General features: G+C 42.6%; 2 protein-coding genes across 4 annotated transcripts; both read right to left on the bottom strand.

The window, feature by feature from the left end:
* Positions 1-9,464: 9,464 nt before the first annotated feature.
* On the bottom strand, positions 9,465-14,200 carry LOC118396336 (60S ribosomal protein L28-like). 2 transcript variants are annotated; one of them, XM_035790463.2, is made up of 6 exons: positions 13,958-14,129; positions 13,781-13,814; positions 13,284-13,374; positions 12,530-12,653; positions 12,171-12,289; positions 9,465-9,602 (listed from the first exon to the last, which is right to left on the bottom strand). In XM_035790463.2, exons 2-6 carry the CDS (start codon positions 13,789-13,791, stop codon positions 9,513-9,515), a joined length of 435 nt encoding a protein of 144 aa, XP_035646356.1. In that variant the 5' UTR covers positions 13,792-13,814; positions 13,958-14,129; the 3' UTR covers positions 9,465-9,512. The 2 variants fall into 2 exon arrangements, with proteins under 2 accessions (XP_035646356.1, XP_035646357.1); XM_035790464.2 differs by lacking the exons at positions 13,781-13,814; positions 13,958-14,129 and adding an exon at positions 14,178-14,200.
* Positions 14,201-22,044: 7,844 nt separating this feature from the next.
* Positions 22,045-51,681, bottom strand: LOC118396335 (lissencephaly-1 homolog B-like). Of its 2 annotated transcripts, none has more exons than XM_035790462.2 (11): positions 51,473-51,681; positions 35,825-35,960; positions 35,285-35,369; positions 35,081-35,155; positions 33,185-33,391; positions 31,644-31,812; positions 31,280-31,382; positions 30,110-30,338; positions 29,895-29,996; positions 29,475-29,631; positions 22,045-23,327 (listed from the first exon to the last, which is right to left on the bottom strand). In XM_035790462.2, the coding sequence occupies exons 2-11, from the start codon at positions 35,854-35,856 to the stop codon at positions 23,254-23,256; spliced, it is 1,233 nt and encodes a 410-aa protein (XP_035646355.1). In that variant the 5' UTR covers positions 35,857-35,960; positions 51,473-51,681; the 3' UTR covers positions 22,045-23,253. The 2 variants fall into 2 exon arrangements, with proteins under 2 accessions (XP_035646355.1, XP_052321305.1); XM_052465345.1 differs by lacking the exon at positions 51,473-51,681 and adding an exon at positions 50,558-50,577.
* Positions 51,682-72,089: the final 20,408 nt, after the last annotated feature.

The raw sequence follows: 72,089 nt of genomic DNA, 5'->3' as shown, positions 1-72,089 counted from the left end.
TCCTATTTCTACGCATTTTTCATTCTGCTTATCTACACTGTTACGATTTTTAGAGTACCTAATACTCCTGTTTTTTACTTTAACGTCCTCCCACCATAAACACACATTCTCTTTTAACCTCTTACAGCTCCCCCCCTACTTTGTGCAATTTCCGCTTGAAGACATACCCAAATCTAACAGCCTGTAGCTCAGGCACAGAACCAAGGATATGCATATTATTGGTACCATTTTGAAAGAAAACACTCTGAAGTTTGTGTACATGTAAATTGAAACAAATGTAAATGTGAATTGAAACAAACATTCAGATAGGATGATGGGGACAATTTCAGTGAAAAACACAAGAGGGCAACAGTACTTGTGCAAAGTTTCAGAATGATAACTTCCAAAATGAGTTTGCTACATGGCATTTATCATGAAGTCACCCAGGTGTCCCACACATGTACCCAAGTGGCCAAATTGGTGAATGTATACATTTTGAAACAAATAACTATATACAAAATACCAAAAAGGTATTCTAACACACCCCCCCCCCAAAACAAATTGAGAAAAAAAAAAAAAAAAAAAGATTATTGATTAAAAAATATGAAAAAAAATATATATATATACATTTACAAAATAACATGGGTAACTATTTACACACTTTCAATATTTGGAAGACCCTCAGTCCTCTATAAAATCAAATATATTTATAGCCCCAGCCTAAAACCCCAAACAGCAAGCAATGCAGGTGTAGAAGCACGGCGGCTAGGAAAAACTCCCTAGAACGGCAAAAACCTAGGAAGAAACCTAGAGAGGAACCAGGCTATGAGGGATGGCCAGTCCTCTTCTGGCTGTGCCGGGTGGAGATCAGTGGTTGTAACAGGACAGCACCTCAAGAGTAAAAATGAACAGTTTAGGGTTCCATAGCCGCAGGCAGAACAGTTGAAACTGGAACAGCGGCAAGGCCAGGTGGACTGGGGACAGCAAGGAGTCATCATGCCAGTTAGTCCTGACGCATGGTCCTAGGGCTCAGGTCCTTAGAGAGAGAGAAAGAAATAATTAGAGTGAGCATACTTAAATTCACACAGGACACCGGATAAGACTCCCATTCGGAATCAGTGTCACCGTGAAAGAAAATGTTCAGTTAGAATAGTTTCACATATGAGCCCTGTATCAACAGGTATAATAAACAGATATATATAGAGTTGAAGGTTGAATATATTAGGTCGAATATATTATTATTTCCTGCTAGACCTACTGTCTCTATTATATTATGACATTTCAGCTAGATCTACTGTCTTTATTATATTACAACAGACCAGCTGTATCTACTGTCTCCATTTCACTTTGGCCATTGATGTGGTCCTGCCCTCTCCTCAACAGCCTCAAATAGGCTATTTCATGTGGGTTGGGGTGGGGCAGCAGACACACGCATCTCACATTTCATGACATTACCGTAATTTCCGGACTATAAGCCGCTACTTTATTCCCACACTTTGAACCTCGCGGTTTATACAATGACGCGGCTAATTTATGGATTTTTCCTGCTTTCACAATATTCATGCCGCCAAAAAACTGAGCACCGTCACATAATGTGACGTAAATCGAGCGCGCTCAAACTTGCCATCATTCTGATTACGGTAGTAATTTTGTCACCCTCATCATGGCAAAGACACGGAGAAATGCATATGATGCAGCTTTCAAGTTGAAGGCGATTGATCTGGATGTTGGAAAAGGAAATAGAGCTGCTGCATGGGAGCTTGGCCTTAATGAGTCGATTATAGGACTTTGTAAACAGCAGCGTGAGGAACTGACTCAGTGCAAAAAGACAACAAACCTTTCAGAGGGAAGAAAAGCAGATGGCCCAAAGTATTTGCAGCCACTCGACATCAGTGTAAATCGTGCATTTAAGGTGGCGCTCCCTGTTCAGTGGGAGGCTTGGATGACAAGTGGGGAGAAATCCTTCACTAAAACGGGCCGCATGCGAAGAGCAACTTATGGTTAAGTCTGCCAGTGGGTCCTGACAGCGTGGAGTATTGTCAAAAAATCCACTATCATCAACAGGTTTCGAAAGGCTGGACTGCTGCGTGTTGAAGGGGCAGCATGAGCTCAGCGGGGTATTTGCCTCCGGCTGAAAGTGACGAGAGCGACAATGAACCAACATCGGATGAAGCAATTCTGAGGCTATTCAACTCCGACACCAAAGGAGATGACTTCAGTGGTTTCAGTGCACAGGAGGAGGAAGATAGTGACCAATGACTTTACTGGTAGGCTACTGTTTAATTTTTGTTACAAGCCGTGTTTCGTTAAAGCCTATTTATTTTTGATACAAGCCGTGTTTCGTTTAAAGGCTGTGTAAAGTTCATTTGTTTCAATGTACCGGTAGGCACCTGCGGCTTATAGACATGTGCGGCTTATTTATGTACAAAATACATATTTTTTAATAATTCAGTGGGTGGGGTTTATATTCGGGTGCGCTTAATAGTCCAACAATTACGGTACATGTTTTTATATTGCTTCTAAAATGAAAAGAAATCACAAATAATATTATATATTATTAATTTCAAACAAGGGCATTGGTATGATAAGAACTTACCAGTCCAAAACGATGTCTTCTCCCGTTCAAAAAATATTCCTACAACAATCTCTGTCTCACCTTCCCAATAAATGTATTCTAAAATTGTGTGTACATCTGTATATCTAGACTTAGATTTAGCTTTCCCTGACTTAGTCACCATAATGATTGATATATAAACAGCTGAATCTGAGCGTTCGCCAAACAATGCAGTGCGTAATATGTGCTTCTCCTTCCGGTATGAAAATTCAATAGAGAATGACTCTCTTTACACTGGAGCTTACTATATGGGTTGGTCTTGCAATACATAAACATGGCATATTGCCGTTTAGCTCAGCTCATTGGCTATCTACCCAGCTAGATTTCAAGATGATCAGTGGTCATTGGGTTAAAAGACAGTCAATCAACGAAACAGTGGTCATATCATTGGTGGACAGTGATGTCATTACTTGTTGTCTTCAAATCGGTTTCCTTCAGTCAATATGTCCCGCGAAATGGCCCATCACGTTTGAGGTGAAACCTTTGTGGGTTATTTACCTGGAATGTGTCGTCGAAAATGGAATGAGACGGAATTCACAACACAAGCGGTTCACAAAATGTTTCGTGTTAGGCTATAAAAACGGATGTTATCAAACAAAAGATCATTCATTGTGTAACAATGAGCATTGGAAAATACGAACAGACGAAGATCGTCAAAGGTAAACAATTTATTTTAATGCAGTTTGGATTATGTTACGCCTGTGCTAGTTAAAACCTTTTTTTTATGGGGCCCTAAGCTCAGATAATCGCATCGTATTCTTTCGCAGTAAATCCTTTTTTAAATCTGACAACGCAGTTGGATTAGCAAGATTTTAGGCTTTCGATACATGTGAGACACTTGTATTTTCATGAATGTTTAATATGACTATTTATGTAGCGATCACCTTATGTTGTGGAATTTCAGCCCACTAGCGGGTTCCGTGTGCAGAGAGGTTAATTACAGAAAGAACATCTCTCCCCAAAATCTCCCAGAAGGTGACATAAAACTCCCGTGGAAGTCCATCGTAACCTGGCACCTTATTGGTTTGTAAACCCCGCAAAGCAGCCTCAACTTCCGCAAGCTCGAAAGGGCGATCGAGACCAGAGGCTGCCTCCGGAGGAACCTTTTTCCTCAAAAACCCCAAAAAGACACGTTCTTTCGAACCATCTATGTCCTTCTCCCTAAAGGATTCTTGGTAGAAAGAGGACGCTGCTTCCACCATCCCCTTTGGGTCAGAAACCATTCCCCCCCCCTTCTGCTAGCAACTGAGCAATAACTGCTTTGGCACGGGCAGCTTTAATCTGTAAAAAGAAATATGAGGTGCTAGCATCACCAAACTCAAACTTGTCTCTTTGACACCTGAAGAGAAAGTCCCTGGCCTTCCCCTGAAAATACAGCCCCAACGTCCTTTTTAAACCCTCCATCCTTTCCACATCCCTCCCCTCACCCTTATTCTCAGCTGACACCAAGACATTCAGCTCCCCCTGAAGCCGCTGAAAAACCTTCCTATCTGCATGGGCCTTAGCGCCACAGTGCGAAATGGCCAGGGTGTGCACATTGCGCTTTACGCACTCCCACCATTCAACTAGGGAACCAAAAAAAAGGCTTGAAATCCCCCCATATCTCACAATGGGATTTAAAAGCCTCCCTAAAAGAAAGATCCACCAAAATTTTGGAGTTTAATTTCCAAAAACCTCTGCCAAATATCGGCACATCTACCGAGAACACTACCTGAACTTGGCAATGGTCAGAAAACCAAACCGGAGAGACAGTGACTTGCGAGATTGGCACAGATAGAGGTATAAAAAAAAATCTATATACGACTACGGGAACCCATTGAGTTTGCCCATGTCATACCCTCCCCATTGGGGTCGCAGACTATGAAAGAGTTCTATAAAGAAAATTCTTTAACCACAGAAACAAAATTGGGTAGGCTAAAGTCCCAAGTGCCTTCAAGAGACATTGAAATCCCCGCCCAAAACCACAGTTCGATTAGTAACACAGATCTGGCAGAGCCAAAAAATGATATTTTCTACCTCGAGGTTCAGCAGGAGCAAAAATGTTAATAAAACTAAACTTCACCCCCCTCCAGTCTGCATCAACCACTAAAACCCTCCCCTGTATGACAGAAAAAGAACCCACCACAGAAAAGTCCCTATCCCCACCCCAGAGGAGTGCACCCCCCCTATCCCCCATCTGGACTCTGCTTTCGCCCACCTCCTTGTAAACACAGGTCCCATGTCCCTTAAATGAACCTCTTATAAAAAACAAACCTGGAAGGAGACACAGGAAAGGTACTGAAACACCCTTCCTCTCTTCCCCCTATCTCTTAATCCCCTTACATTCACTGTTGCAACTGTAAAAAAAAACATACCAATGAAGAAGAAACTAAACAAGACCACCCAGCGTCTCTATACAGTCTGTCAGATAGGAACCTCCCCCATCCCGAAGCCACTCACCCCTTCCAAGTATAGGTCACTGTTCCGCGTGCCTGGTGCCACGAAAGAGCGTTAAGGGCTGGAAAAGTCCACACAGGTTAACCCAGGACTGGAAGAGTCGTCTTCCCTGGACAGTACCTGTGCACAGTCCATTGAAGCCTCCCCAGGATTGGTGTCCATCTCCAAGGTGCCTGTCCCAGGAAGCTCAGGAACCAAACAAGCCCCGTGGACCTGCTCCCCAGACCCCCCGACCAAGGTTTCAGGAACCTTCAACACAACTGGATCCTGGCTCTCAGCCCCCACATCTGACCCTTCATCCCCGGTATCAGGGTTCAGCACTGTGAACCGGTTGGAGATGACCACCGCTGGCCTCTTATGCTCTTCCACCGCCACCCGGTCCGTGACCTTCCTCCTCTTCTTTCTTTTCCCCTTGTACACCTTCCTGGACTCTACATTATCTGAAGATGCCGATCCAGTCGACCCGCCCGCCGAAGACTTCCGGGTAGGGCTTCGGGTAGCCGGGTCGTCCGACATCTCACTCATCAGACTATCCTCCCAGGCTCCCGTCAGCAGCTCCATCTCCTCCTCAGTCCCCTTGGGTTGATTCACTGATGTGGTCATCCTGTCTGGGTTGGCGCCCCCCCTTGGGTTGTGCCATGGCGGAGATCTTTGTGGGCTATACTCGGCCTTGTCTCAGGATGGTAAGTTGGTGGTTGAAGATATCCCTCTGGTGGTGTGGGGGCTGTGCTTTGGCAAAGTGGGTGGGGTTATGTCCGAAGGGCTATATAAATAAATTTGATTTTGATTTGATTTAAATGTGTACGGTGATGACCTTTAAATCCAACTGGCACAAGGGGTAAACCTGAAAGTTTGAGAACGGCTCACTGGCTGCCTTCTCTTTGCAGGTGTTACTGTTTAGGGACAGGTCATAGCCCTACGCCGCCATGTTCCGCTGGAAGCAGTAAACGTTCCCTGGGTCCACCCTTAACCCTTCAATGATCACTGTCCTGATGAACCATTCTCTGTTCCCAATTTGCTGGCCCTTGTTCTTCCAAACAAATTGCAACGTATTGCGCAGCCCAGCCCCTCTGGCTGACTGTTGACCCTGCCCTCCGGCCATCGGCTTTTAACTTAAGAGTGGCACCTCTGTACCCAAAATGATCTTAGCCAAAAGGCCGAGAAGCGATAACCCACAAACGGAACCCTGCACCCGCCGGGCACCCGGGGGTCTCGGCAGACCTCAGCGGGTTGGCAAAAGCCGGCTCCTCCCCACCCAACGTTTCCCCGGCGACACACAGGTGTTTTTTTTTTTAAGTCGCAAATGCGTCTTTAAAGAACATAGCGGAACAAGTCTCGTTATGCTCTAAAAAGCCACTATGCGCACACTCCAGGAAAGCTTGAGCCTTCCGCTCCTGCAGCTCCCTGAGTTGCTCCTTCAGGGAAGTGGATCTCTCCCCGTCGACCGACCCGCCGAGGTTGCCTGCCTCGTACTCGAGCTAGAGCAACCTTTGGATATGATCCACCTCCCTCCTTTCCTCCCCTTTTCTCCTCTTACAATATCCTATAATAAAGACCATAATCCTTACCTGGAGTGGAGGCCTTCAAGCCCCCGAAACACACCAATAAAGGCATTAACGAAAGCTTGCTCATCCAGCACATCCCGATCTAATTTCCAGTACCCCCTACCGAAGAGGCAGACTGGAGAACTCACCTGCAGGAGCACCCCGTCGTGATCTGAAAAGAAGACAGGCAACAGCCGACCAGACAACTGACCCAAAGACCTAGATAGAGAAATATAGTCAAGCCTCTGCTTAACTCCCAGTGGGGCCAGCCATTGTCGGAGTAGTGTGCAGGCCTCCATCAACCAGACCATGGCAAGCCATTAGCCCGGTGATGGCGCCTGCACTGCTATCCCCCCCCCTACCCCTAAATCTACATTAAAATCCCCTCCTATCACCAACTGCCTATTTGTGGCACACAGGGGCGTCAGACAGTCCACCATCTCCCTTCTGTCTGTCGCCACCTGTGGCCCATACACCACCACTAACCTATAACTACTATCCCTAAAAGTGATATCCACCCCCAAAACCCTCCCTTGCATAACAACAAAAGTATCCTCAACCTCCCTATGCCCACACAAAAACTCTACCCCCGAAGAGTGAACCCCCCTCTATACCCCAAACTGATTCCCCCTTATCCCACTCCCTCTCAAACCTCACATTCCCTCAGGCGAGCCTCCTTTAAAAAACAAAAATCAAACCCCACACCCTCTAAATAACTAAAAACCGCCATTCATTTTTACCCTATCCCTCAACCCCCTTACATTTACACTAACAAAAGTGATTGTATCCATAAGGAAACAAAAATATTATTCTCCTACCTCCCAAAAAACAAAACAGGAGGCTCACCCGATGCTCCCCTGCTCCGTCTCCGACAGGGATGCAAAGATGCTCCCCTCGTTCGAGGAATACAGGTCTTCTTCAGAAAAGGCCACCTGCTCGCCACCCACTAGGCTCTCCATGTTTTCCCCTTGCCCCAGGTGCTCTGCCCATGACGGCGGGATTGGGATGCAGGCTTGCAGTTTCACAGAGAACCCCTGCAGCCCCTCTTCCCCCAGGGCCATAGACAGTGGAGATCGTACTGTCAATATCCTCTAGGGGCACAGGGACAGAGGAGTCGTGCACAGGGGGGGGCACCTCACTGTCTTTTTCCCCCCCATCGCTCACTTGCCCGCCCCCTCCCCTAAGACCCCACCTCCCCCAAGCCCCCACCTCCCCCTCACCTAAGCCCCCCACCTCCCTTGTTCCTGTTCCCAAGAGCTAAGGTAACTGAGCTAAATGACTACCGCCCTGAAGCACTCACTTTCTTCATCATGAAGTGCTTTGAGAAACAAGTCAAGGACCATATCACCTCCACCCACACCAATTTGCTTACCGCCCCAATAGGTCCACAGACGATGCAATTGCCATCACACTGCCCAAGGGGATGTTGTTCTTTAGAGGGTTAATAGTTGGCACGGCAATTTTCCCTTTTCCCATTTATTATTACCGTATCAAGAATTGAATGGAGGTAACCAGTTCAAATCCACCAACCAAATCCTTTAATCCTAAGTCTTTTTTCCATTTTCTCCTTCCAACATAAATGTTATTAGCCCCATTTAGTCAGCTTTCCCTCATTGTTGTGAATGTCTTGGTCATTTCAATAAGTGCCTATGTGATAATATAAAAAAAAAAACATTTAGCAAGCTAACTAGCGAAACTGATCGCGATGCCATCTGGTGACCATTTAGGCAATGGCGTTCTCAGCTGAGTTGGCAAATTTCACTCAGGAATACTGAGAGGGGTAGGAAATAAAAAATTACTTAACATGCATTGTCCAATCAAAACCTAATAGAGGCGACAATTATCAGTGTGCCAGTGGACTTGTGGCATGCTGGCCTCAGATAACTACATATGAGCAATTCCCTCAAACCACTTCTCAGCTGAATGCATTTGTTTTTAAGTGGATGGGCAAAGGCTGAAAATGGGGTTGAGAATTACCCTTTAAATTAGGCCAAGCGGTTCATAGCTACGGAGGAGCAGCTTCTAGGAGGAACTTTTAATGTCCTTGAACTTCCCAGAGCTAGCTAGCAAGCTTGTGTGCGGAGAGTGACACCAGAATTAAAAACACATCTTTTCTTTTTGTAGTTAAAAATCCTATGTAATATATAATATATGCCATTTAGCAGACGCTTTTATCCAAAGCGACTTACAGTCATGTGTGCATACATTCTACGTATGGGTGGTCCCGGGGATCGAACCCACTACCCTGGCGTTACAAGCGCCATGCTCTACCAACTGAGCTACAGAAGGACTATGTGAAACTATAGTATCCTTAACTAGCATTGAAAATGTAATCCATTCTCTAATGAAAACTGTCAGGCTCCAGTAGTCCAAGCTTCAGAGGGGGAAGGGCACATTACCTACCAGCACACACAGGCAAATATTTTTAGCTGGTAGAGTAGTTTGTGAGAGTGAGGGCTTTGGCATATTTGGACAAAAAAAATAATTGCCCAGAATAAAGTTATCAACCGATTCCCATGCTTTAAAAAAATACTGCTGTCCAGTTTCTCTAGAAATGTATTCCAACCCCTGATAGACACACTAAGCGACCGTTCTCTATGCATGGCATTTGGGGAAACGCATTGACATTCGGCCATTGTAGGAAAGATGCATCATTAAAACACTTGTAAGTTCCATCGCTATCGGGAAAGCAGGAAATGGGCTGTAGGTTTAAATTACCAGATTGAATGAATCAGAAACAGGGGATGTTGCATAGCACCATTTAAATTAGGCCTGCCAAAAACAAAATTACACCATCAAATACATGATACAGTGGTGTTAATGCCACTTACGCCTACTTGAGGCATTGCTCTTTATTCTTACGACCCAAAGATTGAAGACTGACAGGGTAGTGTTTCTCAAACCCATTTTTTATTTGTATTTGTCATAACTCTGCAACTTTATGCAGTCTTGGCAGCCTTGGAACGCCTCTTCACCACCACCACACGCTTCTGGCTCATCAGGATGGCGCTGGCACGACGCAGAGCAGCCTGGGAAAACATAAGACATCGTTCAACTTTAAGATGTTATACTTGGATCCATATTTTACTTGCTACAAATCTGACCATAAACCCATTACACAACTTTAAGCCCTATGGGTTTATTCATGTCCACTGCAAGGGCCGGATTCCTGTACACTAATGCCCTGACTATACGGCTCACATCGCAAAATACATTTAGAAATCTATATTATTAAATTATTGCACCCATACTGCTCGCCCGCGCGCGCCAAAGGGGGTCTGCGTTGCCAAGGGCTAAAATAGAAGTCAGATCTATTTGTGACGCAGATTGCGCTGCAAGTCCTGCCTCTCCCATCTCATTGATTTATAGAAGCAGGTACCTACTTGCCATCTCATTGGTTATACCCAGGTGGGTGACTGAAAGACGAACGAGGTCGGTGGCGGTAATGCACCTAATTTATGAAAGTTGCCAATCGCAATATAAAGTCCGGAGAAGGAAAAGCCTTGGAGGAGAGGTGACGAGAAACGATTCGGGTTAACCGTTTTATGTGTGGATTAATTGTCGGAGTAGAGGACCTTGTGCATTTCAGGTAAATGAATAACTCAATGTTTATATCCCAGGACAAATTTGCTAGCAACAGCAACCTAATGGGACAAATTAGCTAGCAAGTGCAAGCTAGCTAGATAAATTGCCATACATGTTTGATGCTTTTCGACCTGTCCCCAAATTAATGGACGATGGCACACGCGCGCAGCCAGTTTGGGTTCCGTGTAAACTGGACTAAAAAAAACACTTTCAATTGAGAACTTCCATTAGACATACTTTAGTCCAGGACAAGACTCAGGCCTCAATTCAATCAGATTGAGCTTAACCCGCGTTGGCAGACATCTGCATTAGAGGTCGACCGATTTCAAAATTTCACAACAATCGGAAAATCTGTATTTTTGGGCGCAGAGTTTCCAAATTTTAATCTATCAATTATTTGTATTTTTATATCTATACACCTTTATTTAACTAGGCAAGTCAGTTAAGAACACATTCCTATTTTCAATTACGGCATAGGGACGGTGGGTTAACTGCCTTGTTCCAGGGGCAGAACGACAGATTTTCACCTTGTCAGCTCGGGGGATCCAATCTTGCAACCTTACAGTTAACTAGTCCAACGCAATAACGACCTGCCTCTCTCTCGTTGCACTCCACAAGGAGACTGCCTGTTACGCGAATGCAGTAAGCCAAGGTAAGTTGCTAGCTAGCATTAAACTTATCTTATAAAAAAAACAATCAATCATGATCACTACTTAACTACACATGGTTGATATTACTAGATATTATCTAGCGTGTCCTGCGTTGCATACAATTATCTGACTGAGCGGTGGTAGGCAGAAGCAGGCGCGTAAACAGTCATTCAAACAGCACTTTCATGTTTTGCCAGCAGCTCTTCGTTGTGCGTCAAGCACTGCACTGTTTGACTTCAAGCCTTTCAACTCCCGAGATGAGGCTGGTGTAACCGAAGTGAAATGGCTAGGTAGTTAGCGCGCGCTAGAGGGATGGAAACTCTACTGTTACACTGGCAATACTAAAGTGTCTATAAGAATATCCAATAGGCAAAGGTTAATGAAATATAAATGGTATAGAGGGAAATAGTCCTATAATTCCTATAATAACTACAACCTAAAACTTCTTACCTGGGAATATTGAAGACTCATGTTAAAGGAACCACCAGCTTTCATATGTTCTCATGTTCGGAGCAAGGAACTGAAATGTTAGCTTTCTTACATAGCACATATTGCACTGTTACTTTCTTCTCCAACACTTTGTTTTTGCATTATTTAAACCAAATTGAACATGTTTCATTAATTACTTGAGGCTAAATTGATTTTATTGATATGTGTTCATTCAGTATTGTTGTAATTGTCATTATTACAAATAAATTGTAAAGAATTGGCCGATTAATCGGTGTCGGCTTTTCTGGTCCTTCAATAACCGGTATCGGCGTTGAAAAATCATAATTGGTCGACCTCTAATCCGCATAGGGGATATTTTGGCGGTGTCTGTGGTGTGAGCAGCTGCTCATGTCACAAACCTGCTCATATCCCTAACGTGTTAGAAGTTCAAAACAAAGAAAGAAAGTGTATTCTAATGCATGTTTATTTGAATGGGGTATAATCAGTGTAATTAAGGTGTATACGATTGAACATCACGCATTTGAGTGTTTGAACTTGTAAGACATCTGCATGGGTTTTCAGATAAAGTTGGGTGTGGTTTCATGGAAAATACAGTGGCAGTGTCCGCAATAAGGAAACGCAAGGAGCCGCTTGTGGATTTGACCACTAATACAGTTCCACTTCCTACACTGCAAAAAACAACCTCTATGCGGATGTCGGCTAGCACACATTTGATAGAATCTCGCCCTTTATCCATGTCAGGGAAAACCGGCCCATCAACGTCTAAGATGCAAACTTGTGTGGGACTACAGAAGTCTTCAATCCTAGTCCTGAATCGAACAGGGTTTACAGACTTTTGTCAAAAGCCTGGTTGGTCGCTAGCACAAATATTGAAGACCAGTAGAAAAACAAGTGGTTTAGTAGTGTGCTCACCATGCGCAGGTCCTTTCTGTAGTTGCTCTTGCGGATGATGTGCCTCAGGCTGCTGAGAGTGGCACGTGAGTTCTTGTTGATGGTGATCTTCTCATATGAAGTGGCAGGCTTGCGCTGGCCTGAGTAATAAAACAAGCCGAAACTCCCTCAATTCACATTCTTACGAGTATACTATGACCTAAATCAATGACATGTCAGTCAGGTTCACAGGTACAACAGCTACCAATATCTTTACAGCAAGACAATTAAGGTGATTCACAAGAGGTGGATTATGACAAGTATTGAAGAATCACCATAAACAGGTATGTGGTGGAACTGTACTTCATTTCCTGGTTGGTATTATGGAGAACCATGTTTACCTGCACGCTTCTTCAGCACGACAACGACACCCTTTCCATCAGCTGCAGGCTGAACACCAACAGTCTTCCTGTGCACCAGCCCGTTGAAACGGAAGGAGTTCTTGGACTTCAGGTTGTTGGGCTCCTGTTAAACAAATGCAAATTACATTTGACTAACAAATCCCATTGAACTTGTTTCTTAAATCCTCAATCTGCAGCATTGACAAATCCTGCAGCACGACCTTACATGGTCAATCCATGTGTATACTGAACAAAAATATTAACGCAACATGACCTGAAATAAAAAATCCCAGACATGGGTTCACACATTTGTTTACATTCCTGTTAGTGAGCATTTCTCATTTACCAAGATAATCCATCCACCTGATAGATGTGGCATATCAAGAAGTTGATTAAACAGCATGATTATTACACGAGTGCACCTTGTGCTGGGAACAATAAGGCCACTAAAATGTGCTATTTTGTCAACACCACAGATGTCTCTAGTTGAGGGAGCATGCAATTGGCATGCTGACTACAGGAATGTCCACCAGAGCTGTTGCCAGAATTGTATGTTAATTTCTCCTTTTGTTCAGTGTACATTCATCTCTTTGTTATGTGAATAAAGAATTGACAGACCACAGACAAATTATCAACATTTCAACAAACTCAAAGAACATCTGACTGCAAGCATGACCTAGTTCATGTTCCACCAGGTATGTGGCGTACATTTAGTAGGACCACTGATTCTTGGCCGTCTGTTAGTTGTACTCACGGTGCTGTAAGTCTGTCCATTCCTCTTGATGAGGAAGCTGGAGCAGTTCCTAATGACCATCCACTGCAGATGAGAAGACATGTTGACGAACCTGGGACAGACAATAAGCGTTAAAGGGGATAGCAGATACCCAGACTTCCAGTCATTGCGCCAAGGCTAGTTAAATTGGCTCGCGAAACTTCCTCCATACTGGACAGAGAAATGGTACCGAGTTTATCGGACTCTGAAGTCGATAAAGGGATTTTGGCAATGAGGCCGTTTAATACAAGTTAGTCAAGTAACACGGGAATCAAAGGCATATTTTGCAGAAAACGAACGTTAATAGAACAAGTTCATTGTTTGTTTGGCTAACGTTAGCTAAAAGCCAGGCTATAAAACAGAGCAACTTGGCAGGATTGTTGTCACCTTCCTATAGTTGGCAAACATTTACCCAACTAGTAATTGGCTACCTCAAACGAATTAAATTAGCTAAATAGCTAGGATAGGGAGTTAGGTACCTAAATTGCATGAATATGGTCCAGTTGAGTGGGACTGTGAAGATCGCGTGTTCCGATTAAAGGGATATGCAAAATATATATAGTTGACAAGCATTAGCTACACCAGATTACAAATGAGGGCGCACGTCGAAGCCCCGTGCTCTGTATAGGACAAACAACCACGCCAGCTAACTTTACCTCGTAGTATGGCAGACTGATTTAGGGCCTAGCAGCAGGCTGACCGATTTGAAATAGTTCGATTAGAAATGTCTATAAAAAGTATCGCTACAATCAATATCACACCTATGTAATAAAAACGTACGCTGTTATTAAACAATTAGCAATCTAAACATAGCAGACAGGTCAAATTGTTCGACATTTTTAATACGACTACAAGAACACCAAACAACCACGTTACCTTCCAGCGGAAAAAGAGGACAGAAAAGGGCGGAAACCGCATTACATTGAGTATTTGATAGATCCATGCACGTTGAAATATGTTTTTTTTCTCCTGGGAAACTCCGAAGATGAATCAGAAGTCATACAAACGGCAATATTTTCAAAATATGTGCTTATAAAATAATTTTTGTTTGAATAATTTTACAATGTACTTTTTATTTAAATGTATGTCGGAGGGACACCAACAGAACGTTGTAGTTTGTCTCTGACGTCATCACGGTGCGCCTCTGTTGATCGGTCATGTCTACATGGGTCGAGCTTTCATTAAAAGTAGTTGTTTTTGCATTTTAGTTAAGCCTTTTCTTAGCCCAATTATCCCAAGCTGCTACGAAAAGTACATTCTGATAAAAGCAGGATTCCTTCTAGCCATGACCTTGTTTTCTAACCAGACTCGTAGCTATCAGGTCTCTCTTTATGTAGTGCTGTCTCACTTGTGATGTGTGTTTTGTCCTATATTTATATATATTTTTTTTTATCCCAGCCTCCGTCCCCACAGGAGGCCTTTGTCTTTTGGTAGGCCGTCATTGTACATAAGAATTTGTTCTTAACTGACTCGCCTAGTTAAATAAACCAACAACAAAAAATCAGGGATCCGTTGGACCCTAAACCAATTTTATATTCACACATTCAACATACATATGCCAAAGGCCATTTAAAATGGTAAAATCAATAACTAATTCATTGATTGTCACAGAAACATAATATATATAGTTATTCTATAAATGTCTAGCATACTTTTACAACCCTTGTTTTGAATAAAAATTCCAGTTTTGATTTGATGGAAATGCATACAATCTTTAACATGCCATTTAAAGCTGTATAAATCAATAACTAATGTACAATTTGTCACAGAAAAATCAAAACTAGGTATGGTTTATTATGTACATTTCTAGCATAGAAATAATACAACCTTTGTTTTGAGTAAACATTACAGTTGACTTTATAGAAATACATAACCAAATGCCATTTTAAACTGTGTAAATCAATAACTAATTCACTGTCACAGAAACATCAAACTAGGTATGATTTATTCTATAAATGTCTAACATACTTTTACAACTTTTGTTTTGAGTAACAATTCCAGTTTTGATTTGATAGAGGGCATGTAGTCCGTCTAGAGAGCGTGTGGTCAAAGTTCTAACGAGTCTGTTATACCCTATTGGAAGGGGCCTGGCATAAAATGCTGCATCTTCAGTCATATTAAATCAGATTACAGGAAGAAAAGAAAAAACTACGGGATGAAGGGATCAGGCCTCACACACAAAGAAGACAGGTGGATGGATCAAGAGGACCAACACAACCAAGAGGATCGACATGGACATTCCACAGTGAAAATAAGGAAAACTAACCATAACATATACTACCGTTTAAAAGTTTGGGGTCACTTAGAAATGTCCTTGTTTTTTGTCCATTAAAAGAACAAAAAATTGATCAGAAATACATTATAGACATTGTTAATGTTGTAAATGACTATTGTAGCTGGAAACGGCAGATATTTTATGGAACATCAACATTGGCGTACAGAGGCACCATATTCAGCAACCATCACTCCTGTGTTCCAATGGCACATTGTGTTAGCTAAAGTTAATAATTTTAAAAGGCTAATTTATCATTAGAAAACCCTTTTGTAATTATGTTAGCACAGCTGAAAACTGTTCTGATTAAAGCAGCAATGAAATTGGCCTTAAGATTAGTTGAGTATCTGGAGCATCATCATTTGTGGGTTCGATTACAGGCTCAAAATGGCCAGAAACAAAGAACTTTCTTCTGAAACTCGTCAGTCTATTCTTGTTCTGAGAAATGGAGGCTATTCCATGCGTGAAATTGCCAAGAAACTGAAGATCTTGTACAAGGCTTTGTACAGTCGTGGCCAAAAGTTGAGAATGACACAAATATTAATTTCCACAAAGTTTTCTGCTTCAGTGTCTTTAGATATTTTTGTCAGATGTTCCTATGGAATACTGAAGTATAATTACAAGCATTTCATAAGTGTCAAAGGCTTTTATTGACAATTACATTAAGTTGATGTAAAGAGGCAATATTTGCAGTGTTGACCCTTCTTTTTCAAGACCTCTACAATCTGCCCTGGCATGCTGTCAATTAACTTCTGGGCCACATCCTGACTGATGGCAGCCCATTCCTGCATAATCAATGTTTGGAGTTTGTCAGAATTTGTGAGGTTTTGTTTGTCCACCCGCCTCTTGAGGATTGACCACAACTTCTCAATGGGATTAAGGTCTGGCGGGTTTCCTGTCCATGGACCCAAAATATAGATGTTTTGTTTCCCGAGCCACTTAGTTATCACTTTTGCCTTATGGCAAGGTGCTCCATCATGCTGGAAAAGGCATTGTTCGTCACCAAACTCTTCCTGGATGGTTGGGAGAAGTTGCTCTCGGAGGATGTGTTGGTACCATTATTTATTCATGGCTGCGTTCTTAGGCAAAATTGTGAGTGAGCCCACTCCCTTGGCTGAGAAGCAACCCCACACATGAATGGTCTCAGGATGCTTTACTGTTGGCATGACACAGGACTGATGATAGCGCTCACCTTGTCGTCTCCGGACAAGCTTTTTTTCCGGATGCCCCGAACAATCGGAAAGAGGATTCATCAGAGAAAATGACTTTACCCCAGTCCTCAGCAGTCCAATCCCTGTACCTTTTGCAGAATATCAGTCTGTCCCTGATGTTTTTCCTGGAGAGAGGTGGCTTCTTTGCTGCCCACCAGGCCATCCTCCAAAAGTCTACGCCTCCTGCCCTCTGCCTGCTGTCATTCCTGAGCAAGCTCTGTACTGGTGGTGCCCTGATCCCGCAGCTGAATCAACTTTAGGAGGCGGTCCTGGCGCTTGCTGGACTTTCTTGGGCTCCCTGAAGCCTTTTTCACAACAATTGAACCGCTCTCCTTGAAGTTATTCATGATTCGATAAATGGTTTATTTAGGTGCAATCTTACTGGCAGCAATATTCCTTGCCTGTGAAGCCCTTTTTGTGCAAAGCAATGATGACGGCACATGTTTCCTTGCAGGTAACCATGGTTGACAGAGGAAGAACAATGATTCCAAGCACCACCCTCCTTTTGAAGCTTCCAGCCTGTTATTCGAACTCAATCAGCATGACAGAGTGATCTCCAGCAATGTCCTTGTCAACACTCACACCTGTGTTAACGAGAGAATCACTGACATGATGTCAGCTGGTCCTTTTGTGGGAGGGCTGAAATGCAGTGGACATGTTTTTGGGGGGATTCATTGCTTTTGCATGGCAAAGAGGGACTTGGCAAATAATTGCAATTCATCTGATCACTCTTCATAAGATTCTGGAGTATATGCAAATTGTCATCATACAAAACTAGCAGACTTCGTGAAAATTAATATTTGTGTCATTCTGAAAACTTTTGGCCACGACTGTACTTCTCCCTTCACAGAAGAGCGCAAACTGGCTCTAACCAGAATAGAAAGAGGAGTGGGAGGCCCCGGCGCACAACTGAGCAAAAGGACAAGTACAGTAGAGTGTCTAGTTTGAGAAACAGACGCCTCACAATTCCTCAACTTGCAGCTTCATTAAATAGTACCCGCAAAACAATAGTATCCATGTCAACAGTGAAGAGGCGACTCCGGGATGCTGGCCTTCTAGGCAGAGTTGCAAAGAAAAGCCATCTCTCAGACTGGCCAATAAAAATAAAATATTAAGATGGGCAAAAGAACACAGAAACTGGTCAGAGATATGGCTTTTTCTTTGCAACTCTGCCTAGAAGGCCAGCATCCCGGAGTCGCGTCTTCACTGTTGACATTGAGACTGGTGTTTTTAAGAAGCTTCCCCTTGAGCGGACAGCTTGATGAAAACCAGTAAATATTGGTACAGAACGCCGGCTGGGTCTTTTGCGTACGGAACGCCGTTTGGGTCTTTTGCGTACGGAACGCCGTTTGGGTCTTTTGCGTACGGAACGCCGTTTGGGTCTTTTGCGTACGGAACGCCGTTTGGGTCTTTTGCGTACGGAACGCCGTTTGGGTCTTTTGCGTACGGAACGCCGTTTGGGTCTTTGCGTACGGAACGCCGTTTGGGTCTTTGCGTACGGAACGCCGTTTGGGTCTTTGCGTACGGAACGCCGTTTGGGTCTTTGCGTACGGAACGCCGTTTGGGTGTTTACGTACCGAACGCCGTTTGGGTCTGTGCGTACGGAACGCCGTTTGGGTCTGTGCGTACGGAACGCCGTTTTGGTCTTTGCGTACTGAACGCTGTTTGGGTCTTTGCGCGTCAAAAAAGATACACAACAAATAACACTATTTGATGCGTCAAATAACACAATTCTATTATATAATGTTGTGTGTGCTGAATTTGCAAGAGCAAGCCAAGTGCTATGATCAGCAGTACTGTCAAAGTTGCATAAAAAAAGAGTCTGCAAACAAGTACACACCAGCATTGATGTCTTTACAATTTAGCGATGGTAATAAGGCATTATTTGTTTGACAGAATGGGAAAAAATCTGTGTGGGAAACATCTGAATGGGAAAAGATCTTCCAAGGAAACAGCTACTATTGCTGGAGTCCAGCAAAATGTAGGCAGTTTATACAATTTTAAAAAGATTACAATACATTCACAGATTTTACAACACAGTGTGCCCTCAGGCCCCCACTCCACCACATATGTACAGTTCTAAATCCATGTTTATGTGTGTATGTGTCTGTTTTGCTTCACAGTCCATAAGGTGTTTTTTTAATCTGTTCTTTAAATATAATTTTACTGCTTGCATCAGTTACTTGATGTGGAATAGAGTTCCATGTAGTCATGGCTCTATGTAGTACTGTCCGCCTCCCATAGTCTGTTCTGGACTTGGAGACTGTGAAGAGACCTCTGGTGGCATGTCTTGTGGGGTATGCATGGGTGTCCGAGCTGTGTTCTAGTTGTTTAAACAGACAGCACGGTGCATTCAACATGTCAATACCTCTCATAGTGATGAAGTCAATCTCTCCTCCACTTTGAGCCAGGGAGAGATTCATATTAGCTCTCTGTGTACATTCAAGGGCCAGCCGTGCTGTTCTGAGCCAATTGCAATTTTCCTAAGTCCCTTGTTGCGGCACCTGACCCCACGACTGACCAGGTGCGACAAAACTAGAGCCTGTAGTTCCTGCCTTGTTGATAATGCTGTTAAGGTAGAGTAGCGCTTTATTATGGACAGACTTCTCCCCATCTTAGCTACTAAATGACTGATGATTGGCTGAGGGAAATTGGTGATAAAAATATTATTTTTAGACTTCAGTGCGTCTTTTGACATTATCGATCATAGTCTGCTGCTGAAAAAAACGTATGTGTTAAAGCTTTACACCGGTTTGTTTTTTCCCCCTTGATTTAACTAGGCAAGTCAGTTAAGAACAAATTCTTATTTACAAACGACAGCCTACCCCAGACGATGCTGGGCCAATTGTGCACCGCCCTATGGGACTCCCAATCACGGCCGGTTGTGATACAGCCCGGGATCGAACCAGGGTCTGTAGTGACACCTGCCTTAGACCGCTGCTTGACCCAGGTTGTATTAATATGTTTTGACCATTACAGTTTACAATCCAGGGTTACTCCAAGCAGTTTAGTCGCCTCAACTTGCTCAAATTCCACATTACTTAATACAAGACTTAGTTGAGGTTTAGTGAATGATTTGTCCCAAATACAATGCTCTTATTTTTAGAAATATTTAGGACTAATTTATTCCTGGCCACCTATCTGAAACCAATTGCAGCTCTTTGTTAAGCGTTGCAGTCATTTCAGTTGCTGTAGTAGCTGACGTGTATAGTGTTGAGTCATCCGCATACATAGACACTCTGGCTTTATTCGAAGCCAGTGGCATGTCCTGATTCTACCTGGATTATGATGGAGAGGCTTCCATTAAAGAACGCACTCTGTGTTCTGTTAGACAGGTAACTCTTTATCCACAATATAGCAGGGGATGTAAAGCCATAGCATATATACGTTTTATGTATTGAAGACATCTGCAAAGAGGCTCAAAGCAAAATCAGGCTCAGGTTTCAGTGACTTGTTGGGAAGAAAGAACCAGCAACAGGCAGATGGGGGCCAGGTGGGATTAGACCAGGCACATCCAGGTAAGGCCAGGGTGTCCTCAGTTGTCATCATAGAGCCTCAGGCCATCCAGAAGGGGAGACAGAAACAAGTTGGGAGTTAGTGAGAGCATGACTAAGAGCATAGTACACCACATGCACTGGATGTGGAGAATAATCAATAGCGCTGCTGTGGGCACTGGATAAATCTGACTAAAACACAACTGTTTGACCTCGCTGTGATACTGTAGGTCTACTTATGTTACATTTCTGAGTCAGTTCAGGTAGAATTCATTGTCCTGCATTGTGTTAACCATGGCAGCCAGCATTGGAAATAGAGATAAGCAAAAAAGATAAGCCTATTTCTTAAGCCTTTCCCTTTATTGTATTTTTTATGCCAGGCCCATTTTATCAAGTAAACACAATTTATTTAAATCTCTACACTCTTAGGGGGAAAAAGTGTTATCGAGAACCTAAAATGGTTCTTCTGCTGTCCCCACAGGAGAACTCTTTGAAGAATCATCTTCACAGAGGATTCTACATGGAACCCAAAATAGTTCTACCTGAAATCAAAAAGGGTTCTTCTATGGGGACAGCCGAATAACTGAGTAAACTGTCTCGTTTTGTTCTGGTCACAATATAATCCCGAAAAATAGTGGTTAACAGCGCCACACTCAGGCAGAAAACTGAATATTCTATTCTCAGCCAGGCCCATCTTTTCAAAGAAAACACAATTTAATTCTCTCTACTAGAGTAAAATGTGTAGTTTTGTTGTGATCACAAATTCTAACAAAACAGGTTGAGCACCACAGTCAGGCAGAAAATCGGGTTTACATATTTGTTTTGCTTGAGCAAGACTGGCTATAATCGGTCCGCTAATACGGGACTAGTAAGGGCCCAGTGCACTGCTTTTGTAAAGAAAAAATCATTCCGACTTTTCAGGGGGTGTTGCAGCACCCCTACTTCCCGTGGCTATGGTGGTAGAGACAAGCTACCTTCTGGCCATTGAAGTCGATTGTGATGCTAGACAGCGTCAGTAACATTTTGAATAGCTCCCCGTGTTTATGCTTACTTACCGTTTCGTGTAGTGGCTGCAGCTCAATTCACTCTTTCCGACAATACAAAGCTCGCACCTATTTCATAACATGGGGCTTGTGAAAGGTCTTTTTCCACACAAGAGGAACCAGACAAGAACATACTCACCAAACGTCGGTAAAAAAATAATTAAAAAAAAATCACAATATTTTGAGCTACAAACGAATAAAGCGCCGCCATTGAAAGATGACTCACCAACACGACAGTGTCGGGGGTTTTGCTCTGACATCACTAAATCTTTACGCCAGTCTGTTTTGCCATGTAAAAATGTGCTCTTCAACGTGTTTCTTTGGGCTGTAGCAGTAAAGGCCGAATTCTGTGTTTTACCTTAAGAAGTCCCAAAATAAAACATCTATTGGCTTTATGATACATTATGACCATCTTGAAATAATTCCATATGTTATCTTAGTAGATATTGCGATATAAAGGGCTTAGAGACCTACATTATAACATTTCCACAGCAATTTGCATGAGGCAAATGGAAGTTTATGGCGCTGTCTGAGAAATCATTATTTATCTGACACTTTTTCCTTATCTTTTGTTTTAGTTAGTGGAGACAGTCTCAGCCTCTGAGCTCTACAGTACTCGATTACAACAGCAAACTCCACTTGCGTAGTTTGGCGTCCCCAGGCTGTGCAAAATGTGCATACCTCCTTATAATAAAAATAAAAGCACACATGACAAGGCCAATGTTATATTTACAGATATTTTTATGTTGCAAACAATCACATACAGATATATTGGAACACAAGTTTACTGTGCTTATGTGCATCTGTGTGAGTATGTGACAAATAGAGCAGTAAGAGTTCAGAAAGCAGAAGGAAATCCCTTGGTGAGGGAGACCTCAAGAGGGTTAACAAGGCAGACACAGCAGAGAATGAGTGGGCATGGGGTACTCTTGGGACACACAACAGCAGAAGTTTGTGTATGTATTTGGTGTGTGTGTAACACAAATATAAGAGTCTGCTCACCTATGCATCTTCCTTGAAGTGTGTGTATGACGGAGCGAGATAGTCTTCATTCGTGTGTTCTTTACAGCATAGGGATCTTTAAGAGCCTTGCGAGTATCTACTTGAAGCCAGTCAGTTACCAGTAAGTGAGAGGGAGTATACACAGTGGGACAGAATGCCTTGCCTCCACACACACAACCTCTATTCTCTACCGCCATACACACAACCTCTATTCTCTACCGCCATACACACAGACTACACAAAGTACGCACAGACACTACCATTCATCTCTTATTCTACTCCTCCGTCACAATTTTCTTCCTTTCACACTCTTCTCTCTCTCCTAGGTAGCGTCAGAATAACAGTGGCAGGAAGAAACAAAATAAAACCCAAACCAAACCCTTAAAGAACAGACGTGAATGGTTTATGTGCACAGTCACAATTACCCAGCATCCACTGGGGGAAGGACACAGGAACCATTTACCCTTTGACCCCCACGTCATGGCAAATTTACAGTATGCACGTTTTTTGGAGAAATCACCAGCCAAGGAATACTGATTTTTTTTCTTTTAGTGTGTGTGTGTGTGCGAGAGAATGTGTGTGTAATATTTATTAAGCATACTCTACATCCAGAATAATTTACATAAAAGGACAATCAATATTTATTTTAAAACAGGGCCGGGAGATGAGGGGCAAAGCCTGGATAACAATGGTATAGAGTGCGAGAGGTTGGGCTTAGGTGAGTGTCAGAGAGAAAGTGTCGGATTGTGGGTAGGAGGGGGTATAGGGCTGTGGTTGGAGGATAGAGGTGGTGAGTAGGGGAGGAGTGGCTGCTATTTAGGGGAGCACTAATGCTGCTTCTGGAAGAGAAGAGCAGGAGGTTGGGGGGGTGTATAGGGCTGTGGTTGGAGGGTAGAGAGGAAGATGAGGAGAGGGAGGTAGCAGGCAGACTCAGCGACACTCCCACACTTTGACTGTCTGATCAACGCTGCCCGTCACCACGTAGGGAGCAGTCCGGTGCATATCTAGAGAAAGAAATACAAATACAGACTGGAATAAAAGGTTGCACCTATTTGCTCTCCGGGAAGATGGTTTGACCACCCTTGATGTAAACAGTGCCTTCAGAAAATATTCATAACCCTAGACTTGTAACACAGCAAAATGTGGAATAACCTGAAATAAATATGAATAAAGCATACCGAACAAAAATATAAAACATGTAAAGTCCTGGTCCCATGTTTCCTGAGCTAAAATAAAATATGCCAGAAATGTTCACACACAAAAAGCTTATTTCTCAAATTTTGTAAACAAATTAGTGCACATCCTTGTTAGTGAGCATTTCTCCTTGGCCAAAATAATCCATCCACCTGACAGGTGTGGCATATCAAGAAGCTGATTAAATAGCATGATCATTACACAGGTACACCTTATGCTGGGGACAAAAGGCCACTTAAATGTGCAGTTGTGTCACAATACCACAGATGTCTCAATTTTGAGGGAGTGTGCAATTGGAATGCTGACTGCAGGAATATCGACCAGAACTGTTGCCAGAGCATTTAATGTTAATTTCTCTACCATCAGGCGCCTCAAACATTGTTTTAGAGAATTTGGTAGTACGTCCAACCGGCCACAGAACTGCAGACCACGTGCAACCACACCAGTCCAGGACCTCCACATCCTGCTTCTTCACCTGGTGGATCATCTGAGACCAGTCAACCAGACAGCTGATGAAACTGAGGAGTAATGAAGCCCTTTTGTGGGGAAAAACACATTCTGATTGGCTGGGCCTGGCTCCCAAGTGGGTGGGCCTACCCACTCCCAGGCCTAACCATGGCTGCGCCCTGGCCCAGTCATGTGAAATCCATAGATTAGGGCCTAATGAATGTACACTGCTCAAAAAAATAAAAGGGAACACTTAAACAACACAATGTAACTCCAAGTCAATCACACTTCTGTGAAATCAAACTGTCGACTTAGGAAACAACACTGATTGACAATAAATTTCACATGCTGTTGTGCAAATGGAATAGACAACAGGTGGAAATTATAGGCAATTAGCAAGACACCCCCAATAAAGGAGTGGTTCTGCAGCTGGTGACTACAGACCAGTTCTCAGTTCCTATGCTTCCTGGCTGATGTTTCGGTCACTTTTGAATGCTGGCGGTGCTTTCATTCTAGTGGTAGCATGAGACGGAGACTACAACCCACACAAGTGGCTCAGGTAATGCAGACGGTAGGAGGGCAACAACCCAGCAGCAGGACCGCTACCTCCGCCTTTGTGCAAGGAGGAGCACTGCCAGAGCCCTGTAAAAAGACCTCCAGCAGGCCACAAATGTGCATGTGTCTGCTCAAACGGTCAGAAACAGACTCCATGAGGGTGGTATGAGGGCCCGACGTCCACAGGTGGGGGTTGTGCTTACAGCCCAACACCGTGCAGGACGTTTGGCATTTGCCAGAGAACACCAAGATTGTCAAACGTGCCACTGGCGCCCTGTGCTCTTCTCAGATGAAAGCAGGTTCACACTGAACACATGTGACAGACGTGACAGTCTGAAGATGCCGTGGAGAACGTTATGCTGCCTGCAACATCCTCCAGCATGACCGGTTTGGCGGTGGGTCAGTCATGGTGTGGGGTGGCATTTCTTTGGGGGAGCCGCACAGCCCTCCATGTGCTCGCCAGAGGAGGCCTGACTGCCATTAGGTACCGAGATGAGATCCTCAGACCCCTTGTGAGACCATACGCTGATGCGGTTGGCCCTGGGTTCCTCCTAATGCAAGACAATGCTAGACCTCATGTGGCTGGAGTGTGTCAGCAATTCCTGCAAGAGGAAGGCCCGTTCCCCAGACCTGAATCCAATTGAACACATCTGGGACATCATGTCTCGCTCCATCCACCAACGCCACGTTGCACCACAGACTGTCCAGGAGTTGGCGGATGCTTTAGTCCAGGTCTGGGAGGAGATCCCTCAGGAGACCATCCGCTACCTCATCAGGAGCATGCCCAGGCGTTGTAGGGAGGTCATACAGCCACGTGGAGGCCACACACTACTGAGCCTAATTTTGACTTGTTTTAAGGACATTACATCAAAGTTGGACAGCCTGTAGTGTGGTTTTCCACTTTAATTTTAAGTGTGACTCCAAATCCAGACCTCCATGGGTTGATAAATTTGATTTCCATTGATGTGTGATTTTTGATGTCAGCACATTCAACTATGTAAAGAAAAAAAGTATTTAATAAGAATATTTAATTCATTCAGATCTAGGACGTGTTATTTTAGTGTTCCCTTTATTTTTTTGAGCAGTGTAGGATGCTTTCTTGGCCAGGGCTCACTTGTACAATAGATGTAATTCTCAGTGTGACCCCTGGTTAAATAATCAATAAAAACGTGTGTGGAGTATGAGTGAAATAACTCTGTTGGAGAACCATAAACAACCAACTGAACTATCACGTCTACTACTCTCTCGTTGTCATCTTTTCCACACCTTTATCTTCACTCCCCCTTGATAAATTTGATTTCCATTGATAATTTTTCTGTGATTTTGTTGTCAGCACATCCGACTATGTAAAGAAAAAAGTAGTTAATAAAAATATTTCATTCATTCAGATCTAGGATGTGTTATTTTAGTGTTCCCTTAATTGTTTTGAGCAGTGTATTTCAATTGAGTGATTTCTTTATATGAACTGTAATTTGGAAATTGTTCCATGTTGCGTACATATTTTAGTTATATATATATATGTTTTTTTTCTCTCACCCATCTACACACAATACCCCGTAATGACAAAGTGAAAACAAGTTTAGATATTCTAGCAAAAAAAAACTATTAAATAAAACATAACATTTACATAAGTATTCAGACCTTTTAACTCAGTACTTTGTTGAAGCACCTTTGGCAGCGATTACAGCCTCAAGTCTTCTTGGGTATGACGCTACAAGCTTGGCACACCTGTATTTGGGGAATTTCTTCCATTCTTCTCTACAAGCTCTGTCAGGTTGGTGGGGAGCGTCGCTGCACAGCTATTTTCAGGTCTCTCCAGAGATGTTCAATCGGGTTCAAGTCCGGGCTCTGGCTGGGCCACCCAAGGACATTCAGAGACTTGTCCCGAAGCCACTGCTGCAGTGTGCTCAGGATCGTTGTCCTGTTGGAAGGTGAACCTTCGCCCTAGTCTGAAGTCCTGAACGCTCTGGAGCAGGTTTTCATCAAGGATCTCTGTACTTTACTCATCTTTCCCTCGATCCTGACGAGTCTCCCAGTCCCTGCAGCTGAAAAACATCCCCACAGCATGATGCTTCCACCACCATGCTTCACCGTAGGGATGTTGCCAGGACAGTTATAACCCGCGTTGACCTCAAACTAAAAGGCACATTGCCTGCTAATTATCTTTAGGCTGTTCAACTTGTCAATTTAAAATGATTTTCTAACAGTTTGAATTGAGGTGTGTTCCACCCCATTAAATCACATGAGAAGCATTTCACTGTTGCAGACAATTTATGTTTGAGGCTTTACTGAGCCGGACAAAACTTCTTTCTTCAATGAGAGCCACAGCACTTCCCTAGTGTTTCCCCAGATCATGTATGAAGACATTGCGCATCTCTAGTCAGAACAGGCAGTGCAAACTTTTCCCCTCAGTATATTTTATGGCTGGCACCCGCATGGTCTTCATTGTTGTTTTCCTTACAAATTGGTGGACATGTGTGCGTTCCTATCAAAAAGGAAGTGTCTTATTTTCTGTATATCAATTTGTTGTTTCTACTGTAGCATACCATATGTATGGAGCATAATGTATTTACGGTTTTATTCACATTTTCAAATACTGGTGACAAGTCAGGCATTCCAATTCTTGCATAGATTGTAATGGACACATATGTAAAATACTTTTGAAGTTTCTACTGATTATGATGAGCAAATGCTAAGCTATTTGCCAGCTATGTGGGGCGTCATGTTTGTTGACATCATACAATACATTCTGGTTGTCACGTAAGTGTCTGTCAGACCAAGATTTGTTACAACAAGGGTTTTTCATGCGACCGACTTATGGTGCTTTCAAGACAACTTGGAATTCGGCAATAAACAAAGTCAAATCATGATGTCAGTGAACTTCAAGTCGGAGCTGTAGAAAGAGGCCTGAGTTCAAGGTGGAATTCCGAGTTGGATGACCATTCATAACGATTTCCCCAGTCTCTCCCCCCGAGTTCCCAATCGTCTTGGACGCACTGAAGTCGGAAATTTCCCGGTTCCTTTGAATGTGGCATGAGATTTTAACTATGTCAGATCAGACCCCCCTTACCAGGGGTTTTACTTTAATTTAGCATATAAACTTCCTGTTTGTCCCCCATTTAATGATATATTGCCTTAATATACCTTTCCCATTTCCACCCCCATGGAATTGAAATCCCCCCCCCAAAAAAGGTTTTATCCCGGTTTAGCTTTCGCGCTACGGTTAGGCTAGGCAGTAGGCTTGTATTTAGCATGATGATCTGAGAGGTCATAACATTTTATTTGTTTTGTGATTTGTCAAAAATGTGTTCCAGTTCTTGTATATCGAAGATTTGGAATATGCTGAAAAGTGGCCAAACTAAGTTCATATTTTTAAGGCAATGTGCACAGCCATTTTTGACTTATTTGCATTTTTATAGTGAATGGCATTCTGAGGTTAGGGAGTTTTTGCTAGTCAAACTTAAATTCTTTATGATGGCAGCCATGTTATCTGCTGTTAGCTTAGCTGACACGCATCTCTTTTCTAAAAACAATATTACATTTCTCCCTTGTGCTCACCAGAGATGTTACATTGTAAACAAGTCGAGCTATAAGCTTGCTCATTTGTGTTTTGCTGTAAAGACCTTTATTTCCAATCAAGTACAAAACATTGTTTAGATGCTTTTCAGAATGGCAGGGAACACTCAACAATGATCACAAATATGTGATCATACACGTCAAAGTGCCTTGTTGCATACATGAGGAATGTTTTGGAATATAGATTTTTATTCGGTACAGCCTTCCTTTTCACTCTGTGATTTAGGCTAGTATTGTGGAGTAACTGCAATGTTGGTGATCCACCCTCAGTTTTCTTATCACAACCATTAAACGCTTAACCGTTTTAAAATCACCATAGGCCTCAAGGTGAAATGAATGAATAACTTCACCATGCTCAAAGGGATATTCAGCATCTGCGTTATTGTATTTTTACACCTCTACCAATCAGTGCCCTTCTTCACAAGGCATTGAAAAACCTCCCTGGTCTTTGTGGTTGAATCTGTGCTTGAAAGTCACTACTCGATTGAGGGACCTTACAGATAATTGTACATAAGTGGTACAGAGATGGGGCAGTCATTCAAAAATCATGTTAACCACTATTATTGAACACGGAATGAGTCCATGCAACTTATTATGCAATTTGTTAAGCACATTTTACACCTGAACTTTAGGCTTGCCATAACAACGGGGTTGAATACTTATTGACTCAAGACATTTCAGCTTTACATTTTTTGTTAATTTCTAAAATGTTCCACAAACAAAATTCCACTTTGACATTACGGGTATTGGGTGTAGATCAGTGACAAAATCTAAATGTAATGAATTTTGAATTCAGGCTTTAACAACCTGGAAACGGTAAAGCGGGACAATGTCCCATGCATTGGATGCCCAAATCAACTGGAAGTATCTACAAAACAAGTTTTGAAGCCACAGAATCCAGAAGACGACATTAATCGTTTTTTCCAGAAACTATGATTCGCAATTCACAAATTATTATTTCGATTCACATGAGCAACGGCCCACTCGTCTCGCACACATGCAGGTGACGCGCGCAAACACAGATGTGGTAAAGTGTCATTCCGATCCTCGCTGATATGTTGATTTTTATTTGATTGATAAAATATAGATTTAAACTGTGCCTAAATTAAATGACATGAAAATTTAGCAGTGCATGTTAATAACTTTTCCAAAACGTTTAGGATTTTATCATTTTCCCCAACTTTTCTAAGCCTGGAAACAACCATAAAAAATTCCAGGACTTTCCCAGAATTTTTATGACCGTACGAACCCTGATGATGGACTGGGTGGAGGTAGAACTGTGGAACTGGCAGAAGTGTTGGAGATTGCACACACACACAAACAGGTGGGTTTGACTAGTACTACAATATTTAAGGGAATGCACAGACAGACAGTCTTACCCAGAGAGGTAACAAAGTGTTCGTGGGCACACAGGGTCTTCATGCAGCGCTTGTTCTTGTAGTCCCAGATCCTCAGAGTCTTATCATCAGCACAGCTCACTATGAACCTGCCTCCAGGGTGCACCAACACACCACGCACCCAGTTATCATGACCCACCTAGAGGGAGAATACACACACAACCAACCTGAGAAACAAAACCTGCTTTGGACATCCTCACATACCCAGTTATCATGACCAATCGTGCTACCTGAGGGAAAGGTAACGAACAAAATCCTATTTCCCCTAACCTTAACCCCAAAATAGCCTTTTTACAAATGAGGACCAGCAAAATGTCCCCACTTCTCTAACGGTGTTGGTTTACTATTCTTGAGGACTTCTGGTGCTCACAACTATAGTAAAAGGTGCGCACACACACTCACCAGAGTCATAAGGCACATGCCAGTGCTGATGTCCCACATCTTGATGGTCTTATCTCTAGAGCCAGAGAGAAGGAATGGGCCGGGCTTCCCACTCTTCTTACTCTACAGAGAGTAAAGAAAAAAATGCTTATAAACATTAACAAAAAACAAGTTGTATTGCCGAAACACATGTCATCATTTCAAAATACCTCACATAGTATAGAGGTTCTCCTCACCTCTGAGCCAGTAGCCTCCAGGATAGTGGGGTGAGCGGTATCGGGGGCCCAGGCAATACACTCCACCACGTGTTCGTGCTCCCGCAGCTCAGCCTTACACTCCTTGGAGGCGGCCACCCACACACGCACCGTCTGGTCGTTGGAACAGCTGGCGATAAGAGAACCATCCTGGTTGGGCCGGACCATCCTCACCCATTCTCTGTGGCCTGTGAATGTCTTCACACAATACCTAGAGAAAGAAACCGACTCGACCAAGTTACTTTTGTGTGTATGTGGACATAGTTCAAATTAGTTGATTCGGCTATTATTTCAGCCACACCCGTTGCCGAGAGGAGTGTAAATCGAGGAATATCATCTGTCCTCAGTTGCAACACTTACTACAGAGTTCCAAACTGCCACTGAAAGCAACGTCAGCACTAGAACTGTTCGTCAGGAGCATCATGAAATTGGTTTCCATGGCCGAGCAGCCGCACGTACACAAGCCTACAGTAAGATCACCATGTGCAATGCCAAGTGTCGGCTGGAGAGGTGCAAAGCTCGTCGCCAATGGACTCTGGAGCAGTGGGAACAAGTTCTCTGGAGTGATGAATCATTCTTCACCATCTGGCAGTCGAATCTGGGTTTGGCAGATGCCAGGAAAACGCTACCTGGCCGAATGCATAGTGCCAACTTAAGTTTGGTGGAGGAGGAATAATGTTCTGGGGCTGTTTTTCATGGTTCGGGCTAGGCCCCTTAGTTCCAGTGAAGGGAAACTTTAACACTACAGCATACGCAATTCTGTGCTTCCAACTTTGTGGCAACAATCTGAGGAAGGCCCTTTCCTGTTTCAGCATGACAATGCCCCCGTGCATAAAGCGAGGTCCATACAGAAATGTTTGTAGAGATCGGTGTGGAAGAACTTGATTGGCCTGGACAAAGCCCCGACAACTCCATTGAAGCAAAGTGGGGACCAACTCCATATAAAAGCCCATGATTTTGGAATGAGATTTTCAACAGGTGTCCACATACTTTTGGATATGTAGCGTAGCTAGACAAACACACACCTCTCCAGCAAAACCGTAATACTGGACACCAGAATGTGTCAGTCTGGATGCGTTGGAACATCTCTTCACTGGACTAATATAACAAGAGATACAGTATTTCAGCACCTGATAAGTGTGTGTGTCTCACCCAGTGGCCACCTCCCACATCTTGATGGTCTTGTCTCTGGAGGCGGAGACTATGTGGTCTCCATTGGGCATGATGGCTACAGAAGACACGTTGTGGTCATGACCTGAAACAGACAAACAGGAAACAGGAAAGTAACATCAGTAAGGCTAATACAAAAAAATATGACTTTACAATACCTAGTACACCACAGTAATTACATTGTAGTAACCAAAGATAGAATAATTATATTTCTATCACATAAGTACACTGTTGAAGTAACCACGTAAGTACACTAACAGTGTCGGTAGATGCACATTGGGTAATAGTGCTTGTTTGCTGTTGTACCACTTGGAGGAACACAACAGACACCCACCCAGACCCTCACCGTGCATGGTGCGGATGCACTCAAAGCCCTGGAAGTCCCACAGCTTGATGGTCATGTCTGCAGAGCAGGAGGCCAGCAGCTTGCCCGTCTGGTCAAAGGAGATGTCCTGGACAGAGTCTGTATGACCCTTCAGTGTCCGCTCAAAGTCCCCTGCCTCATAGTCCCACACCTAGAGCAAGAGACACACACACACACACACACACACACACACACACACACACACACACACTCAGTTGAAACATTTTTCAACATGACAGGGCAATAAACTTCTTCTGGGTCAATGCATAAGAGTGAGTGTTACAAGAGAAATAAAAAGAGAAAGAAGAGAGCAAAGAGAGGAAGAAGTTGAGAGCAGGATGAGATTCACATGCATCTCAGGGTGCAGTGCTCCATGCTCTACCAGCGTTGTCCCGGTTACCAGAGCATCACCCCATCTCGACAGTGATAAAGAGGAAAGATAAGGAGAGAGAGCATGAGAATAACAAGAGCGGGGGGAAGAAGGGAGCGAGTGAAAAGGAGAGAGGAAGAGGAGAGAAAGAATAGAAGACAGGATATCGAGAAGATGAAGGGGAAGAATAGCAGCTATAGCAGCTGCAGAGATATCTAACGTAAGTTTGCAAATTGAATTTTAAAAATGAACACAAATGGCTTGAACAAGGTTATTGGCACCCCAGAGCTAGTACCTGGTTTCACAGCCTTTGGGCAAGATAAGTGCAGGCAAACGCTTCCTGTAGCCTTCAATGAGCTTGCTGCACAATTGGCAATGTGGCCCACTCTTCAGCAGCATGCTGCACTAATTATTCACTGTTTGAGGGGTGCCCTCCACCAACTGCTGTTTTCCGATCTCGCCATAGGTTTTTGGATGTGATTCAGAGCTGGACTCTTGGTTGGCTACTCCAGAACAATCCAGTGTTTCTTCTTAAACCATTCTTGGGTGATTTTTGATGTGTGTTTGGAGTCGTTGTCCTGCTGGAACACCCACAACCTCCAATAGAGACCCAGTTTTTGGACACTGGGTTGAATATTGGACTCCAAAAGATCTGATAATCTCCTCGTTTTATGATTCCCTGTGCACGTTCAAAGCCTCCAGTATGAGAGGTAGCAAAAGCAGCCCCACAGCATCATCAAACCTCCATGTTTGATTGTAGGAGGGCGTTCTTTTCATTGAATGATTAATTTAGTCGTCAGTAAACACAGTCCTGTACTACCTAAGAGCTAAAATGTTGTTTTACTGGGTCACAGAACATTTCCCCCAGATTTAGGGTGCCCGACTTTATTTTCTAAATTAAATTTGTAAACTTACTTTTACAACATTCTATTTGGTTCTGCAATGTTGAAAACCCAACAAGGTGTGGAGAGCAATTATTTAAATTTACAACAGATTTTAGAAGAAATAGGGAATTACTGAAGAAAAGGGTGCCAAAATATTTGGCCGCAACTATATATATATATATGTGCTAGATAAAATAAACTTGTATCTTACATAGAGCTATGGCTCCCTGGTACACCAAGCTATTAGAAAATGATTGACACATACAGACCTTGATGGTGGCGTCCTCAGAAGCAGTGACCATGACAGAGAAGACCGGGTGGAAGATAACCCGTGTGACAGGGGAGCGGTGGCCGCTTAGGGCGTATCTCTCTGGGGGACGGGGGATCCACTCCTTAGGATCCCTCTTCTGGGCCACAGGACCCCCTAGAGTCATCTCCTCCTTGGCCTCGTTCAGCTTAGACTCCAGCTCCATCACCTGGGGGAGAGAGGGATGGGAGAAGGTAGGGGAGTGAAGATAAAAGGTGTGGAAAAGATGACAACGAGAGAGTAGTAGACGTGAAAGTTCAGTTGGTTGTTTATTTCACTCATACTCCACACACGTTTTTATTGATTATTTAACCAGAGGTCACACTGAGAATTGCATCTATTGTACAAGTGAGCCCTGGCCAAGAAAGCATCCTACACTGCTCAAAAAAATAAAGGGAACACTAAAATAACATCCTAGATCTGAATGAATTAAATATTCTTATTAAATACTTTTCTTTACATAGTTGAATGTGCTGACATCAAAAAATCGTCAATGGAAATCAAATGTATCAACCCATGGAGGTCTGGATTTGGAGTCGAACTCAAAATTAAAAGTGGAAAACCACACTACAGGCTGATCCAACTTTTATGTAATGTCCTTAAAACAAGTCAAAATGAGGCTCAGTAGTGTGTGTGGCCTCCACGTGCCTGTATGACCTCCCTACAACGCCTGGGCATGCTCCTGATGAGGTGGCGGATGGTCTCCTCCCAGACCTGGACTACAGCATCTGCCAACTCCTGGACAGTCTGTGGTGCATGGAGCGAGACATGATGTCCCAGATGTGCTCAATTGGATTCAGGTCTGGGGAACGGACGGGCCAGTCCTTAGCATCAATGCCTTCCTCTTGCAGGAACTGCTGACACACTCCAGCCACATGAGGCCTAGCATTGTCTTACATTAGGAGGAACCCAGGGCCAACCACACCTGCATATGGTCTCACAAGGGGTCTGAGGATCTCATCTCGGTACCGAATGGCAGTCAGGCTACCTCTAGCGAGCACATGGAGGGCTGTGCGGCCCCCCAAAGAAATGCCACCCCACACCGTGACTGACCCAGCGCCAAACCGGTCATGCTGGAGGATGCTGCAGGCAGCAGAACGTTCTCCACGGCGTCTCCAGACTGTCACGTGTGCTCAGTGTGAACCTGCTTTCATCTGAGAAGAGCACAGGGCACCAGTGGCGAATTTGCCAATCTTGGTGTTCTCTGGCAAATGAAAAACGACCTGCACCTACGGCCTCCTCCACATCTCCTGATGTACTGGCCTGTCTCCTGGAAGCGCCTCCATGCTCTGGACACTACGCTGACAGACACAGCAAACCTTCTTGCCACAGCTCGCATTGATGTGCCATCTTGGATGAGCTGCACTACCTGAGCCACTTGTGTGGGTTGTAGACTCCGTCTCATGCTACCACTAGAGTGAAAGCACCGCCAGCATTCAAAAGTGACCAACATCAGCCAGGAAGCATAGGAACTGAGAAGTGGTCTGTGGTCCCCACCTGCAGAACCACTCCTTTATTGGGGGTGTCTTGCTAATTGCCAATAATTTCCACCTGTCGTCTATTCCATTTGCACAACAGCATGTGAAATGCATTGTCAATAAGTCTTGCTTCCTAAGTGGACAGTTTGATTTCACAGAAGTGTGATTGACTTGGAGTTACATTGTGTTGTTTAAGTGTTCCCTTTATTTTTTTGAGCAGTGTATATATAGTAAACACATGAAACAAAATAACTTTTTTTCTTAACTGTTAAAATGGTGCAAAGTACATCAGAGCTTAAAAACCATCTGCAATTCCAATATGGGATGGAAAATCAACACACACAAAATACCATAACACCATAAAAGTCACGTCAACCCACCTTCTTCTGTAATCTGATGACAGAGGTCCATTTCTTCTCCAAAAGACCAGCGTACTTCTTATCTAACTCCTCATTCTGTGGGAGTAGGAGACAGAAATTGAAAAATTAGAGCGTGAATTCTGGGTTTGAAATAATTGCAAGCAAATCAAAGAATAGGTTAGTGTGGCAGTTTTGGAGCAAGTTAGTGTGAGTGCGTTTGCTTACCATATCTAACTCCGCCTCTTTCTTGAAGGTGGAATAGGCTTCTTCGTAGCCGTTTGAGCGGAGGTAGTCTCCTATCGCTCGGTTTCTGAGAAAGAATAAAGAGCACAACACACAACCGTCAATATGCACATTATACTCCAAGGTTGTCTTCATATAGATATATATATATCCCCACTTTGGACACTTCTGGACAATCCTTACATCTTAAGGTTCCACAGGAAGAGGGTAACAGGATACTAAACCCTTATTACTCCCTTCAGGGGATCTGACCTGACCTCAACCCCTCTACCTAATCCACAGATGTCCATCTGTTTCCCCTATAGCAATCCTGTGATCTCCTCCCTTCCACCCAGCACATTCCACAGCCACACTGTCTTTCTACAGATCTCACTCCTTTATATATGCGTCTGATCTATCAGGTCTTTAATATCTCAATGTTCAAAGTTTAGAATCCAACAAGCCTGGAAAACAAGTAATTTTCCATAACTTATCCAGGATTTATGACCGTACAAACCCTGTGTTGTGTGTGTGTGTACTCACAGTTCATCTCGCTGTCTCTGTGACAGCACCATGGTGGCTGTAGTGGCTGCTCTCGCCCTCTGGACTAGGGGTGAGGGTGTAGGGGGGGGGGGTCCTCAGGTCAGCTGCTCAGTCCTCAGAGACTACAACTGGTACACTAAACAGAGGGGCGGATACAAGGGCGAGAATAAGGGGAGAGAGCAAAACAAAGAGGTGGAGGGAGAGCAAGAAGGAAAAATTAAATTAGTTTACGGTTATTGACAGAAAAATTAGATTACTAATCAATGCGGTACAAACAATGATATCTGCCATTCTGCCTAATGGCAAGGCTCACTTCTCTCATTCTGGCCTCTGACAGGTGTGGAACATATTTAGGCTAATAGTACGGCATATTGATAGGGTAGCCTAATCTACTAATAAACAGAAACAAAACCAACACAGCCATTTGTGGTTCTGCAGCAAAGCATGTACTTCCTGAGCCATAAGACTGCTGGTAGCTGGGGTGACAGTGGCTTTAAGCTGCTTATTGGCTAGACCACAAAGAGTCTGTCTGTGTGTGTACACATGCTTACAAGTGTTTATGTGGGGGTGCCATCCTCTTTGTAGAAATGTTTGTATGCGTGGGATCTGTTTGTGTGTGTGTGTGTGCCAGAGACTAGTCGTCCAGACAGCTGACAGTGCAGTACTGAAGAGTATCGCTGGGAATTGCCAGACCTCACGATATTATCACAATAGATACAGTATGTGCCGATACGATATGTATCACGATTCTATTGCGATGTGATACTGCAATTCTAATGGGATTTGATGTTCCAAACAATGATGCCAGAGTTATGTTAAGTTTACTGTACCGATTTTGTATATTCTGTATGAGGTCTATGTGAACTTGTCTGTATTCTGTTGGTTTAATGCTGACGGGCACCTTTCTCACAAAGGCAAATTCCAGACAGGTGTAAATAAATGTACAGTACCAATCAAAAGTTCAGACACACCTACTCATTCAAAGGTTTTTCTTAAAATGTTCAATATTTTCTAAATTGTAGAATAGTGAAGACAAACTATAAACACATGGAATCATGTAGTAACCAAGAAAGTGTTCAACAAATCAAAATATTGGAGATTCTTCAAGTAGCCTTTGTCTTGATGACAGCTTTGCACACACTTGGCATTCTCTCAACCAGCTTCATGGAGGTAGTCACCTGGAATGCATTTCAATTAACAGGTGTGACTCATTAAAAGTGAATGTGGAATTTATTTCCTTCTTAATCAATTATGTTGTGACAGGGTAGGGGTGGTATACAGAATATGGTATTTCACCAAATAGGACTAAGCCCATATTATGGCAAGAACAGCTCAAACAAGCAAAGAGAAATGACAGTCCATTCTCCCAGCTGACAGATCCACAAAAAGAATGAGAAAGGGTTTAAGACCACAACACACCAGAAAAGGACACAAGGATTCACAAGTGGAAATCAGTTTGTTTGTCTGTTGTCTCATGTTGAGACACCGAACCACGAGAATAAACTATGCCATCAAGTCATTCATTCTGTGAAACAAACTGTATAGGCTACCTACCAAAAGCCATCGTGGGCTGGCTTGTTAAATCACTAGTCTCACAGGACTGTGGAGAAAGGAGGGGACAAGGGAAAGGTGAGAAGGCAGGCAGGAAGGCTCCGGGCAGCACTGACTGTCCAGCTCATAAATAGGCCGCTAACCAAATTAGCCTGACCTCTCACATATGACATTGTCACCAAGCCTATGCCAGCTCTGATACCTGCAAGAGCCAACTCAGCTCTACCAGGACTGGTGTGTGTGTGTGTGTGTGTGTGGTTGAGTGACAAGTGGGTGTACTCAAGCGTGTTTTGTGGACAAGAATGTTAAACGTTTACATTTAAACTGTTAAAGTTGCAATGTTTTTGAGAAACAGGCATTACTTTCATGATCAATACCCTTCAATAAAACAAATTACTCATTCAATGTTGAGTCAATCAAAATACTATAGAGTTCAAGGTCCCATGCACTACCCTTATCACACTGGAAGTAAATCTGTGTACATGTGTGAATAACTTTCACTGCAGTCCAATCCCCTTCCAGTCAAACTTTCAGTGCAGCAAAAGTTGACATATCATTTCAAGGTAGGACTTGGCCAGTTGTTTGTCTTCTGTCCATCTGATTGTGTCTGTGTACTAGCCAGTTTTTTGTCCTAGCACTACACAGCTAATTCAAATAGCCAACTCATCATCAAGCTTTGATTATTTGAATGTTTGGCCCACCACCACCACCAGGAGCCTGGCCCACCACCAGGCTCCATTCACTTAAAGCCCCCGGGCAGGTAGTCAGTTAGACAGCAACAGCCTTTAAAACTGCAGAGACAGCGCTGTCTTGTCACACATTTCCCAAACCAAATCCCTCTTCTCTCAGCTTAAAAGGCTATGAGAAGCGATAATGGGTCTTGAGCCGAATCCAGACATAGCAAAAATAGGGTGAGTCAGTGTACAATATGATCTAGTAAGTGTGTACACTGCATCGTGTGTGTGTGTGTGTGTGTGTGTTAAAAGACCGGCACCTGCATGTTGAGAGAGCTAGGAAACTATGTGAGATGCGAATGAGGGTGACATCTTGTATAAAGTGAGTGATATGTGGACAGAAAGAGTTATTGGTTGGTTTTAAAAACACAGGGTTTCCGTTAACCGGTAATTGCCGGCTTTTGGCCAATCAAATCAATTAAAAGTCGATAAATAAAATTGTAGCCAGACAAATGTTCCGGGCTTCAGCACCACTCTCACTCCTTGAACGCTGCCTTACAGGCATGCCTCACCTGCTGCTGAGAGAGCACGCGACAGGCGCCTATGGCTACTGTTGATTATGAAGATGGATCATACATGGTGAGATTGTAACTCCTCATTTGATACTGCAGTATTTCAGGGATTTTACAACTCGCTAACTACTTCACATGCTGATATTGACTTTGGTATTGTGTGTAGCTACGTGTTCTAGCAAGCTAGCCAGCCAAACTTTGGAGAGCGTTGCATTTTGAGTTTTGTAGTCGACTTGAGCTCTGCAGATTTCCACAACAGTTTTCACATATTGCTTGTTAACTTGTGACAAAATGCAATTGTTTTTTGACTACATATATTGTTCACATATGTGGTGTAGGGAATGTTATCCTGCCACACATTGGGTCCCTTGATACCAATTGAGCAACGTTTCAATGCCCCGACAATTCAGTCTGTTCTGGATGCTTTTATAGTCTTATGTCCAACAAAATTTAAAAGAAAATCTAGAATACAATATATTTGTTTTGCTCAGAAAACTTGGGGTGCCAAATAAAATCTACCGCAAACCAGATTTGGTACGCGGCCCCCTAGTTGGGGAACGCACCCATTGCATATGGATGACCAGTAAATTTCTCAAATGTCTGATAAATAAAATCTCAACCAGCCATGATTGAGAGTCCCATAGGGTGGTGCACAATTGGCCCAGCGTCGTCCGGATAAGGGTTTGGCTGGGGTAGGCAATCATTGTAAATAAGAATTTACTCTTAACGGACTTGCCTATTTAAATAAAAATAAGTTTAAAAAAAGGTGGCCATATTCAGTAGAATTTGTCATAAGATCCCCATAGGGTATATTTTATCTTCTCCAATTTACTAAAGTGAAAAACATCTTTAATCCACACAAAATGAGAGGGAGGAGAGGGTGATTGCCACAGAAGTAAAATCAACCTTCTTGCCAACAAACTCAAAGGCTACAAAGTCAGATGTGTATTTTGGTAGTGTTAAGGCATCAGGTATTACCCTAAACAAAGTTATGGCAGTAGGATCAAAAGGCATTTGTAATACTTTTAGATATGGTATAAAAGATGGCAGACCAATAGTTACGTTGAGAAAAGCTGGACCAAAACATGTATTATTGAAGCAGGAGCCTGCCGACACCTGTTGCAAAACAGGGACGACATCAGGATCGATTTTAGAAAGTCTGGGTTTAGTCCTGTGTTATGGATTTTGCATTTGATCAAACCATGTTCGGCACAAATAGAAGAGTCGACAAGGTACAGAATATCTTCCCATGTTTCAACAGTTTACCTAGCTCCTAGGTAGGGCTGTTGTGGTCACCATATTACCACCACACAGGTAGTCACGAGTCACGAAGGCAGTCAAATTCCACATGACCATTTAGTCTGAGTAATTAGGCTTATACAAACTCTGATGCTGCTGCTGGTCATGAGTAACCTACCAAACTTGCTAACTGCCTGGTACTCAGCACTCTATTGTGCATCGATGCAAATGTGCAGTCATGGGCAAAAGTGGAGAAAGTCACAAATATTAATTTTCACCAAGTCTGTTGCCTCAGTTTGTATGATAGCAATTTGCATATACTTCAGAATCTTGAGAGTGATCAGATGAATTACAATTAATTGAAGAGTCCCTCTGCCATGCAAATGAACTGAATCCCAAAAAACATTTCCACTGCATTTCAGCCCTCCCACAAAAGGACCAGGTGACATGTCAGTGATTCTCTAGTTAACACAAGTGTGAGTGTTGACAAAGACAAGGCTGGAGATCACTCTGTCATGCTGATTGAGTTTGAATAACAGACTGGAAGCTTCAAAAGGAGGGTGGTGCTTGGAATTATTGTTCTTCGTCTGTCAAAAATGTTTACCTGCAAGGAAACACGTGCAGTCATCATTGCTTTGCACAAAAAGGGCTTCACAGGCAAGGAATATTGCTGCCAGTAAGATTGCACCTAAATAAACCAGTTATCGGATCATCAAGAACTTCAGGGAGAGCGGTTCAATTGTGGTGAAGGTATCAGGGCGCCCAAGAAAGTCCAGCAAGTGCAGTCTCCTAAAATTGATTCAGCTGCGGGATCGGGGCACCACCAGTACAGAGCTTGCTCAGGAATGTCAGCAGGCAGGTGTGAGTGCATCTGCACGCACAGTGAGGCGAAGACTTTTGGAGGATGGCCTGGTGTCAAGAAAGGCAGCAAAGAAGCCACTTCTCTCCAGGAAAAACATCAGGGACAGACTGATATTCTGCAAAAGGTACAGGGATTGGACTGCTGAGGCCAGAGGTAAAGTCATTTTCTCTGATTAATCCCTTTTCCGATTGTTTGGGGCATCCGGAAAAAAGCTTGTCTGGAGAAGACAAGGTGAGCGCTACCATCAGACCTGTGTCATGCCAACAGTAAAGCATCCTGGGACCATTTATGTGTGGGGTTGCTTCTCAGCCAAGGAAGTGAGTTCATTCATAACTTTGCCTAAGAACACAGCCATGAATAAAGAAGGGTACCAACAGATCCTCCGAGAGCAACTTCTCCCAACCATCCAGGAACAGTTTGGTGACGAACAATGCCTTTTCCAGCGTGATGGAGCACCTTGCCATAAAGCAAAAGTGATAACTAAGTAGCTCTGGGAATAAAACATCAATATTTTGGGTCCATGGCCAGGAAACTCATCAGACCTTAACCTCTTGCGACGAGCAAACCCGTATCCGGTAGCGTAATCATAGCCTCAAACACATTAGCATAACGCAGCGGACAAACTTTTCCTATTCATGAAAATCGCAAATGAAATGAAATAAATATATTCAAACACAAGCTTAGCCTTTTGTTAACAACACTGTCATCTCAGATTATCAAAAACACTAGACAAGCATTTGTGTAAATTTATCATGGCATAATGCTATGCTAGGCTCTGCTGGCAGCAGGCAACATTTTCACGAAAATAAGAAAAGCAACCAAATTAAATCATTTACCTTTGAAGAACTTCAGATGCTTTCACTCAGGAGACTCCCAGTTAGATAGCAAATGTTCCTTTTTTCCAAAAATAATATTTTTGTAGGCGAAAAAGCTCCCGTTTCTTAATCATGCTTGGCTGAGAAATCGACTGGAAAATCCTGCAACTATAACGCCAAACCTTTCAAAATTTGCTCCATAATATCGACAGAAACACGGCAAACGTTGTTTAGGATCCATCCTCAATGTGTTTTTAACATATATATATTCAATAATATATCCGTCGAGGCAATTGGTTTCTCATAAGAAGCGATTGGAAAAATGGCTACCTCAGCATTTTACGCGAGATTTTCTGCGGGAGACACCATGTGACCATTTACATCACATTTACATTTAAGTCATTTAGCAGACGCTCTTATCCAGAGCGACTTACAAATTGGTGCATTCACCTTATGACCACATGCTATATATGGTCCCTTACAGCCATTCTTCAATGGAAATGCCTACAAAGACGTCACAATGCTGTAGACACCTTGTGGAAAACGTAAACAACAGCCATATAAGGAGTCATTGGCATGAGGCGGTTTCAAAACATGCGGCACTTCCTGGTTGGATTTTTATCTGGGTTTCGCCTGTAACATCAGTTCTGTGGCACTCGCAGACAATATCTTTGCAGTTTTGGAAACGTCAGAGTGTATTCTTTCCAAAAGCGGTCAATTATATGCATAGTTGAGCATCTTTTCGTGACAAAATATCTTGTTTAAAACGGGAACGTTTTTCATTCAAAAATTAACATAGCACCCTAAGTCCAAGAGGTTAATCTCATTGAGAAGTTGTGGTCAATCCTCAAGAGGCAGGTGGACAAACAAAAATGCACCAATTCTGACAAACTCCAAGCATTGATTATACAAGAATGGGCTGTATTCAGTCAGGATGTGGCCCAGAAGTTCATTGAGGGTAGGGTCAACACTGCAAATAGACTTTGCATCAACTTCATGTAATTGTCAATAAAAGCCGGACGCTAATTAAATTCTTCTAAGTATACTTCAGTATTCCATAGTAACATCTGACAAAAAATATCTAGACAATGAAGCAGCAAACTTTGTGAAAATTAATATTTATGTCACTCAACTTTTGGCCACAATTGTATTTGAAAATGTAACAAACACTTAACGAGAGCATGTGAGCTCATGTTGCGCAACATTTCTATAGTCTATGCAATTGCGGGAGAAAACAGAGCGATGGCCTCAAACAATTTCTGTAGGCTGGGACTACTGTATTTATTTTTCAACTTTTATATTTAAAACGAGAGTATAGCCTACCTGGCTGGCATGAACATAAACCATGGTGAAAAGAGTCCTCCATTAGCTATTTAACCTCTCTGGGATATGTGGGACCTGGCCAAAAGCCAGGAAAAATGCAGCGCGCCAAATTCAAATAAATTACTATAACAATCTAACTTTCATGAGAACACACATGCAAGATAGCAAATTAAAGCTACACTTGTGAATTACAGCCAACATGTCAGATTTCCAAAAGGCTTTTTGGCGAAAGCAAACTAAGCTATTATCTGAGGACAGCACCATAGTAAACAAAGAAAGTATATTTCAACCCTACAGGCGAGACACAAAACGCAGATGTAAAAATATAAATCATGCCTTACATTTGACGAGCTTCTTTTGTTGGCACTCCAATATGTCCCATAAACATAACAAATGGTCCTTTTGTTAGATTAATTCCTGTCGATATATAATCGAAAATGTCAATTTATTTGGTGCATTTGATACAGAAAAACACCGGTTCCAACTTGCGCAACATGACTACAAAATATCTCAAAAGTTACCTGTAATCTTTGCCAAAACATTTCAAACTACTTTTGTAATACAACTTTAGGTATAAGGTATTTTTTACGTAAATAATCTATCAAATTGAAGACGGGATGATGTGTGTTCAATACAGGAGTAAAACAAACTATAGCTAGCTTTCTGGTCACGCGCCTCTAACAGTACACTTCAAGTTACACTCGTTCAAGATGGCTGTAATTCTTCATTACAGGAAAAAGGAAAGGAAAGGAGGAAAAACCTCAACCAATTTCTAAAGACTGTTGACATCCAGTGGAAGCGATAGGAACTGCAAGAAGGTCCCTTTGAAATCTGTATTCCCATTGAAAAGAGAGTGAGTGCAAAAAAAAATCTGAATAGTTTGTCCTCGGGGTTTCGCCTGCTAAATAAGTTCTGGTATACTCACAGACATGATTCAAACAGTTTTAGAAAATTCTGTGTTTTCTATCCAAATCTAATATAATAATATGCATATCTTATCTTCTGGAGATGAGTAGCAGGCAGTTGAATTTGGGCATGCATGTCATCTGGACTTGAAAATACTGCCCCGTCACCAAGAAGTTAATTTAACCTTTTGACCCCCCCCCCCCGATCCGGGATAATTGTCATCAACTACGCCAAATAGCATAACGCAACGGTCAAGTAATATTCATGAAATCACAAGTGAAATAGTGAAACACAGCTTAGCCTTTTGTTAAATCACCCTGTCGTCTCAGATTTTGAAATTATGCTTTACAGCGAAAACAATACAAGCGTTTGTGTAAGTTTATCGATATACTAGAAAAACATTATGTACACCTAGTGGCAGGTAACTCGGTCACGAAAATCAGAAAAGCAATCAAAGTAATCGTTTACCTTTGATGATCTTCGGATGTTTTCACTCACGAAACTCCCAGTTACACCACAAATGTTCCCTTTGTTCCATAAAGATTATTTTTATATACAAAATAACTCTGTTTGTTTGTCGCGTTATGTTCAGAAATCCACAGGAAAGAGCGGTCACAACGCAGACGAAAATGTCTAACAGTTTCCATAATGTCCACAGAAACATGTCAAACATATTTCATAATCAATCCTCAGGTTGTTTTTAAAATATAGAATCGATAATATATCAACCGCAAATGTCTTTCACAGTAGTAGAGGAAAACGCAATACCTATCCAAACTCATGTGACCACTTGACACGATGTTATCGTTCTGGCTCATTTTTCAAAATAAAAGCCCGAAAACTGTCTGAAGACTGTTGACACCTTAACTTGTTGAATCTAGGGGTCTTTTTTATTTTTTTTTATTTTTAATAACGTTCCCAAAGTAAACAGGCTATTTTTCAGGACCAGAAAATAGAATATGCATATAATTGACAGCTTAGGATGGAAACTTTAGAGTGTTTTCTAAAACTGTTAAGATATTGTCTGTGAGTATAACAACTGATATTGCAGGCAAAAGAATGAGAATAATCCAATCAGGAACGCAGCGGTTTCTAAATAAGAGTCCCTTCCTATGCTTCCCTATTGAGCAGTGAATGGGATATCAGCGAGATTCCCTTTTCTATTGCTTCCTTAATGTGTCTAGTATCACAAGACAGTTTCAGGCTTTTATTTTGAAAAATGAGCCTGAGCGACAACATTGCGTCGGTGTGCACCTGATGGCTCTGTGTATTTCTCACGCAAAAGACAGAGGTAGCCATTTTTCCACCCGGTCTTACTGAAGAAAGCTCTGTCCCGGTTGATATATTATCGAATAGATATTTGAAAAACACATTGAGGATTGATTATAAACAACATTTGCCATGTTTGTCGATATTATGGAGCTAATTTGGAATATTTTTCAGCGTTTTCATGTCCGCGATTTCCGGTCGTTTTCTCAGCCAAACATGAAGGAATAACGGAGCTATTTTTGGCTACAAAAATCACCTTTATGGAAAAAAGGAACATTTGCTATCTAACTGGGAGTCTCGTGAGTGAAAACATCCGAAGCTCAAAGGTCAACGATTTAATTTGATTGCTTTTCTGATTTTCGTGACCAGATTGCCTGCTGCTAGCTAGGCATAATGCTATGCTATCGATACACTTACACAATTGCTTATATTGCTTTTGAAGCATCAAAAGCTTGCAACACTAAGGGCCCTGACCACTCAGTTTTGAAGTTTGACCAGGAGCACGCACTCCAGTTAGAGGGTGCATTAAGAGATGACGCACAACAAAGGTTTCTACCACAATTCCAATAACCACCGCAGTCCAAATAACTGTAAAGCACATCGCCATTGAAAAGACTGCTGCTACAATCGACCTGTTCGCTACGTTCCTGATCCCAACCCACAAAGTGTCAGATTTCACGGGTAACAAAGGGTTGACGGATGATCAAAACGTAGACCAATGTTCTCCAGAAGTTTAACTACGTGAAGAACTAAAGCGAGAAGAATGAGAATTTTGAGAAAAGGATAAAAGATAAGTTACAAGGACTAGACGGGGAATTGTGGGACACCAGGCCAGCAGGATTTAACACCCTTAGCAAGGGTGAAATGAGAGGAATTTGATTTAAGATGCTATCCAGGGCCCGCTTGATAAAAAAAACAGCCCCACAGGCTGTGTCTATAGACCATGATACAAAGGTTGCGAAGAAAAATGTCAAAGCTCCGTTAAAGCAGAGAACACTGAAAAGTCTATCTGCTTTCACCTTGAACAGAAATGACACATCACATCGTTGAGAACAACCACTCCACTTTGTAGGGAGTATGTCCACTAAGTGCAAATCTTAACAGCCATATCTGGAAACGGTCCTGGAGTAATGCTTAACTTGTCATGCACAAATTGATTCTGGCGCGACAATATCGCTCACCCTCTCAAACCTCGTTTGACAATCTCAAAAGGGATTTGAAGCCAACTAAACGTTGGTTAAAAGTGGAAAGATGCGACACTACACTTCAAGGTTTCACTCAGACTACCTCGCCTCTCACATTGAAAGTCATGCTGAAACTACACTTCCAGGACGTAACGCTCATTCACCCTGTGTATGTTACCAGCCTCAAATCGGAACCCCTGCTACTCAGAGCAGACTTCATGGATCAGAAAACCAACCATGTATTGTCACAGGTCACAGTGCCTTCTCCAACTGACCACACCGTCTTCCCCTAACGCTAGCTGCAACACGGTCATCCACGAGGGGCATCTGTCGAAAGCACCCCTTGGAAAAGAGACGTTTGGAAACCTCTCGGTGCAGAATCCGATCCAAGGAGATATTACGATCTCATTCAATCAGCAAACCTGATTGACTATTCTTTTTATGATTTCGAGCCAGCAGTCTCTGTGAATGAACAACTTTCCTTCTCCTTGAAGTCGTGCAATACTGTAGCTGAGATGAACTTCTTGCCCTTCGGACACTTCCGCAAGCACTGCGGCCGTCTCCGCGAGAAAAACATTGACACGCAGAGTGTACTCTGCTTCTGATGATACATCTTCTGCTTTGTGGGGGACTGTCACCCCTTAATTACACTAATGGCGTCAATCTAGAAAAACTGACCTGATGACTCTTTGCGATATCAGACAGATATCCTTGTCTCAGTTCGCAGGTATTGAAGAGGTTACCACACTCAGACGCTGTGGTGACTGACAGGCCTCAACAGCCACTGAGCATTTTGAAGCACAAACACCAGGAGATTTAGTTGAAAGGTTACAGTCATTCTCATTATGCATTCACTGACATTTTGTACATAGGGTCCAACCTTTTTGGTTGTGATACCAACCGCTGGTGGTGGTGGCCGAGACTACGTGCATCACCGTACAAGGCTGCCAGAGCAGAAAACAAATCTAGTTGTAAACTCCCCTGAGAACAGTGAGGAGCAGACAGGCCCCTAGACAGGGGTAATCTTAGAACACATTAAGATATTACTGAGGTGTCCCACACTGGTTGTAAAAGAAGTCCAGTGGACTTCCACCTCCAAAACAAATTGCAAAAATAGTCATGCCTTGCCATGTGTAGATTCAACTACAATAAAACTAGTAAATTCTCCATATCATGTGTTCCTGTAGGATAACATTTCTGAATAAAAATAGGTAGGACAACTGTTCCCATTGAGTACCAATGCTAAACGATATCATAACCGCCATCGACAAAAGACCATACTGTGCAGTAGTCTTCATCGACCTGGCCAAGGCTTTCAATTACCACATTCTTATCGACAGACTCAATAGCCTTAGTTTATCAAATGACTGCCTCGCCTGGTTCACAAACTACTTCGCAGACAGTTCAGTGTTTCAAATCGGAGGGTCTGTTGTCCGGACGTCTAGTAATCTATAGGGGTACCACAGGGTTCAATTCTCGGGACGACTCTTTTCTTTGTATATATCAACAACGTTGCTCTTGCTGCGAGTGATTCCCTGATCCACCTCTACGCAGACAACACCATTCTGTAAACATCTGGCCCTTATTTGGGCACTGTGTTAAACAACCTCCAAACGAGCTTCAATGACATACAAGTCTCCTTCCGTGGCTTCCAACTGTTCTTAAAACGCCAGCAAAACCAAATGCATGCTTTTCAACCGTTCGCTACCAGCACCTGCCCACCCACCCGACTAGCATCACTACTCTGGACGGTTCTGACCTAGAGTATGTGGACAACTACAAATACCTAGGTGTCTGGCTAGACTGTAAACTCTCCTTCCAGACTCATATCAAACATCTCCAATCCAAAATCAAATCTAGAATTGGCTTTCTATTTCGCAACAAAGCCTCCTTCACTCACGCCGCCAAACTTACCCTAGTAAAACTGACTATCCTACCGATCCTTGACCATGGCGATGTCATCTACAAAATAACTTCCACTCACTCTACTCAGCAAACTGGATGCAGTTTATCACAGTGCCATCCGTTGTGTTACCAAAGCACCTTATACCACCCACCACTGAGACCTGTATGCTCTAGTTGGCTGGCCCTGGCTACATATTCGTCGCCAGACCCACTGGCTCCAGGTCATCTATAAGTCTATGCTAGGTAAAGCCCCGCCTTATCTCAGCGCACTGATCACAATAACACCCACCCGTAACACACACTCCAGCAGGTATATCTCACTGGTCATCCCCAAAGCCAACACCTTCTTTGGTTGCCTTTCCTTCCTGGAACGAACTGCAAAAAAAAAAATCACTGAAGCTGGAGACTTTTATTTCCCTCACTAACTTTAAACATCAGCTATCTGAGCAGCTAACCGATCACTGCAGATGTACATAGTCCATCTGTAACTGTAAATAGCCCAACCAATCTACATACCTCATCCACATAGAAAAGTAAATACAAACTGCTCTTTTGCACACCAGTATCACTACTTACACACCATCATCTGCTCATCTATCACTCCAATGTTAATCTGCTAAATTGTAATTACGTTGCTTCTATGGCCTATTTATTGCCTTACCTCCTCATGCCATTTGCACACACTGTATATAGACTTTCTTTTTTTCTATTGTGTTGACTGTACGCTTGTTTATTACATGTGTAACTCTGTGTTGTTGTTTCTTTCGCACTGCTTTGCTTTATCTTGGCCAGGTCGCAGTTGTAAATGAGAACTTGTTCTCAACTAGCTTACCTGGTTAATTAAAGGTGAAAAAATTAAAAATGCTACCAGTCAGTCAGTCCAGCAACAACCAGTAAGAGGATTAGAGACCGCACAAGTCAAATTGCTATTGATAATAGCGACAGATGAGTTAGTCACTTAGATTGCAATACGTGGAATGGAATCTCCAGAACACACTTCTGATGGTCAACACACATACCACTAATAGAACCCTCCATTCAGGAGTCATAAACCATGATCACACCGCGTACGACTGGTTCAGTGCTTATAGAGTACTTCCGTCATCAGATTAGCTCCTCCGTGGATAACATAGCTATGAGATAGTGGTGATGGGTATGAAGGAGTCTATAATGGTGTAAGACACATTAACGTGCAGTAAAACTACTACCGGACACCTTAACATATGTGTTGAGGTTGACGTAAACTCTTACTGACCTCCAGGCATCGACATGGAAATTATCTGTTGAAGTCAGGTTGCAACCTGTTCAGAATGAGTCCATCAGGATACTTGGTTCTTTCCCTTGGCGTGTGCGCTTATGTAAACATAAACACACACGTACAATGGAATATTTACTGAGGATTTATGCTCGGATCACTTAAGGGTCCGAACAAAATACCAGCCTTAGTAAAGTTGAAAATAGGTCAATAGGTCATCCCTGTAGACTGCCTTTCAGCTGGTGTCTTTCAGCTGTAGACGTATGTAGTTATCAACTTGGGATAGTGCCCTAAGCAACACACCACAAATTAGGAACACCCTAGATATGACATTAGACAGATTGTAAAACTGTCATGGTCAGAACATATAAATAGACTCGATGGCTGTAAAGATGGGGGAGGTCTGTCCATAACATAGAGATGCAATGCTTTTTTGACACCACACTCCAAAAAGCAAGTCCTGCCGGCTCTAGTTTTAGCTCATCTTGATTAGTGTCCAGGCATATGGGCAAGTGCTGCAGCTGGCAGAGAACAGAACTGCATGTCTTGCGTCACTTTTTGTTTTTATAAGAAACATTAATGTTACAAATTCCAAAATTGATTCAATATTCAACTTACACTTACCTCACCAGACATGCCACAAGGGGTCTTTTCACTGTCCCCAGGTCCAGAACAAATTCAAGGAAACGTACAGTACTATACAGAGCCATGAGTGCATGGAGCTCCCATCTTAGTACAAGTGTACAAGTGAACAGCAAACCTGGTTTCAAGAAACAAATAAAGCAACACCTCACGGCACAATGCCTCTCCCCCCATGTGACATACTTCTGTTTATATAATGACATGTGTAACTGATAGATGCACACACACACTAAATGATTTTAAAATTGTATGTAAATCGTAAAGTCCTGTCTGTAATCCCTTTTCCAAGACTAGCTGTCGCCATTGGGGTCAGCTAATCGGGATCCTAATAAATCAAATCAAGCCTCATTCCTTGAATCTCAAGACAACTCTGATAGTGTTTTTTTCTCACAGTTGACGCCATGTTGCGCCCTACTTATCAGTACACTGCTATCAACTTAAACATTACTAAATGTCTATTTGAGCAAGTAAAAATTCCATAGCAAACAAGCCATACATTTTGGTTTACCAAATTTGACACCCATTGCCCTCCATACCAAAACGCCTTGCTTGGTGGGCGAAACGCCACCTGCTGGAGGGAGACAGGTTCTGCCGAGATGGACTGCTCTTCCTCGAAGGTGGCCGCCAGCCAACCACAGGACCACGTTCTGTGTAACTTATTTATGATGAACCACCGCCAAAGCAAGAAAGTATGTTACTAATTTAGTTAATGTTAACAGGAAACCATTTAGATAGCTAGCTAACCTTCTGAAATGAACAGTTTGTTGACTAGCCAACTTTCCAAAGGGCCAGCTAGGTAGCTAACGTTAGTGGTTAACGTTACATAAGTCGGTAACTCCTTAGCAAGATTAAACATTTGCATTACTGCAAAGGTGAGACTAAAATGTGGTTTAGCCAATTTACCAGTGCATGATATAGCTAACATTGAAGGAATTTTAACAGCTAACGTTAGCTAGCCAGCTGGGACAAGGTTGCAGCGATGGCCAATTAACACGCCCTTCCAGCTAACCTAACGGGATGGCTAAAGAAATGCAGCTGATTCGTTAATATTTTACTACCAAAGTCCTCTTGTCAAACATGACATTGTCGTCTCAACATAACGTACATAAATATCTAACGTTAGTTAATCAATCCACCTCCCGACCATTAAAGTGAACCAATTGAACCGTGGTTAATTGCTATATAAATAGCCATGTTTAAAATCCATCCAGTTAACGTGCCATGTAAACAAACTCGATGCAAATGCCAAAACATTCACTGTGAGGCAACATAAGACATGTATCAGAGCAAGATCATGACATTATCTAGCTACAAGAATCAGTTTCCCAACCTTATGTTACTGTAACAGCCTCTTCGCCATTTTGAGACAGACGGGAGGCGCACAAAAATAAATCTGCAGCCACATCGTCATCATTACCGCTTCGTTTTATGGCAAAACAAGATCAACTCACCCTTCTATGAATGATCTGTCTCATAGTCCTTGTTCTGCGATAATAAAAAAAGCCGATCAAATGTTTTGTTTTTGCTCAGACCCTGCTGGGTGACATCTTGTTTTCTGCTGCTGTATTTCAGTCAGGCGTCACTACCGCCTCCGGACCGCGCGTGGGCTGGCAGCACGGCGCGCACGCGCAGTCCAACTGTCCTCGAGGAAGGTTTGGGACACCGGATACTAAAAGTGCGCACATGTTGAATTTCCTGGTCGCATATTGAGATCCCTGAGATCCGATAAACAAATGTGTTAGTTAATTTTGCAAGTTTGTATCATAATTCGCAAATGTGTCATTTAATTTCGCAACCTTGTATCATGTGGGAAAATGTAATTTCACATTTGCAAGCATTCAACTCATTTAAAAAACTTCGAATTATGAATCTTCTGTGAATAAAACATATTTGCACATGCGGAATCTGGAAGCTCGGGGTTGACAAATTTAACGTCTAATTTGTTTGAAAATGGTTTGTAGTTGTAAATCCGGGGTTTGCACAGCTGTAACACATGCTTTTGCTTGTAAATCTGTCTGCATTAGTAAATAGACGATGGCTCTGGGTGCAGGAGCTCCTGACCAATAAATTCCCTGACACAGCCGCCTATTGCTGCAACCATTGGCTGAATTTGTCCATCAATCAAATATCAGGCCGTTCCTTCCCACAGCACAGGGTCGTAACTGGTTACCACAGCCACAAAGGAATAAACCCTGCCTATTTCTACATTTGATCATCTTAAAATCAGATTTTAAACCTAACCTTGACCACACTGCTAATCGTTTGCCAAACCTTAAATTAAGACCTCTTTTTTGTTTTATTATACATTTTTACGATAAGACCAATTCTGTGGTAACTAGTGACCACAGCACTGGAGTCTTAGAGTGTTGAACTAATGAGTGTTTGAGGTGGAGGGACTACTGGGTTTAGCATGTCCCTGGAGGGGGCTATAAAATGATATTTTGGCTTGGAGAAGTTTAATATTGAGTCAGGTATTTGGTTTAAGGACATGGTTATGATAGATATGTTTGGTCCAGTGTGAGTGATATTTTTGAAGAGGGTGGAACCAGGCCTTTTGGCCAGTGGTGTAAAGTACTTTAAAGTACTACTTAAGTAGTTTGTGTTATCTGTACTTTACTATTTATATTTCACTACTTTTACTTCACTACATTCCTAAAGAAAAGGATGTACTTTTTACTCCATACATTTTCCCTGACACCCAAAAGTACTTGTTACATTTTGAATGCTTAGCAGGACAGAAAATAGTCCAATTCGTACACGTATCAAGAGAACATCCCTGGTCATCCCTACTACATCTGATCTGGCGGACTCACGAAACACAAATGCTTTGTTTTTAAATTCTGTCTGAGTGTTGGAGTATGACCCTGGCTCTCCGTAAATACGAGAAAAAAAAAAGAAAAAAAAGTGTGCCGTCTTGTTTGCATAAATGGAATTTTTATTATTCATACTTAAGTATATTTCAGCAGCTCCATTTACTTTTAATATTCAAGCATATTTAAAACAAGCTACTTTTGGACTTTTACTGAAGTACTATTTTACTGGGTGACTTTCACTTGACTCATTTTCTATGACAGTATTTTTTACTTTTACTCAAGTATGAGATTTTTGTACCTTTTCCACCACTGCTTTTGGCTGATCCATGGGTGGTTTCAGGTTTGTTGGAAAAGTTGGTGGGTGCTGTTGAGTCTGTGAAAGGTAACCCGAAGTGGACTTTTGTGTTTCTTCAGATCAGAGGGATCAGGCGCTCTGTGTGATGCAATTTAAGGATAGACCTGTATCTTGCACCATTGAAGGGAGTCATTTCTGGGGTAGCGTTAAGTGTGGAGGTGGAGAAATTTAAGTTGAATATTCCTGGTGTTGGTGATGCCTGCCATTTGGTGCGACGCAGACCCGATGGGGAGAGTGGTGACAGATCTTTTTTTTTTGTTGTTGCTTTGATTAAGAGTTTTTACCTGACAAAGGTCAAATAATCCAAGATGTGGGAAGTGTGTGCAGGAGGACATGGGACAGAGGAATGTGTGGGTTCTGTGGGGGAAAATGGTGTGTGTCAACTGTAGGGGTGCCCATGTTGCTGGGGATCGGAGGTGTCCAAGGTCAGAGTTGTGCAGAAGATGTCGTATGCTGAGGCAGTGAAGAAAAATCTGCTTTAATATTGCATATAGATTGTGGCTTTCATCAATGTAATTGTCTGCATCATTTCCAATTGATTTCTATTTGCCATGTATATTTCAACTGTGCTGTTTAAAAATAAGTTTCTGAACTTTTCTATTCTCAGTTTTTACAGATTGTAAATTAAAATATATACTTTTAGCAAAAATATGTTTGTATATTATTGATTGATTGACTGACTTTTCAAATCACCAGCAGTGCTATTTGCAGAGTTAGCTCCAGGTAAATGTTGCAATTCTTCAGCCATTCCTAAACCTACGACCAAAAACAAGCTACATACTGTATGGACTGTAGCAAAACAACTGATCTAATGATTCTGTCTCTTCGCAGCAAAATCTGCAGAGCTGGGATGGTTGTAATCCCCCATACATATATACAGTACCAGTCAAAAGTTTGGACACCTACTAATTCCAGGGTTTTTCTTTATTTGTACTATTTTCTACATAGAATTATAGTGAAGACAAAAACACACATTGACACATGTAGTAACCAAAGAAAGTGTTAAAAAAATCTATATTTGAGTCTCAAATATATTTTGATTTGTTTAACACTTTTTTGGTTACTACATGTGTCAATGTGTGTTATTCCATTGTTTTGAAGTCTCACTATTATTCTACAATGTAGAAAATAGTAAAATCAAAGAAAAACCCTGGAATTAGTAGGTGTCCAAACTTTTGACTGGTAGTGTAGTTCGACAACTCCCACATCAGGTGTCAATCCAAGTCAATCACAAATTTTAAAGACTACAGTATATGCAATAATTGTTTATACAATTGCATTGTTTACCTCAGTCAACAGGTGTGGCTCCCATCGATATTCGGTTGAGACCTGGATGCTGTTGGGTGCGCAAAGAGAATTACCTTTGCACAATCCCCGTCGGGCATTCTGGTTTTAGACTATACCTAGCTAACGTTAGCCAAAACAAATTGGAATTAGTCAAATAAGTTTTGCGAACTCGTAACATATTGTATGAATTGCAATTCATAACATACACTACATGACAAAATGTATATGGACACCTGCTCATCAAACATCACATTTCAAAATCATGGGCATTATTATGGAGTTGGTCCTCCCTTTGCTGTAATAACAGCCTCCACTCTTCTGGGAAGGCCTTCCACTAGGATGTTGGAACATTGCTGCTATAACAGCCTCCAGTCTTCTGGGAAGGCCTTCCACTAGGATGTTGGAACATTGCTGCGGGGACTTGCTTCCATTCAGGCACAAGAGCATTAATGAGGTTGGGCGATTAGGCCTGGCTCGCAGTCGGAGTTCTAATTCATCCCAAAGGTGTTCGATGGGGTTAAGGTCAGGGCTCTGTGCAGGCCAGTTCTTCCACACCAATCTCAACAAACCCTTTCTGTATGGACATTGCTTTGTGCACAGGGGCATTATCATGCTGAAACAGGAAAGGGCCTTTCCCAAACTGTTGCCACAAAATTGGGAGCACAGAAATGTCTAGAATGTCATTGTATGCTGTAGCATTGTTCGTACGTGTACACAGACTGACACATTCTGGTGTCCAGTATTCTGGTTTTGCTGGAGAGGTGTGTGTGTCTAGCTACGCTACATGACTAAGAGTATGTGGACACCTGCTCGTTGAACACCTCATTCCAAAATCATGGGCATTTATATGGAGTTGGTCCCCCTTTGCGTCAATTAAGTTGTCAGGGCTTTGTACAGGCCAATCAAGTTCTTCCACACCTCTCTCTACACATTTTTGTATGGACCTCGCTTTATGCAGGGGGGCAGCACAAAATTGCTTATGCTGTAGTGTTAAGGTTTCCCTTCACTGGAACTAAGAGGCCTAGCCCGAACCATGAAAAACAGCCCCAGACCATTTTTCCTCCACCAAACTATAGAGTTGGCACTATGCATTCGGGTAGGTAGCATTCTCCTGGCATCTGCCAAACCCGTTTGCACTGCTCCAGAGTCCAATGGCTGCGAGCTTAACACCACTCCAGCCAACACTTTGCATTGCGCATGGTGATCTTAGGCTTGTGCGGCTGCTCGGCTCCCGACGATGATTTTTATGCGCTTCAGAACTCCCGTTCTGTGAGCTTGTGTGGCCTATCACTTCGCAGCTGAGCCATTGTTACGCCTAGACGTTTCCACTTCACATTAACAGCACTTAGTGATCCTCCTTTAAAAGTTGCGAGCATGCACCGCGGGACTTGAGGTACCCAGCTTCATTGCTCCAGACCACCACAAGGGGGAGTTGGGACCCAAATGCACAAGTGTTAAGGTTTTTTATGAACAGTGGTTCCAATGACGAATTTTGATGCGAGCCACCCTTGCGGCATCCAGAAAGATGGCTGACAAAACATTACGGCGGAACTAAATGTACATTTTTATGAAGTCGAGTCAAGCAAAAAAAGTACAATTGAGAGGAATGTTTAATATAGAGACGTTTGTGCATATTGTCATAGTTTATGAAAACCTCCATTTTGCAAGTTACCTGACTAGCTAGTGTTAGAATTAATTTGTAATTCGTGTTAGTTTTAGGAACACAAAAACCAGCAAACCAGGCTGTCTTGTGAAACAATAGATGTAAAGAATCTAGCTAGCTGAAGCATTGAATGTACAATTTATAAGCTTGCCTTGCAATGCAGCTGAAGTAAGGTAGCCAACTATTTACTTGCTTATTGTGTGGTGGAGGATAAAAATAACTGCCTATGGATGTGTAGCTAGCTACAGTACGTAGCTGATCTGTGTATGGACTGTAAAAACGTTAGATGGGTATGACTATTAGTACAGAACCTAAACCTCAGCTATCATAGTTGTATCAACTTCAAGTCTGAATGGCATTGAAGCCTATGGATAGGCCTAGAGTATAATAGAATAACTTTGGGCCAAGGATGCAAGTCCTATATACATGTACTGTAGTTATTACCACGCATGAGATTCCCACATCATAACCTGTACGTTGAATATTTTCACTGCTCGTGTACTCTTCCTTGGCAAATAAAAGTGCGGTTCAGGTATGAATCTGAGACATTTTTTCAGTCATATCAAATTCCATTATTTGAATGATACTGTGTCTGCATTACAATTATACACTTCAGTGTTTGCTGCTCCTGGGACAATGATTACATATTGTAACTATACAATAGACTAGAAACATGATCGTTTTCTGTATATATGCATAGTTTGATTTGTAATTCATATCTAACTCCGTTCATCTGCATTATTCTGAGGACACAGGATAGTATTTTAATGAGACACTTCATTTCAACCAGTGGAGAATGTGAAACACTTTATTGAAAGGTCATTATCCAGGTGTTACTAAATACAGTGCCTTGCGAAAGTATTCGGCCCCCTTGAACTTTGCGATCTTTTGCCACATTTCAGGCGTCAAACATAAAGATATAAAACTGTATTTTTTTTGTGAAGAATCAACAACAAGTGGGACACAATCATGAAGTGGAACAACATTTATTGGATATTTCAAACTTTTTTAACAAATCAAAAACTGAAAAATTGGGCGTGCAAAATTATTCAGCCCCTTTACTTTCAGTGCAGCAAACTCTCTCCAAAAGTTCAGTGAGGGTCTCTGAATGATCCAATGTTGACCTAAATGACTAATGAAGATAAATACAATCCACCTGTGTGTAATCAAGTCTCCGTATAAATGCACCTGCACTGTGATAGTCTCAGAGGTCCGTTAAAAGTGCAGAGAGCATTATGAATAGCAAGGAACACACCAGGCAGGTCCGAGATACTGTTGTGTAGAAGTTTAAAGCCGGATTTGGATACAAAAATATTTCCCAAGCTTTAAACATCCCAAGGAGCACTGCGCAAGTGATAATATTGAAATGGAAGGAGTATCAGACCACTGCAAATCTACCAAGACGTGGCCGTCCCTCTAAACTTTCAGCTCATTCAAGGAGAAAACTGATCAGAGATGCATATGCATCGTATATTGCACAAATCTGGCCTATATAGAAGAGTGGCAAGGAGAAAGCCATTTCTTAAAGATATCCATAAAAAGTGTCATATAAAGTTTGCCACAAGCCACCTGGGAGACACACCAAACATGTGGAAGAAGGTGCTCTGGTCAGATGAAACCAAAATTGAACTTTTTGGCAACAATGCAAAACGTTATGTTTGGCGTAAAAGCAACACAGCTCATCACGCTGAACACACCATCCCCACTGTCAAACATGGTGGTGGCAGCATCATGGTTTGGGCCTGCTTTTCTTCAGCAGGGACAGGGAAGATGGTTAAAATTGATGGGAAGATGGATGGAGCCAAATACAGGACCATTCTGGAAGAAAACCTGATGGAGTCTGCAAAAGACCTGAGACTGGGACGGAGATTTGTCTTCCAACAAGACAATGATCCAAAACATAAAGCAAAATCTACAATGGAATGGTTCAAAAATAAACATATCCAAGTGTTAGAATGGCCAAGTCAAAGTCCAGACCTGAATCCAATCGAGAATCTGTGGAAAGAACTGAAAACTGCTGTTCAGAAATGCTCTCCATCCAACCTCACTGAGCTCGAGCTGTTTTGCAAGGAGGAATGGGAAAAAATGTCAGTCTCTCGATGTGCAAAACTGATAGAGACATACCCCAAGCGACTTACAGCTGTAATCGCAGCAAAAGGTGGCGCTACAAAGTATTAACTTAAGGGGGCTGAATAATTTTGTACGCCCAATTTTTCAGTTTTTGATTTGTTAAAAAAGTTTGAAATATCCAATAAATGTCGTTCTACTTCATGATTGTGTTGTTGTTGATTCTTCACAAAAACAGTTTTATATCTTTATGTTTGAAGCCTGAAATGTGGCAAAAGGTCGCAAAGTTCAAGGGGGCCGAATACTTTCGCAAGGCACTGTACATGTATTTATAATATTACAATTATTTTGCAAGTTCAATCTGTACTTCAATGTACATATGGTGTGCGTTATAAACCGAGGAAGACGCGGTGGGGAGAGGTAAGAACAGCGGCAGCGGCAGACAGCATATGTTTAATGAATTAGAGTGCTACCCTAATATTCTCTCAGTTCATCACAATTGCGGTGTCTCCTAACCAACCGTCAGGCCAACTAGGGGCCCAAGGTTATCTTAAGAGCGGGTGAGGTGGCAAGGACGGGACTGGCTTCCTCATATCAAAACATACCTGCAGACGAGAGACAGATGGATAGAGAGAGAGCATGATTAAACCCGGTTTGTTTTATTCTAACACGGCCAGTCATCTTAAATCAGGAGGTGAAATTCCAAACTGACCTTGGATCATTAACTCTGGGACTACTACATCTGTCTGTATTTCAATGTAAAGTATCTTTAATAATTCTTCCTGTTGATCCAAACAAGTGACATCTCACCTATGAAGAGAGACTGTTATTGTGTGTGTTCTCACCTGGTGTCCACACTAAGTGGCTACAGAGTACTTTATACTGAAATACAGACACGAGGACAAACAATAGAAGATACTATGTGACGCAGACACCTATTGGAGTGTACCTGAAACATTTAAATATAGAGGGCTATGTGTCTCATCACTTGGTTATTGCAAGGCTAACCCGCAGGGAAGTCATAACTTGGACTGGACTGTGTTTATGTGGTGTAAATCTGAAAATTAGCAGCTGACATTAAGGTTTTTTTAATGAATGCATGTGAGACAGGTTCCATGTACAACAAGACCGGCAGAGATGGAGAAAAACAGAACAGTTTAATTACCTCTGGTTATGGACACTTGCCAGTAATAAAGCTTCCACGGCCTGTTCCTTGGACAGTGAACATCTGGCAATATCTACATTTGACCCCTTGATCAGCTCGCTCTCTGAAAGAGAACAGCTTTTTATAGATATGAATATAACCAAGATATGACCGTACGCAAAAGTAAATGTGAAGCAGCAGAAGTCATTTTCAGGATACGTCAATACAGCCCAGTGCTGCTTACCTGAGATGCCATCTTCGTATGTGTCCTCTTCGAATTCCTTTGTTTTGGAAAATATTTGGTTTCAGAACAATCATTTTTGATTGGAAATTTAAAAAAAAAGTTGCTTGTGACAAATACACAAATGTATCTCCATAGCATATAACAATTTACTTGTAAATAACCACACCTTCATACAAATGTGCTACTGTATGCAGAATTCTTGACAACTGAAGATGCTGCCATATCCTGCCAGCACGCCCACAAGTGAGCCACTCAGGAGCAGAATGATGCGTGGAAAAGGGAAAATAATGAGATGGGAACAGCTGAACAATAGACTATTCAACCTTTACTAAAGAATAGTCTAATAGCCGTGCTAACAGTAGTTTTTTTCACACCTATTAGACCAGATTTGCCCTAACGACCAAGGGTTAGCTTGCTACTCTATGTAATAAAGTAATGACTTTTCAAATAAGTTACCTTACGTTATGTTGCCAGACAATGTTAGCTACTCTGTCCTTACGAACCACATAGCATATCATTACAGCAGTATGTACCAGTATGTTAGCTAGCTACCTAACGTTAGTAGTTATACATCAAACTTGCCAGTATATTAACTATAGGCTATCAAACTACCCAACGTTTATTGACTTGATTATTCTCGTCATTCTTAGGTTAGCTAAATGGTATAGTCGTTGTGCTTTCTCAATGAACATTTGGGTGGTTTCGTAAATTCGCTCTGGCTATCTATAGGCTGGAAAATAGAACGAGTCACCCAAGGCTGAAAAACAGCTTAACATTGGCTATACTGGAACAATAGCGTGAGCATATAGCAAATTAATGGAATTGAACGTTCGCAGAGTCTGTTTTGACTGGAGTGACGCTTAGAATGAATTACATTAACCTCTGCGCACCGAACCCGTTAGCAGGATTAAAATGGACTACATACGGTGATCGCTACATAGTCATGTTAAACATTCATGAAAATACAAGTGTCTCACATGATTCGAAAGCCTAGAATCTTGCTAATCCAACTGCGTTGTCAGATTTAAAAAAGGATTTACTGCGAAATACAATGCGATTATCTGAGGATAGAGCCCCATAAAAAACTATTTCAACCAGCACAGGCGTAACAAAATCAAATTGCAATAAAACAAAGCATTTACCTTTGGCGATCTTCCTCTGTTTGCAATCCCAATGCTTATTGTTACACAATGAATGGTCTTTTGTTTGATAAAATACATTTTTATAGCCTAACACAAAACATTTTGTGAACCGCTTGTCGTGAATTCCGTCTCATTCAATTTGACTACACATTCGATGTAAAAACACACTAAACGTGACTTTTCCAGTCATGTTTGGTTTCATTGCAATCAACTGGTTTGTTTGTAACACAACCAAACATGATAGGTCATTTCGCGGGACGTATTGACGGAAAGAAACTGATTTGAAGACAACAAGTAATGACATTGTGCACCAATGATTTGCCCGCTGTTTCGTTGATTGACAGTATTTTAACCCAATGACCACTGATCATCTTGAAATCTAGCTGGGTAGATAGCCAATGAGCTGAGGTAAACGGCAATATGTAATGGTTGTGTTGGAAGACCAACCCAAGAAGTAAACTCCGGCGTAAAGAGGGTCATTCGCCATTGAAGATTCATACTGGAAGGAGCGCATGTTACGCACAGCACTATTTGGTAAAGCGCATCTTCATATGTCAATCAGTATGGCGACTAAGTCAGGGAAAGCTAAATCTAAGTCTAGATATACAGATGTACACACAATTTTAGAATAAATTGATCGGGAAAGTGAGACAGAAATTGTTGGACGATTCATTTAGCTAGCTAAGCTTTGATTACAAAATGGAGGAATATTTGGGCACAGGGACTATGGTGGTCTGCTTGAACCATGTAGGTATTACAGAGAGGACATCGTTTGGACTGGTAAGTTCTTCTCATGCTAATGCCGTTGTTAGAAATTAATATAAAATATGTGATTTAAAACAAATTTAGTAGCAATATATAAAAATGTAATGAAACGTATAAAGTACACGTTGGCTATACATTGTGGGTGGGGGTGTTTGTATGTATGTGTATGACCCATAGACTGTGTGTATATATACACATATTGTGGATTAGAGGGAGCATGGCCGAGATGCGTGTCTGCCGCTCCACCCCCACATGAAATAGCCTATTTGAGGCTGTTAAGGGGAGGGCAGGCCCACAACAATGGCCAAAGTGAAATGGAGACAGTAGATACAGCTGGTCTGTTGTAATATAATAAAGACAGTAGATCTAGCTGGTCTGTCATAATATAATAGACAGTAGATCTAGCTGAAATGTCATAATACAAATGAGACAGTAGATCTAGCAGGTTTATAATAATATATATACACTGCTCAAAAAATTAAGGGAACACTAAAATAACACATCCTAGATCTGAATGAATTAAATATTCCTATTAAATACTTTTTTCTTTACATAGTTGAATGTGCTGACATCAAAATCACACAAAAATTATCAATGGAAATCAAATGTATCAACCCATGGAGGTCTGGAATTGGAGTCACACTCACAATTAAAGTGGAAAACCACACTACAGGCTGATCCAACGTTAATGTAATGTCCTTAAAACAAGTCAAAATGAGGCTCGGTAGTGTGTGTGGCCTCCACGTGCCTGTATGACCTCCCTACAGCGCCTGGGCATGCTCCTGATGAGGTGGCGGATGGTCTCCTGAGGGACCTTAGCCACATGAGGTCTAGCATTGTCTTGCATTAGGAGGAACCCAGGTCCAACCACACCAGCATATGGTCTCACAAGGGGTCTGAGGATCTCATCTCGGTACCCAATGGTAGTCAGGCTACTGGCGAGCACATGGAGGGCTGTGCGGCCCCCCAAAGAAATGCCACCCCCATGACTGACCCACCGCCAAACCGGTCATGTTGCAGGCAGCAGAACGTTCTCCACGGCGTCTCCAGACTCTGTCACATACTCAGTGTGAACCTGCTTTCATCTGTGAAGAGCACAGGGCGCCAGTGGCGAATTTACCAATCTTGGTGTTCTCTGACAAATGCCAAACGTCCTACACGGTGTTGGGCTGTAAGCACAACCCTCAACTGTGGACGTCGGGCCCTCATACCACCCTCATGGAGTCTGTTTCTGACCGTTTGAGCAGACACATGCACATTTGTGGCCTGCAGGAGATCATTTTGCAGGGCTCTGGCAGTGCACCTCCTTGCACAAAGGCAGAGGTAGCGGTCCTGCTGCTGGGTTGTTGCCCTCCAAAGGCCTCTTCCATGTCTCCTGATGTACTGGCCTGTCTCCTGGTAGCGCCTCCATGCTCTGGACACTACGCTGACAGACACAGCAAACCTTCTTGCCACAGCTTGCATTGATGTGCCATCCTGGATGAGCTGCACTACCTGAGCCACTTGTGTGGTTTGTAGACTCCGTCTTATGCTACCACTAGAGTGAAAGCACCGCCAGCATTCAAAAGCGACCAAAACATCAGCCAGGAAGCATAGGAACTGAGAAGTGGTCTGTTGTCCCCACCTGCAGAACCACTCCTTTATTGGGGGTGTCTTGCTAATTGCCTATAATTTCCACCTGTTGTCTATTCCATTTGCACAACAGCATGTGACATTTGTCAATCAGTGTTGCTTCCTAAGTGGACAGTTTGATTTCACAGAAGTGTGATTGACTTGGAGTTACATTGTGTTGTTTAAGTGTTCCCTTTATTTTTTTTAGCAGTGTATATGTTTATTATACCTGTTGATATAGGGCTCATATGTGAAACTATTCTAACTGAACATTTTCTTTCACAGTGACACTGACTCCGAATGGAAGCCCCCAGTGCCAAGGTGTTCATCCCCCACTGAAGCTGGTTCATCCAGCCAGACACCTGTTGTCTCAGCGCTACTGGGGCATGGACCGCAAAAAAATGTCCCCATTCCAACTGCAATAAAGGACTACAACAAGAGCATGGGAGGTGTGGGACTGTCAGATCCGCTGATAGGCTATTACAATGTTCTCCATAATGATGAAATGGTACAAGCCCTTCTATCATTTCATCAACATTGCTGTGGTGAATGCGTTCATCCTACACAAGGAAATGGCTAAGAGCTGTGGAAAGCCACCCCATCTCACAGCGAGCCTTCAGAGAGCTGCTCATCAAGGAGCTTGCTGGCTACAGCACCACATTCTGGCCCATCTACCTCTGTCCCTTCTGGTCCTGCCACAAGTGGTGTTCATCTGACAAAATGTATTTCTGCAGGCATGGATGTGTCTCAGGGACAAAAGGGCACAGCATGGAGGCGTCGCTGTGTTCTTTTCAAAATGTCCCCCATCACCTGCACCACATGTTTGGTGACCCTCTGCCCAACAGCAGAAAGAGACTGCTATGGCACCTGGCATCAGCAGCACAATATTGTGTAGAGGACTGAGGGTCTTCCAAATATTGAAAGTGTTATTTTGTAAATGTATACAGTATATATAATTATTATTATTATTTATTTTTTTCTCATGTATTTCTTTAGAATAACATTTTGGTATTTTGTATATAGTTATTCCATTCAAAATGTATAACTTCACCAATTTGGCCACTTGGGTACATTTGGGCTACTTGTGTGGGACACCTGGGTGACTTCATGATAAATGTCATGTAGCAAACTCATTTTGGAAGTTAGCATTCTGAAACTTTGCACAAGTACTGTTGCCCTCTTATATTTTTCACTGAAATTGTCCCCATCATCCTATCTGAATGTTTGTTTTATCTTGTTCATTTTAAAGATGATGATATAAAAAAAATAAAAAATAAATGTTTTTTTTTCATTGTTTTATCTGAACCAGATCAATTGTGCTATTCTCCTACATTCAATTCACATGTACACAAACTTCAGAGTGTTTTCTTTCAAATGGTACCAAGAATATGCATATCCTTGGTTCTGTACCTGAGCTACAGGCTGTTAGATTTGGGTATGTCTTCAGGCTGAAATTGAAAAAAGTAGGGGGGGTAGCTGTAAGAGGTTAAAAATGTATCCCTTTATTTTACCAGTACAATCTGTTTAGACGAAACAGTGTACAAAGTAGACATCAGCACCTCGATGGTGTCAACTGTGCTTATGTCTGCGTAATGAAAAAACAAGACACTTTCTGGTCTAGCTATCGATGACAAACGGGGTCGCTGCCAAGACTTACATAATTACAAAGAGGAGATTCTCCTGGTTAAAATGGTGCCCGTATAACAGTTTAGCTTCCGTCCCTCTCCTTGCCCCTACCTGGGTTCGAACTAGGGACCCTCTGCCCACAGACAGTCACCCATGAAGCATTACCCATCGCTCCACAAAAGCAGCAGCCCTTGCAGAGCAAGGAGAACAAAACATCAAGGTTTGAGTAAATGACGTCACCAATTGAAACGCAATTAGAGGCACCCCACCAACTAGCCAGCCATTTCACACCAGACTTAAAAATAAAATAAATAAACTACACATTGTGAGATATTTGGCGAAAGACAAATGCTTAGATTTCCACCATAGGAAACATAGGACCAGAGTGCAATATTATTTGTTGTTTACATTTTAACTATAACACAATGTGAGGTTTTATTGCCAACAATAGTGAAGCAGGCCATCAAAAAAAGGGAGGACCAAGGCACTCTTCATATAATGAATTAAAATGCCTTTATTTGTATGGCATGTTCAATAGAAAGTTTAAAAAATCCAACGCTTTGTTTCTATTGAACATGCCATACAAATAAAGGCATTTTAATTCATTATATGAAGAGTGCCTTGGTCCTCCTTTCTTTTTGAGCACCAATATAGCCATTTTACCCAAGAGCACCTTCTGTCTAACAAAATGTATTATTGTGTACTTTAGCAGCGATTCCCTTCCTCTTCTTTCTAATAGTGAAGCAGGCATTGTAACGTTGAACAATAAGCTGGGAATAGAACGTTCGGAAGGCGAGTTGGTCGGCAGTAGAACTAATGGGAGCTGGCAGGGTGAAGAAGGCATTAAAATAAGGCCTGTTTTTCCACAATAACGGCAAGCAGCTGGGAAATATGATTATGAAACTGGGCTCCACAGCAGAAGCAATGAACTAGTCATCAGAAAAAAAAATCAATTTAATGAAAAATTCAAATAGCTGAAGCCTTACATTTCCCTCACTAACTTTAAACATCAGCTATCTGAGCAGCTAACCGATCGCTGCAGCTGCACATAGCCCGCCCAATCTACTTACCTCATATTGTTTTTACTTTTCTGCACATCTATCCCTCCAGTGTTAATCTGCTAAATTGTAATTACTTCGCCACTATGGCCTATTTATTTATTGCCCACCTCCTCACACCATTTGCGCACCCTGTATATAGACTATTTTCTTCTATTGTGTTGACTGTACGCTTGTTTATTCCATGTGTAACTGTTGTGTTGCACTGCTTTGTTTTATCTTGGCCAGGTCGCAGCTGTAAATGAGAACTTGTTCAATTAGCTTACCTGGTTAATTTAAATAAAGGTGAAATTAAAAAAATACAATTTGGGGACTACTAATCCACACAAAACGGTCAACCGAATCGTTTCTAGGCATCTCTCCTCCTTCCAGGTCTTTTCTTCTTTGAACTTATATGGCGATTGGCATCTAAACTTTCATAGTATTACTACACCGACCGGCAACACAGTTCGTCACTCAATCACCCACGTGGGTATAACCAATGAGGAGATGGCACGTGGGTACCTGCTTCTATAAACCAATCAGGAGATGGGAGAGGCAGAACAGTATAGGCAAGATGCAGTAGATGATAGAGTACAGTATATACATATGAGATGAGTAATGTAGGGTATGTAAACATTATATTAAGTACCATTGTTTAAAGTGGCTAGTGATATATTTTTCCATCAATTCCCATAATTAAAGTAGCTGGAGTTGAGTCAGTGTGTTGGCAGCAGCCACTCAATGTTAGTGGTGGCTGTTTAACAGTCTGATGGCCTTGAGATAGAAGCTGTTTTTCAGTCTCTCGGTCCCTGCTTTGATGCACCTGTACCGACCTCGCCTTCTGGATGATAACGGGGTGAACAGGCAGTGGCTTGGGTGGTTGTTGTCCTTGATGATCTTCATGGCCTTCCTGTGACATCGGGTGGTGTAGGTGTCCTGGAGGGCAGGTAGTTTGCCCCCGGTGATGCGTTGTGCAGACCTCACTACCCTCTGGAGAGCCTTACGGTTGTGGGCGGAGCAGTTGCCGTACCAGGCGGTGATACAGCCCGACAGGATGCTCTCGATTGTGCATCTGTAGAAGCTTGTGAGTGCTTTTGGTGACAAGCTGAATTTCTTCAGCCTCCTGAGGTTTAAGAGACACTGCTGCGCCTTCTTCACGACACTTTCTCTGTGGGTGGACCAATTCAGTTTGTCAGTGATGTGTACGCCGAGGAACTTAAAACTTACTACCCTCTCCACTACTGTCCCGTCGATGTGGATAGGGGGGTGCTCCCTCTGCTCTTTCCTGAAGTTGAGTGTGAGGTTATTTTCCTGACACCACACTAGGAGGGCCTTTACTTCCTCCCTGTAGGCCGTCTCGTCGTTGTTGGTAATCAAGCCTACCACTGTAGTGTCGTCTGCAAACTTGATGATTGAGTTGGAGGCGTGCAAGGCCACGCAGTCGTGGGTGAACAGGGAGTACAGGAGAGGGCTCAGAACGCACCCTTGTGGGGCCCCAGTGTTGAGGATCAGCGGGGTGGAGATGTTACCTACCCTCACCACCTGAGAGCAGCCCGTCAGGAAGTCCAGTACCTAGTTGTACAGGGCGGGGTCAAGACCCAGGGTCTCGAGCTTGATGGCGAGTTTGGAGGGTACTATGGTGTTAAATGCTGAGCTGTATTCAATGAACAGCATTCTCACATATGTATTCCTCTTGTCCAGATGGGTTAGGGCAGTGTGCAGTGTGGTTGCGTCGTCTGTGGACCTATTTGGGCGGTAAGCAAATTGGAGTGGGTCTAGGGTGTCAGGTAGGGTGGAGGTGATATGGTCCTTGACTAGTCTCTCAAAGCACTTCATGATGACGGAAGTGAGTGCTATGAGGCGGTAGTCATTTATCTCAGTTCGCTTTCTTGGGAATAGGAACAATGGTGGCCCTCTTGAAGCATGTGGGAACAGCAGACTGGGATAAGGATTGATTGAACATATCCGTAAACGCACCAGCCAGCTGGTCTGCGCATGCTCTGAGGACATGGCCGGGGATGCCGTCCGGGCCTGCAGCCTTGCGAGAGTTAACACTTTTAAAATGTTTTACTCACATCTGCTGCAGTGAAGGAGTGTCCGCAGGTTTTGGTTGCGGGCCGTTTCAGTGGCACTGTATTGTCATCAAAGTGGGCAAAAAAGTTATTTAGTCTGTCTGGGAGCAAGACATCATGGTCCGCGACGGGGCTGGTTTTCTTTTTGTAATCCGTGATTGACTGTAGACCCTGCCACATACCTCATCAGAGCCGTTGAATTGTGACTCTACACGGACGCTTAGCTTGTTTGATAGCCTTGGAGGGAATAGCTACACTGTTTGTTTTCGGTCATGTTTAGGGTCACCTTGCCCTGGTTAAAAGCAGTGGTTCATGCTTTCAGTTTCACACGAATGCTGCCATCAATCCACGGTTTCTGGTTTGGGAATGTTTTAATAGTTGCTATGGGTACGACATTGTCAATGCACTTTCTAATGAACTCGCTCACCGAATCAGCGTATTCGTCAATGTTGTTGGACGCGATGCGGAACATATCCCAATCCACGTGATCGAAGCAGTCTTGAAGCGTGGAATCAGAATGGTCGGAGCAGCGTTGAACAGACTTGAGCTTCTTGTTTTAGCTTCTTGCAGCGCGATCTGGGTCAGAAATAGGAGTTCTATTCTAGCCCTTGGCAACGCAGACGCTCGTTGGCGCGCACAAGCAGTGTGGGTACACTAATTGAATAACAGATTTCAAAATGTATTTTAACCCATTAGTCACCTGGTTAACACGAAAACTGCCTTACCAGCTCTGCTAGGGCAAGTAAAATGGTCAGAGTTGAGTTGTTTATTTTATCAGAGACAGTGCACATTAATCAACGTTTCAGTAAAAGTGCTGGTTTTAGCCAGCCGGCTATTTTAACCGCAGTCCCTGGGCAGGTTATTAAAAACAATTACAATATAGACAACAGCAACATAGGACTAGCAACATAGAACAAAAAGCAGCAAGACAAAATTCATAAAAGCAACAAAGTGTTTCCACACCTCACAATCTACAGACAGCCATGGAAAGTGGCAACACACAGCTCGGGACCATGTTCACAAATCTGATTTACCTTTAGCCATGTCTTCAAGCATTTTGTGAAAGTGTGAAATGTGGTGCAGTTGTGTGTCTGATGGCAGTGTATTCCAGACATGGGAAGCTCTCACAGAGAAGACAGATTTACTAAAGGTGCTTTTCCTTAAGGGAACTATACAGTTACCTCTCATGGCAGACCTTGTGGATCTGCTGCCATATGTTTGGGTTTTCTATTTAACAAAAATACTGAGTGGAAGGGGAGCCAGGCCATTTAGGATCTTGAATACAAGACATGCGTCAGTGTATTGCACAAGATTATCCCAACTCAGGAAGCTCATGCTTTTTGAGGATGTAACACTGATTATGGCTATTGGGCTTCCTATCAAGCACTTTGAAAGCCTGTTTGTAGACAGATTGAATAGGTCTTAATGTTGTACAGCAAGCTTGGGCCCAACTAGTCAAGTAGTATGTTAAGTGAGGGAGAATCAGATTTGAAGTACAGTTTTGCTTCCTCTGTAGTCAAAAACTTCGTATAAATCGGAAATGAGCTAGGTAAAATTGTTATTTGAATTACCTTTTTCACATGCTTTTTAAAAGAGAGGTTGGAATCAATTATAATGCCAAGGTACTTAAAATCAGATACCATCTGGAGCTTCTCCCCTGACACATAGGCATCTGTTTCCCTCTGAAGAACATGCAAACAGTTTCACATTGAGATGCAAACACGAGTCACTTTGTAACCTGGACCATTACAGTAGTGAGTTCTTGTGCAGCTTGTTGTTTGCATGTACATATATAATCACTGTATCATCTGCATACATTTAAACTTCAAACCCAGTACAGACAGAAGGCAGATCATTAATGTACAGGCTGAACAGGAGGGGCCCCAGTATTGACCCTTGGGGCACGCCCACATCGTAGCTAAGAGTGGGCGACAGCTCATTGCTCACTCTGACACAGTTCTGCCTTCAAGGTGTGATTTCATCCATCTCAAGGCATCAGGGGAAAAGTTGAACATGGACAATTGTGATGAGAATCTCATGGTTAACAGTATCAAAAGCCTTCCTTAGGTCCAGAAACACATCCCCAACAATGCCCCCTTTGTCCATCTTGGACTTCATTTTCCAGAAGAAAGCAGTTGGCCTTTTCTGTGGAGTGTTTCGCTCTGAAGCCAAACTGCATGGAGTGTAATGTGAAGGGGCTGTTGTTGAGGTGGGCAATCAGTTGTTCTGCTACATACTTTTCAACAACCTTTGACACCACAGGTAGTATACTAATGGGCTTGTAGTTACTCACTTCAGCAGGGTCGACCGATTTAAAGATGGCCATTATTATGGCCGACTTCCATACCCTTGGAAACACCTCGAGATGTGTTGGTGACCTTAGTAATGGGGTCAATGAGTGACTCTTTGTAGTTAAGAAAGGTAGAGTCCAGCCCAAACATCTTTGGCTTCACAGTTCTTTAGTGAGCTAATCACCTTCACCTTTGACTCATAAACCTCCCTTAGGTTGAGCATCATTTACTAGCACTGAGCCCAATAAACCAGAGTGGTTTCATTTGTGGCTGGAAGTAGCTAGCCAACATTAGCTTGGGTCTTTTTTAAAGACTAGAACGTCCAGTGTATGCACCGGGAGCGAAACGGTCTGAATGGAAACAATATTAAATAAAATCAATCCAATATACTAGTTATTCAAAAAAAAGTTTGTATTCCGTATTGACATTACCAGCGACTACAAAATGCTTCTCAAAGTAGCCCTCTGGTGGTCAAACTAGCAATAACAGAAGTGGCTGAGAATGAAATGATGTGCCACAAAATGTAGCAGCACGCAGGGTGTACCGCAACTTTGAGGATCAACTGTACAGTTGACTGGGGTAGCTCTAGCAGGGAAGAAATTTGCTGAACTGACCTGTTGGAAAGTTCACATCCTATGACAGTGTCCCGGTCAGTCACTGAGCTCTTCAGTAAGGCCAACTACTGCCAATGTTTGTCTATGGCGATTGCATGGCTTTGTGGTCGATTTTATACACCCGTCAGCAACAGGTGGCTGAAATAGCCAAATCCACTAATTTGAAGGGGTGTTCACAAACATCAACTGTATAGTGTACACCTTAGACAAATACATTTAAACTTCGTGTCACAGTTCCTGACATTTAAGCCTTGTAAAAATTCCCCATCTAAAAGGTCAGTTAGGATCATCTCTTTATTTTAAGAATGTGAAAATGTCAGAATACAGAATTATTTATTTCAGCTTTCATTTCTTTCACATTCCCAGTGGTTCAGAAGTTTACATACACTCAATTAGTATTCAGTAGCATTGCCTTTAAATTGTTTAACTTGGGTCAAACATTTAGGGTAGCCTTCCACAATAAGTTGGATGAATTTTGGGCCATTCCTCCTGACAGAGCTGGTGTAACTGAGTCAGGTTTGTAGGCCTCCTTGTGTCACACATGCTTTTTCAGTTCTGCCCACACATTTATGGGATTGAGGTCAGGGCTTTGATGGCTACTCCAATACCTTGACTTTGTCTCTAAGCCATCTTGGGGTCATTGTCCATTTGGCAGACCAAGCTTTAACTTCCTGACTGAGGTCTTGAGATTTTGCGTCTACATATCCACATAATTTTACTACCTCATGATGCCTTCCATTTTGTGAAGCACCCCCACAACATTATCCTGCCACCACTCGTGCTTCACGGTTGGGATGTTCTTCAGCTTGCAAGCCTCCTGCTTTTTCCTCCAAACATAACAATGGGCATTATGGGCAACAGTTCTATTTTTGTTTCAGATCCAGAGGACATTTCTCCAAAAAGTACAATCTTTGTACCCATGTACAGTTGCAAACCAGCGTCTGGCTTTTTTTAATGGTGGTTTTGGAGCAGTGGCTTCTTCATCCCGAGCAGCCTGTCGATATAGGCCTCGTTTAACTGTGGATATAGATACTTTTGTACCTGTTTCCTCCAGCATCTTCACAAGTTCCTTTGCTGTTGTTCTGAGATTGATTTACACTTTTCGCAGCAAAATATGTTAATCTCTAGGAGACCGAACACATCTCCTTCCTGAGCGGTATGATGGCTGCGTGGTCCCATGGTGTTTATACTTGCATACTATTGTTTGCACAGATGAATGTGGTACCTTCAGGCATTTGTAAATTGCGCCCAAGGATGAACCAGACTTGTGGAGGTCTACAATTTTTTTCCCCTGAGGTCTTTGCTGATGTCTTTTGATGTTCCCATGATGTCAA

Source organism: Oncorhynchus keta, chromosome 17 (genome assembly GCF_023373465.1).
Source record: "Oncorhynchus keta strain PuntledgeMale-10-30-2019 chromosome 17, Oket_V2, whole genome shotgun sequence".
NCBI lineage: Eukaryota > Metazoa > Chordata > Actinopteri > Salmoniformes > Salmonidae > Oncorhynchus > Oncorhynchus keta.
Note: the sequence above shows the minus strand (reverse complement) of the source record. Positions and strands in the feature narration are given on the sequence as shown.

Excerpts from the sequence above, each read along its gene's own strand:
- LOC118396336 (XM_035790463.2), bottom strand. Across the intron at positions 12,290-12,529 it reads CGTGCTGAAGAAGCGTGCAG|GCCAGCGCAAGCCTGCCACT; the intron begins GTAAACATGGTT and ends TTTATTACTCAG. Across the intron at positions 9,603-12,170 it reads ACAGAAAGGACCTGCGCATG|GCTGCTCTGCGTCGTGCCAG; the intron begins GTGAGCACACTA and ends ATGTTTTCCCAG.
- LOC118396335 (XM_035790462.2), bottom strand. The coding sequence starts at position 35,856 with ATGGTGCTGTCACAGAGACAGCGAGATGAACT. Across the intron at positions 35,156-35,284 it reads AAGAGGCGGAGTTAGATATG|AATGAGGAGTTAGATAAGAA; the intron begins GTAAGCAAACGC and ends CTACTCCCACAG. Across the intron at positions 31,383-31,643 it reads GTGCATCCGCACCATGCACG|GTCATGACCACAACGTGTCT; the intron begins GTGAGGGTCTGG and ends TGTCTGTTTCAG.